At 49.9% G+C, this 71,368-nt stretch overlaps 1 protein-coding gene across 1 annotated transcript; it reads right to left on the reverse strand.

Moving 5' to 3' along the window:
• Positions 1–17,907: 17,907 nt before the first annotated feature.
• LOC134149662 (3-phosphoinositide-dependent protein kinase 1-like) lies at positions 17,908–33,072 on the reverse strand. Its single transcript, XM_062592896.1, has 16 exons — positions 33,021–33,072; positions 31,875–31,927; positions 31,499–31,558; positions 31,071–31,226; positions 29,220–29,262; positions 28,900–29,037; positions 27,694–27,838; positions 24,333–24,430; positions 23,331–23,406; positions 22,665–22,733; positions 22,039–22,135; positions 21,043–21,216; positions 20,430–20,647; positions 19,751–19,808; positions 18,601–18,753; positions 17,908–18,015 (listed from the first exon to the last, which is right to left on the reverse strand). Exons 1-16 carry the CDS (start codon positions 33,070–33,072, stop codon positions 17,908–17,910), a joined length of 1,698 nt encoding a protein of 565 aa, XP_062448880.1.
• Between the last annotated feature and the right edge of the window lie 38,296 nt (positions 33,073–71,368).

Raw genomic sequence — 71,368 nt, forward strand, 5'->3', positions numbered from 1 at the left:
AACCCTAACCCTAACCCTAACCCTAACCCTAACCCTAACCCTAACCCTAACCCTAACCCTAACCCTAACCCTAACCCTAACCCTAACCCTAACCCTAACCCTAACCCTAACCCTAACCCTAACCCTAACCCTAACCCTAACCCTAACCCTAACCCTAACCCTAACCCTAACCCTAACCCTAACCCTAACCCTAACCCTAACCCTAACCCTAACCCTAACCCTAACCCTAACCCTAACCCTAACCCTAACCCTAACCCTAACCCTAACCCTAACCCTAACCCTAACCCTAACCCTAACCCTAACCCTAACCCTAACCCTAACCCTAACCCTAACCCTAACCCTAACCCTAACCCTAACCCTAACCCTAACCCTAACCCTAACCCTAACCCTAACCCTAACCCTAACCCTAACCCTAACCCTAACCCTAACCCTAACCCTAACCCTAACCCTAACCCTAACCCTAACCCTAACCCTAACCCTAACCCTAACCCTAACCCTAACCCTAACCCTAACCCTAACCCTAACCCTAACCCTAACCCTAACCCTAACCCTAACCCTAACCCTAACCCTAACCCTAACCCTAACCCTAACCCTAACCCTAACCCTAACCCTAACCCTAACCCTAACCCTAACCCTAACCCTAACCCTAACCCTAACCCTAACCCTAACCCTAACCCTAACCCTAACCCTAACCCTAACCCTAACCCTAACCCTAACCCTAACCCTAACCCTAACCCTAACCCTAACCCTAACCCTAACCCTAACCCTAACCCTAACCCTAACCCTAACCCTAACCCTAACCCTAACCCTAACCCTAACCCTAACCCTAACCCTAACCCTAACCCTAACCCTAAATGACTCTAACCCTAACCCTAACCCTAACCCCTAGCCCTAACCCTAACCCTAACCCTAACCCTAACCCTAACCTAACCCTAACCCTAACCCTAACCCTAACCCTAACCCTAACCCTTAACCCTAACCCTAACCCTAACCCTAACCCTAACCCTAAATGACTCTAACCCTAACCCTAACCCTAACCCTAACCCTAACCCTAACCCTAACCCTAACCCTAATCCCTAACCCTAACCCTAACCCTAACCCTAACCCTAACCCAGTCCCCACAGCTGCCCCCCGAAACTCCACCCCCGACACATAACTGCCCCCCGGCCCCACAGATGCGTTCCAACTACTAACCCAGACACGTAACTGCCCAACCGGGCCCCACAGATGCCCCCTGACCCCCACCCCGACCCATAACTACCCCACTGGCAACACAGCTACCCCCGACCCCCACCCTGGAACCATAACTGTCCCCCCGGTAACACATCTGCCATTCGATCCCCACCCCCGACCCATAACTGGCCCCCTTGACACACAGATGCCCCCTGACACACACCCCCAACACATAACTGCCCCCTGGGCCCACAGATGCCCCCCGACCACCACCCCTGACCCATAACTGCCTTCCCGGCCCCACATCTACCCCTCAACCCCCACCCCCGACCCATAACTGCCCCCCAGCCCCAAAGCTGCCCCTAGTAACCCCACCCCCGACCCATAACCGCCCCCCCAGCCCCACAGATGCCCCCTGGACCTCCACCCCTGACACATAGCTGTCCCCCGAGCCCCACAGCTGTCCCCCAACCCCCACCCCCGACCCATAACTGCCCCCTCCCCTGGCACAACAGATGCCACCCGACACGCACCCCCAACCCATAACTGCCCCCCCGACCGCACACCTGCTCCTAGACCACCAACCCCTGACACATAACTGACCCCTCAGCAACACAGATTCCCCTGGACCCCACCCCGGAGGCAAAACTGCTCCCCCGGACCCACAGATGCCCCCCGACACCCACCCCCGAACCATAACTGCCCTCCGGCCCCACACCTGACCCCTGACCCCCACCCCCGACCCCTAACTGTCCCCCCGGACCCACACATCCCCCCGACTCCCACCCCCATCCCATAACTGCCCCCCTGGCAACACAGCTGCCCCAAGACCCCACCTCCAACCCATAACTGCTCCCCCGACTCCACAGCGGCCCCCTGACCTCCACCCTTGACCCATATCTGCCCCCAGGCCCACAGCTGCCCCCTGACCCCCAGTCCTGACACATAACTGCCCAATCGGGCTCCAGAGCTGCCCCCGGACCCCCACCCCGACCCATAATTGCCCCCCTCAAGCCCCACACATGCCCTTGTCCCCTACCCATGACCCATAACTGCCCACCCGGCAACACAGCTGCCTCTCGACCCCCACCCCGACCCATAACTGTCCCCCTGGCCCCACAGATGTCCCTTGACCCCCACTCCCAACCTATAACTGCCCCCTGGCCCTACAGATGTCCCATGACCACAACCCCCGACCCTCGCAGGGGTGGCGCTCACTGCAGGGGTCAGGGCCAGGCAGGAGCCTTGTGGGGTTGGGGGCCGTCAGCGCAGGAGTGCTCGGGCTCCTCGGTGACCTCGGGGCTCTTGTTGGGGGCACAGCGGAGCCACAGCTTCCCCTTGAACTTGGCCCATGCCTGCGCATGGCACACACTAAGAACCCACTAAGGACACGCCACAGGGGACACAGACACACCGCGGGGGACACGGGGCTGCATGCGCACCAGGAACGGGGCTCTGGGACGCCCTGGGGTGCAGCTTGGCCTTGAGTTTAGTTCTTCTTTCCACATGTGACACACTAAGGACACGCCAAGGACACAGCTCGGGGGACATGGACATGCCGCGGGGAAATGGGGCCGCGCGGGCACCAGGTACGGGGCTCTGGGCTGTCATTAGCATGTGTTAGCGCATGTTTGTGGACAGCAGCTTGTTGTTAGCGTGTTGCTAGTGTGTTAGTGCAGATTGGAGCACTAGCGTGTGCTAGCGTGTATTACAGCGTGTCAGCACATGCTAGTGTGGTGCTGGCATGTTGTTACTGCATACCAACATGTTGCTGGCATGTTCTTGGCATGTTCTTAGTGTGTGCTACTGTGTTACCGCATGCCACTGTGTTGTCAGTGTATATTAAAATGTGTCAGCATGTGCAAGTACAGTGCTAATGTGCCCCACGCTGCCCCGCAGCGGCTCCCTGGCGGCCCCCAACACCCCATAGCTGCCCCCCGGTGCCCCCCATCACTCCCGCAGTGGCCCCGTGTGCCCCCTAACACCCCATAGCTGCCCCTGGCGCCCCACGCCACAGCTGCCCCACAGTGCCCCCCAACACCCCATAGCTGCCCCCCAACGCCCCCCAACACCCCCCCAGTGGCCCCACGTGCCCCTCAACACCCCATAGCTGCCCCCATGCCCCCCAATGCCCCCAAGTGGCCCCCTGGCACCCCCCAACGCCCCCACAGCAGCCCCCCTGGCGCCCCCCAATGCCCCCGCAGCAGCTCCCCGGCACCCCAATGCCCCATAGCTGCCCCCCGGAGCCCCCCAACACCCCCGCAGCGGCCCCCCACGCTCAACACCCCCGCAGCGGCCCCTTGGCGCCTTCCAACACCCCATAGCTGCCCCCAGCGCTCCCCAACACCCCCGCAGTGGCCCCGCACGCCCAACACCCCATAGCTGCCCCCTGGCACCCCCCAACACCCGCAAGCAGCCCCGTGGCAGCCCCCAACACCCCATATCTGCCCCCCATGCCCCTCAATGCCCCCGCAGTGGCCCCGTGCGCCCCCCAACACCCCACAGCGGCCCCCCGGCGCCCCCCAACGCCCCTGAGCGGCCCCGGTGCCCCCCAACGCCCCCGAGCGGCCCTCTGGCGCCCCCCAACACCCCCGCAGTGGCCCTGCATGCCCAACACCCCATAGCTGCCCCCCATACCCCTCAATGCCCCCACAGTGGCCCTGCGTGCCCAACACCCCATAGATGCCCCCCACGCCCCCCAACACCCCCGCAGCGGCCCCCCGGCCCCCCAACACCCCATAGCTGCCCCCCATGTCCCCCAATGCCCCCGCAGCGGCCCCCCGGCCCCCCCCTGCGCGCCCTCTCATGCCGTGGGGCACCTGGAGCAGGCGCTGCAGCCGGGGCGGCTCCAAGTCGCGCAGGCAGAACAGGCAGTCGGGGGGCTGGTGCCTGTGCGGGCCCCCCGGAACGTGCGGCCTGCCTGCGGGCAGCTCTGCCCCACGGCGCCTCAGCCCCACGGCACCCCACAGCCTGCCCCACGGCCTGCCCCCGCCACGCAGGGATGGGCCCTGCCCCATAGCGAACCTCCCTGCCCTGCAGGGACCGCCTCTGCCCCATAGCGAAGTCCCCCTGCCCCACAGGGACTGCCCCTGCCCCATAGCAAACCTCCCCCGCCCCGCATGGACCGGCCCTGCCCCATAGGGGCCGACCCCCACCCCGCAGGGACCGCCCCCCCACCCCGTAAGGACTTCCCCTGCCCCATAGCGACTCCCTCCCAGCCAACAGGGAACTTCCCTCACCCCATAGCGGCCCCCCCTGAGCCCACAGGGACCTCACCTCACCCCATAGCGGATCCTGCTGCCCCTGCCTCATAGGGACCTCCCGCCACCCCATAGTGAACCACACCACTCCATAGGGGATCCCAACCCCACAGGAACCCCTCCACCCCCCCTGCCAGGGACCTTCCCCCACCCCACAGGGCTCCTGCTGCCCCATAGGGACCCCACACATCCCGCAGGGCCCCCCCGGAGACCTCCCCCCACCCCATAGCCACCCCCTGCCCCATAGCGGCCCCCCCACACAGCCCCCCTCACCCCAAAGAAACCTCCCTGCCGGAGCCCACCCCCCAAACCATCGCCCCCCCCACCCCATAGAGCATCCCCCCACCCCATAGCGCCGCCCCGCCCCTGCCACCCCACAGTCCCCCTGGGGGTCTCCCTACGTTCTTGGCGCAGAAGGGCCGGGAGCAGCCGCTGCAGCAGCGGTGGTGGCACTGGGAGCACTGGAAGGGCCTGGAGCTGCCGCAGGCCAGCGCGGAGCAGAGCCCGCACTGCGGGCATGCTGCGCCGTGGGGCTGGAGCCACGGCCGGACCCACGGTGGGGCCCGCCGCCAACCTCCCAGTGCCCCCGCGCTGCGCCACGGTGCCCCCGCCCCGCGGCTCCCCCCCGCCCCCATGCAGCCGCCGCGGGCCAGCGTGGAGCAGAGCCCGCACTGCGGGCACACTGCGCTGTGGGGCTGGATCCACGGCTGGACCCACAGCATCCCCAACAGACCCCCGGAGTCCCTGCACCACCACCAGAGCCTCTGCCCCACAGCTAGACCCATAGTGGGACCCCTGCTCCACGGCCAGACTCTTTGCATCATCGCCAGACCCACAGCGAGAACCCTGCCCCATAGCTGGACCTTCTGCCCCATAGACAGACCCCCTGCCCCATAGCCAAACCCACAGCAAAGCGGCCTGCCCCATAACCAGATGCACGGCGATGCCCTTGGCCCCACAACCAAGGCCCAACCAGCTGCCATGGGGCAGAACGCCCTCCACCCCCAGCCGCGCTGTGGGGTAGAGCCCCACCCCCGCAGCCCTGCTGTGGGGCTGCCCCACGGTACTCACCGATGCTATGCTCGCGCAGGAAGGGCTGCCCACCCCCACCCCGCCAGCCCCGCTGTGGGGCTGCCCCATGGCGCTCACTGATGCTGTGCTCGCACAGAAAGGGCCGCCCACCCCCCACCCCCACCTCCTGTCCCCGCTATGGGGCTGCCCCACGGCGCTCACTGATGCCGTGCTCGTGCAGGAAGGCCGCCAGCCCCATGGGCTGCGCCTGGGGGTCGTGGTGGGCGGCGAAGTCGGCGCATGAGAGACCGCTGTGCTCTGGCTCCCACTGCCCCACGGCGGCCGTCAGTGCCCCAAGGCGAGTGCCGGGCCCCGCCTCCCGTGGCCCCGTAGCACCTCCCATCACCCCCCCGCCCCATAGCACCCCTCGTCACCGCCCCCCCGCCCCGTGGCGCCCCCCTCGCCCCCCCCCACCCCATAGTGCCCCCCGGCACTCACGGGGTGCTGGCAGTGGGGGCAGCAGCGCTGGGCCGGGCCCTGCCCCCCATCAAAGAGGAACCCGAACGAGCACTGGGGGGGGTGCGAGGAGGTCGGCCCCACGGGGCCACCCCACAAGCAGCCCCCGGCCCAGGGTGACGCCCTGCGGGCAGCCCCCAGCCCCACAGCGCCACCCCACGGGCAGCCCCCGCCCCATGGCGCTGCCCCATGGGCAGCCCCCGGTCTCATAGCATGGCCCTAGGTCCCAGTGATCCCCCCCATGTGGACTCCCTGGCCCCACAGCAACTCCTTCCACCCCACAGAGACCCCCCCCAGACCCATAATGACCCCTCCCAGTCCCATAGGGCTCTCCACAGCAGCCCCCAGCCCCATAGCAACCCTTTTAGCCCCATAGAGACCCCCCGCAAGCACTCTGAGCCCCATAGTAACCCCACAGTGACCCCCCCCAGCCCCATGGTGACCCACCCCCAGCCCCATAGAGACCTGCCCCCCAAGGACCCCGAGCCCCATTGCAACCTTCCCCAGCCATGCAGCGACCCTCCCGAGCCCCATAGCGACCCCCCAGCCCCATAGGGACCTCCCTCAAGTACTCTGAGCCCCATACAACCCCCTCTCAGCCCCACAGAGACCTCCCTCCCAAGGACCGCAAGCCCCATAGCAACCCCCCAACCCCATAAAGACCCCCCCAAGCACTCTGAGACCCATAGCAATCTCCCAGACCATAGCAACCCCCTCTCAGCCCCACAGAGACCCCCACCCAAGGATCCTGAGCCTTACAACGACCCCCCCAGCCCCATAAGAGATCTGCCCAAGGACCGCAAGCCCCATAGCAAGCCCCCAGCCCCATAGTGCCCCGCTCCCGAGGGCCCTGAGCCGCACAGTGAGCCCCCAGCCCACCACCAGCCCCCCCAGCCCCATAGAGACCCCTCCCAAGGGCCCCCAGCCCCATAGCAAGCCCCCTCAGCCATATAGAGCCCCCGTCCCAAGGGCCCTGAGCCCTACAGTGAGCCCCCAGCCCCACAGCGGCCCCCCCAGCGCCCTGGCACTGTGCACTGGCACCGTGCACAGCCGGATGCCCCAGACGAAGTCGGGGTCATGGAGCAGCTTGTGGCAGAGGAGCCCGAAGGTGTCGGGGCAGGCGCGGAGCTGCAGGCGGCACGGGGGGGGCGTGAGGGGGGGGACGCGTGTGGGGGGGGCACAAGCCCTCCCACCCCGCCACACACCCGTCACACGAGGGTTTCACGTCCCCCGTGCGAGGTGCATGCGCGCACACCCACCTGGGCGTCGGCTGAAGCACATGGTGCCCTGGCACGGCAGCACCCACAGCACCTGCGTGAGCACACGTGGGAGGCATAGCTGGGACCCCTGCCCCACAGCGCGCCCCACACATACCCGGGGGCGCAGCAGGGCCCCACTGCACTCCCAGTGCAGCAGGCGCCGCGCGAAGGCCCAGTCCGGCGAGGCGCCCCACACCGCCCCACACTTTGGGGGCAGCAGCTGGGACCCCCACCCCACACCTTGCCCCACACCCCGGCCCACCGCCTCGGCCATGTCGCCCAGCGCCCGCTGCACCACCGCCTGCAGGTGATGGCCAACACCAGTGAGCACCAGTATGCACCGGTACGCACCGGTATGCACCGGTAGGCACCAGTAGGCAGGGGCAATTCCCCCCCAGCCCCCGTGGTGCCTCCGCCCCACTGAGGGCCCCCCAGCACCCCCCAGTCTCCTCACAGTTGCCTCACAGTGCCCCCAACCCCCACCCAGCACCTCCCCAACACCCCCAGCCCCCTCCAAGTGCCCCCCAGCACCCTCCCAGTGCCCTCAGCCACCACCCAGCATCCCCCAGTGACCCCCAGTCCCTTCCCAGTGCCTCCCAGTCCCCTCCCGGTGCCCCCCAGCACCCTCTCAGGACCTCCCAGTTGCCTCCCAGTGCCCCGAACCCCCACCCAGCACCTCCCAGCACCCCCCCCAACACCCCCAGTCCCCTCCCAGTGCTGCCCAGTCCCCCCCAGCGTGCATGCTGACTTGCTGGTCGGGGCCCTCAAGGTCCAGGGTGGGCTCGTGGGTGGCCCAGAGGCGGCTCCGGAAAGGCACCAGGCACTGGCACTGCAGCTGCCCCAGGGTGGCCCAGATGTCACCGGCGCCTGCACCTACACACACCAGTATGTACCAGCATGCACCAGTGTGTACTGGTGCATGCCAGTATGCACCAGCGCACGCTGCTCCCTGCTCCCAATGCATCCCAGTATGGTGAGACCACTACGGGCTAGGGGCCTTCTAGAAACACCTAGACTCCATCCCAATGCCTCCCAGTATGGACCAGTAAGACCACTATCGGCTGGGGGCACTCTAGAAACACCTGGACCCCATCCCAGTTCCTCCCAGTATGGACCAGTAAGACCACTATGGGCTGGGGGTGCTCTAGAAACACCTGAACCCCATCCCAGTGCCTCCCAGTATGGACCAGTAAGATTGTCATAAATTTCACTCAATCAGTGTAGCCAATATAAGAATTTTATTAATTACAGCAAGCAAGATATAGGCAAATATCAGCGCTGGGCGACAGGGGAGTCTTCGCTCCGCCAACTGCCGCACTGGGTGGGTCCCAGTTCCTCTTTTTATATCATTCTGTCTTCCTGTTGTAACAGCATTCTGCGCATGTGAGTCCTGTTGCTAGGATTCTAGTTTCTTCTCATTCGTTGGAGGTCGATCGTTGACCTTTTAGGGTATAGCCAAGTGATTGGCCAAAGTTCCTTTAACTTCTCATCCGTTGGAGGTCGATCGTTGACCTTTTAGGGTATAGCCAAGTGATTGGCCAAAGTTCCTTTAATCTTTTAAACCGGTTAGGCAAAGCATCTTTTTCACAATACGTATTACTAGGTTCTTTGTTGTTTTGCAAAATGAAAACAGGATACCTATCTGGTTCTACTACAGTTCCCCCATTTCTCTTATCCTGATTCATTTTGCTCATTATATTGGCGTAATTCTTCCGCGGCTAGTTCTAATATTTGCAAACTCTCTATTATCAGGCAGGCGGTTATATCTGGTGAGATATGGACCCAACAGCACCCGCTAATTGTACAATCAGCACAAGAATTTGCAGAGTCAAGGGGGAAGTCCTGCGTTGAAGGAAGGAGCGTGCTTCGGTGGATCTACAGGGGGTACCAATTCCAGTCCCTTTCACGGGGCTTTCACGGGGCTGTATCCTGAACGTCCTACGGGTGTCTGAATCTGGAGGTTTCGTTCTCCACTAGCTGTTACCCCTCTGCCTCGCTCGTCGACCCGGTTGCTTCGAGCCACGAGGTGAACCATCTTCTCGGCAGCAAGGATATTCTTCAGGAGCCCTCCTAGACAACACCCGCAGTTCTGTATATAAATTTTAGTTCTGGTGGTCAATCAAGGCAGAACCGCACGGGATACCTCTCAGATAAGTTCCCTAGATGTAAGCGATTCCGCCAGTTTTCTCGCCAGGAATTTTCTAGCCGCAATGGGCTTACCACTTGCCTCTGCAAATTTTACAAAGGAAAAGATTCAACCATGGGTACCTCATACATTCCCTCCTCCCGAGTGGAGATTCAGTTCCTCTGGGCATTTGATGTTTGAGTTCTGCTAGTCCCTTTCCTCTGTATTTTTAACTTCAGTCCTCCGGGACTTCCAATTACTTGCCACTCGGAAGTTGATTCGAGTTTGGGGCCAGGATCTTGGATTTCCACCGGTCCCTTAATTCTACTGGCATGAGTCCATCCTTTTTCCGCCGTCCGAACTGCAGTTTCTGTAGTCAATAGCACAAGGTAAGGCCCCTCCCATTGTGGGGTCAAAGTTGCTTCCTTCCATGTTTTGATCATTACCCAGTCACCCGGCTGTACACGATGCAACTTTAGGTCTAACGGCGGTCTCTGCGCTAAGATTCCTTTTTTCCATAACTCTTCCCTGTATTTCATTAATTGAGTAACATAATTGGCCGTGATCTGATCTCTGACTATTGGGTGATCCTGCGGTTCTCCCATATTGTAAGGCATTCCATACAACATTTTGAATGGGGAGACCCCCATGTCCGTTCTGGGTTGTGTCCTCACATTTAGTAGAGCTAACGGCAAACATTTTATCCATGACAGTTTGGTCTCAATCATGAGCTTTGTTAGCTGTTTTTTTATTTCCCCATTCATTCTTTCTACTCGCCCTGAACTTTGGGGATGCCAGGGGGTATGATGGTCCCATCTAACCCCTAATGCAGTCATAGTGTCGGTCATGATTCTAGACGCGAAATGGGGGCCCCGATCAGAATCAATAGTCTCTGTAATCCCATAGCAGGGGATAAGTTGTTCTAAGAGGATTTTGACTACCACCTGAGCAGTGGCTCTTGCTGTGGGAAAAGCCTCCACATAATGGGTCAAATGGTCCACCATTACTAATAGGTATTTATACCTTCCAATCTTTGGCAGTTCAGTAAAATCTACCTGAATATGTGCAAACGGCCACTGCGCTGCCAGTCGTCCCCCTCGCACGGGGTGCCGTAGATGGGCCTTGTTCACCTTCAAGCAGGTGACACATCCTCGTACCACCTGTTTTGCCAGGTCGTCAGCCCCAAAACACATGTATTGTATAGTAAATTGATCCACTAGCGCCTGCGCCCCCCAATGTGTCCGACCATGTATCCTCCTCATAATTTCCATAGCTACTGATTTTGGTAATACTATTCTGTTTTCCCCCGGAAGTTTCCACCGCCCCTGGGAGTCTCGCCTCAGCCCCATCTTTTCTAGCCTTTCCTGCTCATGCGTGGTAAAACTGTACGCTCTCCAAGGTGGGTCATAGACCGATTCCTCAGGCCTCCGATCCTTACAGATGCAATCCGTCACAAGTAACTTCCCATTTTCTCGATAAACATGGCAAGGAGGTTGCAGATATATTCTCCCACAAATCTGACATTGTGTTCCCTGGGAGATACGCAAAGTTAATAGTGCGGCCCTCTTTGCTTCTTGGTCTGCAGCATTATTCCCTCTACTTCTGAAATCTTTTCCTCTCTGGTGCCCTTTCAAATGTACCACAGCAATTTCCTTAGGCCCCCTCAGAGCTAGCAATACTCTTCTGATCAAATTCTGATGTATCAGGCTCTTGCCCTGGGAGTTCATCAGTCCCCTCTCTTCCCAGATCTTGCCAAAAGTATGCACAACCCCATATGCATATTTCAAATCGGTATATATAGTACCTATTTTACCTTGCAATATCTGCAGGGCTCGTAGTAAAGCATAAAGCTCGCAGGCCTGTGCCGACCAAGATTTGTGCAGTGGCCCCGACTCGAGGACTGTTAACTCCTTTCCTGAAATTATTGCATATCCAGACACCCTTTCAACATTAACAACCCTAGAGGACCCGTCCACAAATAGTCTGTCTCCCACCTCTAATTCTTCTTCTTCCAAATCTGGCCGTATCTTTGTTTGCTCTTCTATGACTGCCAAACAGTCATGCGTCAAATTGTTCTCATTTGGTTCTCCATATAAAAATTGAGCTAGGTTCTGCATGTTAGCTATCTCTAAGGATAATTTTGGGGAGTCTAATAGAATGCCTTCATATCTTAAAAGTCGGGCATCTGTTATCCATTTCTTGGCCTTTTGTTGTAATACTCCCCTGATATTATGAGGGGATAACACGTGCAGCTGCCCGGTAAGGGTGATCTTGTTGGCCTCTTCAACGAGTAATGCACAGGCTACTATAGCCTGCAGACAAGTAGGCCATCCCCGACTTACTGGATCTAGCAATTTGGACAGATATCCTACGGGCCTCTTTTTACCCACCCATTCTTGCATCAATACTCCATAAGCCGTACCGTCATCTGCGTTGATGAACCGATAAAAGGGTCTCTTAACGTCAGGAAGGCTCAGCACCGGAGCATTGACTAAGTCATGTCACAATTCCTTTAAGCGTTCCTCATCTTCATTGCTCCATTTTAATAGTCCCTCCTGGCTCAATTTGTCATACAGGAATTTGACTTTCACGCTATAGTTTTCTATCCATTGTCGGCAATACCCGACAAGTCCTAAAAGTTGGCGTATTTGTTTCTTATTCCTAGGAGGTGTCAGCGATAAGATCCCACTTACCCTTTCGGGGTCTATTCTCTTCTCTCCCTTCCGAAGATAGTGCCCCAGGTATTTTACCTCTTCCTCAACGAATTGTAGCTTAGCTTTTGACACTTTTAGCCCTTTTTCATTGAGGAAGTTCAAGAGCTTAATGCTTTCTTCACAGACTCTATCTTCAGTCTCACCTGCGATTAAGAGGTCATCCACATATTGGATGAGGGTGATTCCTTTCCCCGTCTGATACTCCTGCAAAATTTGTTCTAGAGCTTGTCCAAATAAATTTGGGGATTCTGTAAATCCCTGGGGAAGTACCGTCCACCTCAACTGTTGTCTTCTATGCGTGTCTGGGTCTTCCCACTCAAATGCAGAATAGTCTCTACTCTGTTCGTTCAGAGGACATGTCCAGAATGCATCTTTGAGATCTATCACACTATAGTATTGTTTTTCACACCCCAGTCTACTCAATATAGTATAGGGGTTCGTCACTACCGGAAAGCGGGCCACAGTTCTTTTATTAATTTCCCTTAGATCGTGCACTAGTCGATATGACCCGTCCGCCTTTCTCACGGGCAAAATAGGGGTGTTAAAAGGAGACATACAAGGTTCGAGGAGACCTCTCTCCAGTAACCTCTTTATCTCGGGTTGCAGTCCTTTCCTGCCCTCAGGGGAGATGGGATATTGTTTAATTCTTACAGGTATCTCTGGGTTTCTAATAATAACTGAGAAAGGCGCTATATCAAGTTTCCCAACACTGTTAGGAGCGTACCAAACTTCGGGGTTAATCTGTCCTTCATCTTCCAGCCTTAAAGGGCAGAGTTTAATCCTTATTTCTTTGTCTATTACTTCCATATTAATACCTAATTCCATAATCAGATCCCTCCCTAACAAGTTAAAATCTGCCTCTGGGACTAATAGCAGGTTCCCCAGTCCCATTTTAGATTCTGTTTCAATTAATACATTCTTAATTGTGGGGACCTCAAAGGGTTCCCCTTTGGCTCCCACTACTTGAGCTATTTCTCTGGATATCTTACATCCCTTTGGGATTTTCTGAACAGTCGATCGTTCGGCTCCGGTATCTACCAGAAATTTGACCTCCTGCTGTTGATGATTCCAATTGGGGTTTTGAAGTGACCATTTGGTGTCCGCTAAAGGCCCCTGAGCGTGTTGGTTATCCCAAATCCGCATTCCTGCCCTTCTAATCATATTCCTCTCCTCGGCTGTGAATAGGATATTCATTATAGCCTGCAACTCCTCCCAGGTATGAATGCTGGGTCCCAAAAATTGATCTAATCTTTCCGATACTCCTAGTGGGTCCTCCAGAAGGTTCCCCATTTCTTTAAGTCTCGCACATCTCCGGAACTCAATGGGACGGAAATAAATCCTATAACTGGGTTTGGACCCCGGCCTCCAATGGGCATTTCCCAGAGCGGGTATAGATTCTGCTGCTGCGTCCGCTCTGGAGTTATGAAATCTTGACTTAGTTCATTGACCCTAGAGGGATCTTGCGATGCATTAGGAAGGGGATCATCTTGGGGTGGTACATAAAGGGGGGGACTATTGGTATTTCTTCTTTTCTCCTGTTCTCCTTTTCCCTCAAGGAAAAGAGGGCATCTACGCCTGGTCTAGTCACCCATACGCCAGCATACTCGCTCTCCTCCTTACTGAAGGGGATTTTACTTTTCACAATCATCTTTGCCGTATCTTTATCCTTTTTAGTGAGGTAGTGTTTCCAATTGTCTAACATAAACTCCAGTGGACTATCCCTGGGTATCCGAGGAAATTTTATGGAACTTGGGGGCTTGCTTTTCCCCTGTCCCATCTTCTGGAGCGCCTTCTATCGTGAATGTATCCACTCGCTTCCCCTGGTTCGTGGCTCACGCCCTCGCGGGCAATGAGAACCGCACTACTGAGGGTCCACACTCGCTTGGGGAATCCAGACTACCAGTCCCCCTCTCAGGCATACATTCGCTGCGCCTCCAGGATCCCTGACCCAGACCGAACGGATCTCCTTTTTCACAAAATACTCACGCATCCCGCGTCTTCGTCCGGACCTTTGTGCACAAAGTTTATAGGGTCTGCCGGCCTCCCTTGCCTAGTATCTTGAAATTTGGGTTCGTCGGTGCAACCGGGACGGGAAATTGGACTGCCAAGGCCGCCTATTGATAGGTGAGGCGCCTCCCTGGTAGGCCAAAGAAGATCCCGTCTCACAGGTTACATCCGAGTCACGGCACCAAATTGTCATAAATTTCACTCAATCAGTGTAGCCAATATAAGAATTTTATTAATTACAGCAAGCAAGATATAGGCAAATATCAGCGCTGGGCGACAGGGGAGTCTTCGCTCCGCCAACTGCCGCACTGGGTGGGTCCCAGTTCCTCTTTTTATATCATTCTGTCTTCCTGTTGTAACAGCATTCTGCGCATGTGAGTCCTGTTGCTAGGGTTCTAGTTTCTTCTCATTCGTTGGAGGTCGATCGTTGACCTTTTAGGGTATAGCCAAGTGATTGGCCAAAGTTCCTTTAACTTCTCATCCGTTGGAGGTCGATCGTTGACCTTTTAGGGTATAGCCAAGTGATTGGCCAAAGTTCCTTTAATCTTTTAAACCAGTTAGGCAAAGCATCTTTTTCACAATACGTATTACTAGGTTCTTTGTTGTTTTGCAAAATGAAAACAGGATACCTATCTGGTTCTACTACAAGATTACTACGGGCTGGGGGCCCTCTAGAAACAGCTGGGTCCCATCTCAGTGCTCCCCAGTATGGACCAGTGAGACCGCTGCGGGCTGTCGGCTCTCTAGAAACACCTGGACCCCATCCCAGTGCCTCCCAGTATGGACCAGTAAGACCACTATGGGTTAGGGTCCTCTAGAAACACCTGGACTCCATCCCAGTGCCTCCCAGTATGGACCAGTAAGAACACCATGGGCTGGGGGTGCTCTAGAAACACCTGGACCCCATCCCCGTGCCTCTCAGTATGGACCAGTAAGACCAGTATGGGCTAAAAGTGTTCCCAGAGGTGTCCCAGCTCCACCCCAGTGCCCCCCAGTACAGACCAGTGACACCAGTAGGACCCAGACTTGGTGATGCCCCATGGGGATGGGGGGGCTCCCCACTCCTCACCCCCAGGCCCCGCCTGTGGCTGTAGCCACGCCCCCTCTCGCTAAGCCCCTCCCGGCTGTAGCCCCGCCCCTCACACCTAGCCCCGCCCCCAGCAGCCCCCAGCCGGGCTCAGTGCTACCCTACAGGAACAGGAGGGGGCTCCCCACACCTCACCACACAGGCCCTGCCCCTGGACTTAACCACGCCCCTCCCTCTTAGCCACGCCCCCTAGCGCCTAACCACGCCCACAGCAGCCACCCAGGCAGGCTCAGTGACGCCCAAGGGACCCACAGACACCCACAGACGCCCCACAGACACCCAAAGGACCCACGGACAGCCCCCAGCTGCCCCACAGACACCCAGGGCCGCCCGGAGCTGCCCCACGGCTGCCCGGTGATGCCCCACAGTCACCCAAGGGACCCAGGGACGCCCCACGGACACCCGGGCGACACCCCAGGGACCCACGGACACCCCCTAGCCACCCTTGGGGCCCCCCCACGGCCATGTGGCAGGGCCACCCCATGCCCCCCTCCCCCTGGGCACCCTGGGGCCCCCAAGAGCCCCACCCCACCCCCCGGGGCTGCCGCATGGGGCCTGGGGATCCCCACACACACCCCCCACTGAGGGACTGAGCCAGGGCAGAGCGATGACATCACCGCCCCCCCCAGGCGATGACATCATGGCCCCGGGCGATGACATCACAGCACTCATGCTGCCAGCGCCGCTCGGCCTCCTGGGAAACGGCGGCGGCGGGGGGGGCGCAGGGGGAGGTGGCCAGACGCCTGGGCCCCTGGGCGGCGGTGGGGGAGGGGCCGCTGGGGCGGGCGCACATGTCGCCCAGGGGCCCCGGCCCCTCGTTCCAGTAGGTGCAGTGGGGGCAGGGCCAGCCCTGGGGGGCCGGGGGGGGCTCAGCACCTCGCCCAGATGCCTAGGCCCCTCTCCCGGACACCGGGGCCCTTCTCGAGCCACCTGGGTCCCTCCCCGGATGCCTGGGCCCACCTCCCTCAGCCACACCGTCCCATCACCCCCCAAACCCCAGAGGCCCGGGCCCCATCCCGTCTCTCCCCCCCCCACCACCCTCTGGGAGGCCTGGGCCCCGCCCCACCCCACCCTCCCGGACGCCTGGGCCCCATGCCTGGATGCCTGGGCCCCCCTTCTCAGACTCCTGGGCCCCTTCTCGGACACCTGGGCCCCCTCCTGAGTCAACTGAGCCGCTTCCCTGGACGCCTGGGCCCCTCTCCCGGACGCCTGAGCCCTTCTGGAGCCACCTTCTGGATCACCAGCTCCTACTGACATTAAAGAGTTCACTATGAGCAGCACAACTTTGCCAGAGACACTTGGCAGTAAAGTTTTGGCACAGGAGCAACTGCTGTAGCATCATGAAGCTCCACAAGTGCCGGATTCTCTGGTATGAGATCTGGGATATATCCACATCTCTGCACCAAAGGCTGAATCCAGAGTCTGCAGAATTCCCTCTCGTGGAGTTCAACAGTTGCAGAATGACTGGATACCACCGCAACAAACTCAGCGTGGCACCTTTGAGCTACAGGGTTAATAAAAGCGTACGGCGCTGGTCAGATTTTACTGACCTGGAGTCTGCCTTCGCTGCGGGGAGATTTCTGCTGGGAAGCGGCTGGTCGGCATTTCTCAACCCCCTCACTCCCCAGACACCTCAGCTCCTCTAACACCAGGCACTGTGAGCTGGTGACTGACTCTTCTCGAGTCCATGTGTATGGTGGGATCACGTAAAGGATGACTGCACGAATATAGGTTTCCAAAAGAAAAAGCGATTGCACTCTCCTTCAAAGACTGGGAGAAACTAAGGACTGAATCATCAACAAGTTTAACCACACAATGCTTTTTTTTTGTTTTAAGCCACAATAAACCTCCCTCTCCTAGTGTGAGTAAATCTGATATTCATGTGTTTTCTGAGACTCCCTGATAAGCCACAAAAAAGCAGCCTGTGAGTTTTCTGAAAGTTACAGCAGAACACCTTTTTTCTTTGGTGGAAGGAAAAAGCACTTCGTAACAGGCCTCAAGAGGCAACGAGATGGTGTTTGTAGGAGATGAATAAATAGGTGCGATGTTTATACTGCTTTTAAAGCAAGGAAGGAACGCCATGGTCAACATTCAACATTTCACTCTCTCACAACCTTTATCGTTGGAGTTTGTCTGCCAGACACGTACATCCGATCCATTCACATAGTTATTAAAACACCATGTAAATCCTGCGACCAGAACTGTACCAGGAGTTATGCAAGGGTGCAGCCGAGCTGGCTGCAAACACCACATCCCAACAAGCTGGGGACGGAAGGGGGAGGAATAGAAAGCAGAGGTGGTGCTCAGGAGAGGCAGATAAAAGCTCCCTGATGAAATACAGTGTAACGATCGTCTGAAAGTCACAGAAAACTCCAGCCCCGTAAAATGCAAGGCTGGCACATGATTCGGGGCGTGCGTGCATGGGTCGGCTTTAACCGCTCTGAATGAAGCTGTAACGCAAGGTCTATCTGCCTGTCTGCACGGGAACGGGGCTGACGTGCACGAGGCGATCCTCGCCGCAGCGACCCGCACGCAGAAGCCTCAGCGGAGTGCAGGGAGCGAGCGAAGCGACCCTGAACTCCGTTGGGTTTTCGCTTTTAACAAAACAAAGCAAAACAAAACACAGAACAGAGGATTTCAGCCATACGCTTCCCCTGGAGATGGGTAATAGACGGGTTGGGAAGATCCCTCTGCTCGGCTGCACGTGGAGCTCTAGCAGCAAGCAGGGAGACTGGGAAATTTTGGGTGAGCTTCATCATTTAGCAGCATTCTGCTGGTATCGGTGCCACCAAACTTCGTGTATCTTCTCGCACCATTTATGAGCGTTCTGACTCGGGTCCCTCAGCCAGTACGTCCTGTTTGGCTACAAAGGAACAACATCTCCATGAGTATTCCCAACACGGTTAACCCAAAAAGCAGCAAATATTCTGCACCTACCAATAAAATAAATATTCAGAATCAGTTCATCACCTTTTCAAAAGTTAAATTTAATTACCATTGAATTTATATATATTATATATATATATATAATATACATATATATAATATATATAACAATATATATATTCATGAGATAAGTAGTCAAACAAACTGACAATATATTGTTGGCATACTACTTGTGAGCCACTCTACACAAGAAGTGCTATATCTCAAAAGTCATTTTTAAGTACTTCTTTTCAGACCACAAAATCTATTTGTATCGTATTTATACTTATATAAAACTTAAAACTTATTTCAAGAGAAGACACGTTCTTTTCTTTTGTTAAGCTATCAAGGCTAGTAACCTACAGTCAAAGTAATCTTACACTTATTGCCTATATTTAAGGAATTAAATCTTCTCTGGAAAAAAAATTCTTCATTCTTTCTAACAATTCACAATAGTTTTCCTAGAATCTTAGTGTAGCTTGTAAAAAAAAGGAATGAAAGGAAGAAAGAAAAAGTCATTTACTGTGTGAACAAAAAATGTCTCAAAATTCTTGACTTCTGGGCGCAGCTCGAAAGACCAGGGAATTTCCCCTTTTAGGACTTTCTTGACAGGATCCACGTAATAGAGATGGGGCCCTTCCGTCAGCAGCAGCTGGCGTCGCCGTGCAAACAACCCCTAACGAGAGAAGTAGAAACAGCAATACAAAATGCATAAAGTTAAATGATAAAACTACCTAAAACTCTCAGATCTGTTTCCAGTCTGGGGGGGGGTCTCTGCAACTACACTGAAACAAGGGTTACCATGAGATCCTCGGTTATTTAACGATGAAGATCTCTAGGCTGCAAACCAGCCAAATTAACACGCTCTAGTTGGCAAAACACAGACTTTTGGCTTGGGAGGGAGGGCAGGGAGAGATGGGGATGTGAACTTCCAAATTCGATGGAAGCAGAATTAAAACAGCTCGGTGGGAAGATAATTTGGCTGTGGAATTTCTTTTACTTTACACATATGACCTCGCTCCTCTTTTTCCTCTGTGTCTCGGTGCGTTAATACCATATGGCAAAACACAAGCAGGATTTTAAGGAGTCGTGGTTTTCTGCAGAAAATGAGGAGTAAAGGGCTAATAACTTAGCTGGAAGACAATCTACTTTCCTGTAGAGCTGGCAGAAACTAAGACCATTGCTACTCCTACGTACTACGTCACTGTGAATTTTTAAGGCTCTTCTAATGCCACCTCCTCTCTCTCTGTCAGGATATGGGCACTAATAAGATCCAGGGAAAAAGAATGACAGTTCAGAACAACATGGGCTTGTATTTTAGCTCCAAATATTAGTGTCTCAATCCCCAGGCAGACATGCATCGAGATAAAGTATTTACTGGAGCATCAGATAAACGGGAGGAGAGGGAAAGAAAATTTACTGTGGTTTTGAAATGAAAGCACCAACAGCACATTCACTTTTTGCCTTTCTTAAAAAAAGAGCATACCGCAAAATTAAAGAAAAAACCTTTAAAGGAAAGCACTACGTCTTCTATGAAAATAAATGAGTTTGACACAATTAGATTAAATAAGGAAGTTTTAAAATAGATTCCTCATCCATGCTGCAAATGTGCAAGAAAGTCACAACAAAACTTTTGCTATGTGGGATTAAGAAAAAAAAAGAAAAAACCTTACCTTGCGTTTGTCTACGGGGCCCATTTTTAGGATTAAGTTATTTTCTACAAACTGATGCCTTAAAAGAAAGAAAAATAACTATTATTGCACAAGTAATTCTTCCACAGAACAGTCACCGTTATTTTAACTTAGTAATTCTCCATTTTTCTCTCATGGTCTCCTTTTCTCAGACTCATGAACAACTTTAATAGATGAGTTTTGGCCTCTTCCTTATTCCATCCTGAACAGCTATCTTCTAGAATCTGTCAGGAAAGTCACAACTGAGAAACTCTTCTCAAAAGTGAAGAGAAATGCTGCTGAGCACATCTGGAAAGTATTTGGGTTAAGTATCAACAGAACAGTATAATTCAAAAAACTCATATCAGCTGTGAGAACAAAGGAATCTAGCTTGCTCTAGGACTCTGCAGAGGCGCAGACTTCTCAGCACTGGCACAGTGTCATTTCTGTTCATCCTATAAACATCCTCCATGTCTTTTAGACCTTGCAAAGTTTAGAAATGCAGCATTAGAGATTTTTTTGATGCTACTGCTTTAAAATTAAACAGCAAAAAAAATCTAAGTTTATAATTGTTCACTTGAAGATGTCAAGTTGCACAAAAATTAATTTGAATCAAAATAACTTTCTCCTTGATTCCTTACTTCAATGCAAATAACAAATAACTACACTCAAAAGAGCTTACCAAGGATTTCCACCAGCCTGTTTTGCCAGAAGTAACCATTTTTCATCTTCAGAGAACTGTAGGTCCAGCTCAAGGGAATTGCTGTCAAGCTCATGGATATAGTGTTCGATGTTGCATCCTGATGCCTGTGGGGGACTCGTCTCTGGGGCAGGCAGGGCATGGGAAGAGGCAGAGCCAGAAATTTGCACGTAGCCAAACTGGCTCAGGAGACTGTCATACTAAAGGAGGGAAAAATTGGAAATTAGTGTTGCTTGCTTGCCTGATTAAAAGTTTCCTTTGCTATGAACACTTACAGCTGCTTTTAGTTTAAGACTTTGGTCCAGCACACTTCCGGACACGAAGGCAGCCCACTCCATAGATGACAGGCACTTCTCACAAGAAGCTTGCTTGGCCAAAAGCAAGCAAACCCGAATGTCTTCCAAGCAACAGCTTAATCAGAAAAGTGTTGACTAGTTCAACTTTTGCCCATTAATTGTTTATTAAATTCTGTTAACGAAGTCTGTTCATTAAAATACAACCAGCAGTAGTTTTAACGCAAACGCTTGATAAAGCAGTGATTATGCTTTATAACAATCTCAAGCAGCATCAGAGCTGATTATAGCAAAAGACATACATTTCCGCAACAGTCTTCATCGTCCTCTGACATGGCAGGTAAGTATGCTGCGAGTGTTGGCGGGGTCTGAAGATGTGGGTTCTCCCATACGATGGATTCAAAAAAGGGATGAGCCTTGAGAGGTCCATACCCTCCCATTTCTTCACATCCTAATCTCTTGGTAGTGTCCCGAACCTGAATAAATTAAAATGAAGTTAATTAATGCGTATAAAACGAAAAAAACTTTCAAAAGTCACATTGAACTCTTGAACAAGGGCCGAGGACCATTCACATTTGTGCTGCTACGTGCAGAAACTCTTAAAACCAGTTGGTCTTACTCCCTTAAACATATATGTCTGGAATATGAGGAGACTGATTAAAACACAAGATGCAAGCCACATTTTTTTTCCCATGCTAATACACCACATTATCCAGCTTCAAGAAGCCTAAAACTAATGGAAATGTTTTCTTCACATTCATTTTAGTATCACTGCTATATCTCACTATTAAGACTTTTTTTTTGTCCCCTTTCCTTTTTTCCCCCTTTTCTGACAAACATTCACATAGACAATAAGTATTTGGCTGATACGATAATGAGACGTGAACTAAGTGCTCTAAAATGCAAGGCAAGTTGGTTTAACAAATAACATCTCTCGTGATAAACACGCAATTTTCAAGGAAATAATACGTTATGCAACTTGTGAAGAATTAACCTGAGTACCATGTAAACCTGAATATTTGAATCTCAAATTTTGTATGTACTGAACAGCATTTCAAACCATTTGCTTCCACTTGCCTGAGATATATGTCCTGTCTAAACTTTAGAATTCAGATACAAAAATCTCTAAGTGCTGTTTAATGACAGGTATCAGCTCCTCTACGCAGTCAGTAATAGTCAGAGTTGGTCTTCCTACAAAGTTTGTGATAGAGTCAATAAAACCTTCAGGAAAAAAGAACCACATGATATATTGAATGTTCTCAACGCCATCAAGTCATTTAATGAGAGCAAGTATTTACCAAGAGCTTTTCTACAAGGTCTTTTGCCTTGGGAAAAAATTTTTCTGGAAAGTCATATTCCAACTTTATTATCTTCTGGAATATAAGATATTCATTTCTGCAAAAGAGAAAGAAATAGCTCTAGTTATTAGTTCTCCCTTAGCTCTCTCGTTAGTTCTCTTGAGTCTCCAACATGACTCTTTCATCTCAGCAGTGTGCAAGATGGATAGATATTAAATGGGGGATCTACAAGCTGAAAGTCGAGTTCCCATAAATCCCTCTGGCATACTTAAGGGGAAATAGTCTACTACGTATGATCTGGTAAGCACTGGATGCTTGATTAATAATGGGAAAGGTTCAAATGGCTCAATACAGGGAGCCTCATATTCTCTTCATGAAGACAGATTCCTCAGGGATAGAAACTATGCAGGGAATCCTAGGATAAATTTAGCACTCTCTCCCAGGAACTCCAGCTATACTTGTCTTAGCATCCTCGTGACTTCAGGAAGGAAATCTAAATAAATACACGAGTAAAAGCAGACATGTCAGTAACACTGAAAATACACTACAGTAAGTTATACTTCAGAACTGGGAGTAAGGTAAAAACAAAACCAAGTCAATGTATTCAGGTAACTTAAGTCTCTTACCCAGCTCTAAACGGAGGCAACCCAGCTACGAGTTGATATATTATACATCCCAGAGCCCAGAGGTCAGAGCTTTGAAAGAAAGACAGAAAATATATATACATACATAAACATATATATATATAGCAGCTAATATTTTCCTATAATAAGCCTGTAGACTATGCACAAACAATTTAAGCGTCTGCTAGTTAGAACACAGCATGAACAAAGCAGACAGATCTTCCACTGAGCGTAATTTCTACATAATTTCACTTCATTCCTTGACATTAATGCATTTACATCAGGATTTTCCATATTAACCCAGGTTTATATGAAGTAGAATTAAAAGGATTGTTTTATTTGGGTAGAACAGAGGATTTTTCTGTTGCTGTTGTTAATGGAGGAAGTAGAATTAAACTTTTCAGTGCACACAACATCTTCTCCTGGAAGCACCTAATCCTGTCTGTAGGACCCCAAAAGGGAAGAACCACTGAGAAAACCAGCACTCATATAAGGAGCAATACTCAACTAAGGCAAGGAGTAATATTTGCTACGAAAGAATATTTTAACTATCTTTTAGGAACTCTATAGTAAAGCATCTCGTTTCTTTGGAATACTAAATATTGTTTCCATTTAATAGTGTCCTGATGGAAATCAGTACAATTCTCAGACACAACAGAGAGTTCTCACCTTTTACCGGCAGATTCCTCTGTCAGGATTTCTGGAGAAACATACTGCGCTGTCCCTACCAATGAGTTTGCCCGTGCTGGGAAGAGAAGTGAAAGAGTTAAGCAAATACCTACTTACGGGGAAAGAAAAAAGATTGAAAATTATGTAATCTTATCAAGAACCCACAGAGAACTTTTTTTCCTCTTCCCATTCACAAAAACTACTTGGACAAGACAAATCTATTTATCTCACTGATGTGTATAGTTCAGGAAGTTAGGCTTTTTTTATTAAAAAGAAGCAAAATGAAAATCTACTAATTACATACTGGTTAAAAAAAAATCACGTTTATCATAAAGAATATTATCTTTCAATTATGTCAATATTATCCCATTGCCTAAATTTTCAGGAGCAGGAGTCAATCAGCTGAACAACCTCCTTTAAACTGCGTCAAAGGACAGCAACAGATGCTGCTAGTTCGCGTCCCTTCTAAATCTGCGCTCCGTTTTTACTACGTGTTATTCAGCAGAAGTCAGATTTGGTGAACGAAAAGCAGTTCAGTCTTGTGCTTCTTTCAGACACGATTTGCAGCGTGAATTCGCTGAAGTTAACACTAAGCAACAAACGAAACAACAATTCCTAACCGTTATATTTGAGCTACTTCAGTATTAACTGGGGCTTAAATACAGAAGCACAGAGTAACAGCTTGCTGTTTCGGGTGAGCCGTACTATTTGTTTGCATTCTTGCCTTGCAAAAGAAAGGTCGTTTGGACTAGTTTAGCTCCCAAAGAAAATATCCTTTCTGATAACTGGTAGTTTACTTGGCTATACCACTGAAACAAATATTAATTCTTCTGACATAATTGAAGCAGAAGCAGAGTGAAAATTGTTTTAAGATCCCTAAATAATTTTTTTGGTGGCTATGGGATAATGACTAACTCAAAGGTTATAATTTTATAAGTTCATTTTTACATACATCCTGAGGGACCACCAGCTATGCCGTGTGACAAGTGAATAACTGCACACCTTGTCTGCTGTCTGCAGATAGCACTTTTGCTGTTCCAAAGTCTGCTATTTGAATGTGCATGTCTTCATTTAGCAAAATGTTCTTTGGCTTAAGGTCCCTGAAAAAGGTAGATTTTTATATTAAAAATAGCATATAAACTCATATTTCAGAACAGACTAGGTGGTTTATACAGATAATGCTATCACAAATAACACATCCTGAAAACATCGTTACGCCATCTTTTCCTTGACTTGTACTTATCAAGATGCAGACTGACGCTAACAGATTTTGCAAAGCTCATTCCACTTCCATTTCTTCTAAAAAGACGTGATGTAACGGACAGTTAGTTAATCACAAAATGAATTACTGTGTTTCGTTCAACAGAATCCAAAGATCAGTCACTCCCAAACCTTAATTTAAATCATTTCTGATAGACTGATATGGCAATAAGATATTCCAGACCCACTTGCACACAGTACAGAGCTTCACTCAAGTCAAACGAGCACAAAAGCAGCTAACAAAACTAAATGTCTAGAACGGATGAAAACTGTAACACACTTCCACTCTTAACAGTGGCACATTTACCTTTGCCACTTAAAAATCCATGCGTAAATCCATGCGAAATCTGTATTTCAAATGCACACATACCATTTGTATGATCAATGCCTCTGGCTGCACATAAAACCAAGGCTCAGTTTCACACACCCACATGTAACAATATATAGTTAGATGTCCAGAGATTCACTTTGCAAAAAAAGATAGTAACAGATTAAAAATATATTTAAATATATATTTAAAAAATTGCACTGGGTCACACTGTTACAATGCTAACTACCTCATACCAAGTTTTCTTGACTGACAAGAGCAGCCTACATCCTTCCTTCCTAAGAAGGATACTGGGGTGCTTATAAAGACTTAGAAGCTGGGGCAGGGAGTGGAGCATTACTGTTTTTAGTTCACCATCAAGAAAAAATCACCGTGAGACCGAAGCTGTTTCTATGGAGTGCTGCACAGCATTATTTTCCTCACATTACATCAAATGGTTTCCTGTTATTAAAAAGTATTGGGTTGTGCAGTTGAAATTAGCAGTGGGGTTTAAAGTCTATGGACCAGCACAGACAACTGTTGCAATGAAGTAATTAAGATATCCGAACCAGAAAAATAATCCTGTTCATTCTCCTACACCTATTGTAAGAGGTTGAGACCAGCAGAAAGCATATGAATAGAACATCCTTTTAATGGTTTTGTTCAGTGTATTTTTTATATCTATTTATCATAGAATCACAAAACAGTTGGCACTGGAAAGGACCTCTGGAGATCATCCAGTTCAACCCTCCTGCTCAAGCAGGGGCAGCTACAGCAGGCTGCTCAGGGCTGTGTCCGGTCGGGTTTTGAGTATCTCCAAGGACGACAACTCTGCAACCTCTCTGGGCAATGTGTTCCAGTGTTCAAATACTCTTATAGGGAAGAAATGTTTTCTTGTGTGCAGGTGGAATTTTCTGTTTCAGTTTGTGCCCATTTTGCCTCTTGTTCTGTCACTGGGTACCGCTAAGAGTCTGGCTGCATCTTCTTTACACTCTCCCAAGCAGGGATTTACGCACACTCAGATGATCCTCCCTGAGCCTTCTCTTCTCCAAGCTGAACAGCTTCAGCTCTCTCAGCCTCCCCTCGTATGCTCCTTAACCACGTTACTGCCTTCACCAGACTTACTTCAGCAGGTCCACGTTGTCTCTCTGGGCACTGAGGTGCCCAGAGCTGGACACAGTGCTGTGGATATGGCCTGGAGAGCACTGAGCAGAGGGGAATGATCGCTTCCCCACAGTCTGCTGGCAACACCCTTCCTAACACAGCCCGGGATACCACTGGGTTTCTTTGCTGTAGGCAGCACAGTGCTGGGCCACGTTCAGCTTGTTGATGACCTGGGCAGCCAGAGCCTTCTCTGCAGAACAGCTCTCCAGCTGGTCGGCCCCCAGCTTGCACTGGCACAAGAGGTTATTCCCACCTGAGCGCAGGACTTCACACATCCCTTTACTGAACTCCAAGAACTTCTGTGCCCATAATTTTACATAAACATCTATACACATACAATCTATCTCCACCCTAAGTCTTTGAGAGCAGTCTGTCATCTTAAGGAGGTTCTGCCTGACATCGTATTTCCTTAAGCAGCAGAAAATCCCAAGAGCTTTCGGGCACTGCTAGGGCTTTTGTCTTCTAATTAAATAAACCGTACAACGAGTTCTCTGATCGCATTTCCCTCTCGTTTCGAGCTTCTCATAGTGATCTTCACACAAAGGCAAGTGTAACACACTCCTTGTATCATACAAGATTTCCAATACACGCTCAGTAAGACTGACGATCGTGCAATATTGATTTTAGAAGCATTCTCTCAGTCTAACCCATACATAACACAATAAAAGTGAACCTGGGAATCCACAAACTTTTTTGTAGCGTATGTCCTGTTTCAAATTCCACCAGAAAATTTTACACTTTCAGTGATTTCCATACACAGCCCCTTTAGATCCTATTCTCAGAAAGAAACAGATATCACCGAAAGATAATAGGAAAATATTTTGTCTTTTTAAATATAACTAGAAGTAGTAAAAATGCTATCATCGGATTTATGATTAACCAGCTTTTGACAACCATCAACTGTTCCATGAACAACTGCTTAGAAACCTATAGATGCATCAGATTTCTTCCCAAATGCTCTTTCTGTGGCTCATACTTCTCAAATTTACAAGCTCATTTGACTATTGCAAACAGTTTTAATTTACATTTACTCAATATTGACAAAATGTGCTTATCCAGATAACAGTATCAATATAATTGAACAATTGGAAAAGTCCTATTAAAAACTTTCGGCTAATTTTCACCATTTACCTAGTTCTTGTCCAACTGTTAGACACTCAGTGAAATTGGTTAAAATTGGTCACTTGGTGAAAATTGGCTTACATCAATTTACTTTTTACCAACAAAGTGCTAAACACTAATTCACGCACAAACAGAAATTTAGGTGGTTTTGCTACATAATATCATAGGGAAAAAAAAAGAAAAAAGGTTAACCAAAAAGCCAACCTCATTTTCAGATCACCTAGTTTGAAAAAGACAGAGATGCTTTGGGGAATGCAAGTCCTACGTCAGGAAGTTTTCCTATATTTCCAGCCAGATCAGTTGGTCTAGTAATGGAGATCAGCCCTCCTCCTAAAGTTTGCTTTGTTTAGCTCCCCGTGTTATCTTAACAGTACTACCACTAATGAAACACTATTATGTTCTTATTAGCTTTCACAAAGTCCATGTTTGGTTTAGGTTTCATTAAGAACATCTCTAGAAAAATACCTTGTGCATAATCAAAAGCACGTTGCTCTTAATTTTGTATATTACCTGTGAATAATTCCCTTCCCGTGCAAATACTCCAGGGCTGACACAATTTCAGCAGTATAAAACCTGGTACAGGGCTCATCGAATGAGCCAGTTTTGCGTATATACTTTAGAAGCTCTCCATTTTTGGCATAGCTAAGCCCAAAATCTGAACACAAGAAGTTAAGGTCTATCACTAGGACATTTTACAACAAAAAACCCCACACCTTGTTCTGAAGACAAGAATGCAAATAACGAACAAAAAGAAAGGAGCAATAGGGAAGAAGCTCATTAATTTGAAATGTTACATACTCACAACCCCAAACATGTTCTTATTAAATGCATCCCAAACCCAGGACACAGGTCCTAATTTTGTAAGCATAACAAAGACTAAACAGGAGGTAAAACCATAATTTTCCCTGAGACAGTCATCTCAAGATTTGATTTAAATTGTACAAATAATTGACTACAAAGAAAACCATTTACAGTCATAATGAACATTCAAACTAAGCTTGTTATTGCCATTCATCTGGAAGGTTACAAAAAGTTAGTCTTGTATACGATGAGTTAAAGTCTACATTGCAGAATATTTAGGAGGAAATTCACATTACTGACAATCCCTTCACAGTAAAAAAACAAAATGCTCCAACCAAGCTGGCTGCAAACCAATGAGCTTTCCAGATGAAATTGCACTTCGCAGCTACTGCTGGGGCAAAGACTTGGGAGCAGCTGCTCAAACAGGTTTTCAGTGCTCTGTCACTCAGCCTGGTCTATAAGCACTTATACATGAGAAACCCTATAGCAGACCTAATTGCTTAAACGAAAAATAATAGTAAACACAGCTGGTTACTCTGATCTTAAATATAAGAATTTTGGTATTTTAATTTATATCAAAAGTAAAACATTTCACACACATCCCAGGAAAAACTACTCTTTTTTTTTTAACATGAACTTTTGCAATTTTTCCTTTAGAATTTGTGTGAACACTAATTTCTATTCAGCTTCTCCCACCCCACCATTCCCACTTCTCCTTGAGGGGGCACACTCATTCTAGTCACTCAATTTTTATTATTCAAAGTATGGCTGCAAAAATTGCATCTCAAACATTTCTGTCCAAATATTCTAAATATCTGATTTTCATCATCCGTTAGCTGCCGTTTAAAGGAATCAAAATTGGAGGTTATTATTTTTAAGAAAGCGTAGTAGCAAATACTGAAATTCAAAGGATACAGAGCTTTTCATCATCCTGAAAGGTGAAGTAGAGTTTCACAAAGAAGGGGTGATCCAGACGGGACATTACATTTCTCTCACGCATCACATATAGCACCTTGTTTTCTTTTATGATACGACGTTTTTCCAGAATTTTAACTTAATGCAAAAGACAGAGTGAAAATGCAGAGGAGCAGCAACCAAACGAAGTTCATCCAAGCAAATTTTGTTCGATAAAATTGGCGTAAAGATCCTAAATCTTACTTTTGCACATTTCGTAACATAACTCTATTGATACAGCATCTCAAGAAAATATTTATGCTGAAGGAGTCGATACTTACTGGCGTATTCTCTAGAAGTTGCCAGTTCTCGAGCCAAGACAACCTGTTGTGACAGGAGAGAAAATACACTGTAGCCGTTCATTAAAGACATCTAATAACATCGATTTTGATCTTCCAGTATTTAACATTCTCCTTGCCCAGAATAAACTATCGTGGCTCCAACCAACAAAATATTTGAGCATGTGCTTGTATTATGCTGGTTTCAGTGAGACCTCTGCAGAAATTCTGTCCAGCATAACGCCATTTGTTTTGCTAAAAGACCTATAAACCTGCTTGGGTGATCATTAATTCACATTTTATTTTGTCTTCAGAAGAGTTTGGAAGATTTTAACATAAAACAAAGTAAATTGCTGGAAAAAAAAAAGAGGAAAGGTCTTTTAAGAAGTCAATTGCCACACATTGTACTTTTGGTTCTCTTAGGTTTCCTTCCACTGAACGCATTCGAGTATACCACATGGTCTCAGTTTGTCCTAACCAGTAAGCCACAAAATAAAATAAGATAAAATAGTGGCATTACAAGAAAGAAGAGAGAACAGGGGGGTGCATATTAACACCACACATACTATAAGGGGCTCGAATCTCATCCACTCTGCGGGAGGAAGGGACAGGAATAAGGACTGTGAGTCCTACAGAAAGGGATTAGAAGCATCTAAGGTAAATAAAAACTGGAGAAAGACTCACAGAACGTGTAAGCACCAAATTCGGGTAACAACAAAACAGAAAAAAAATCAGTTAAACTCCTCAAATTGGAGAATCAAGACGAGCAAAGAGCCTTCAAGAGAAGGCTCCAAAGCAGAAATAATTGCCGATATCCTCGGCAGACATCGTGTCCAAGCCTAACTCTGAGCTTGAATAAATACTTCAGCTTGCCAGAGACAAAGCCACTGTTTAGCCAAATACTCATAATTCTCTTATGAAAGTTGTCTATGAATCAAGTGCATTTTCACTGCTTTTCAAGAGCGAAGCAATAACCAGGGGGCCCGAAGGCAGAGTTTGCCCACGTTTGTAAAACCACCTGTCTCAGCCACAGGTTTAAAGGCAGTTGCCACTGCAAAGCTGTGCAGTGCTGAGGGCTGGTCACACACATCTCTGATGAACTCCAAATTTAGTCCTAGAACCAGGCAGAGTCTATAGGAATTTAATAGAAGCCCATGCAAATGGAACAGATTTGTAACAGATTCGTAACAATTCAGAGTAAATTTTTGTTTCTTTTAACGTCTGAGTCACTAAGCGGTCATTGGAGTCGTGTAAATATGAAGGCCCTTGCTTTTGGAGATGAACGCTTGCTCAATCAGAATTCTGGTGAGGATCCTGAGGAGCATCAACAGACCTCTGAATTTGCAACCATCTTTATAAAAAAAACAGAAGCTGTCTGTGAGATGTTATAGTAGCACGAAGATACATGTGCCATAGATACACAAGCACAAGTGTGTTTCCTTCCTGCAGGCCAGAGACCGAAGCTACCTGAGCTTAAAGTTTCTTAATTAAAAAAAATTCAATTGCTGAATTGGCCAGATTGGCCATTGCTTCCCCCTTCCCCCCACTTTGTTTTAATAGTAAAAACACAACTATTCTCAAGTCCTCCTAAAAATCTCCTAAAAATCCAAGCATCAAGTTTTCAGGACGGAATAGAAGTTTGGATGATTTAAAAAGATCCAGGAAACCCAGCACTCTCATTCAGCGCAACGTGTAATTTGAATAGTTGAATTCAAAACCATTTTCTGTCCTGCTCATTGACTCTCCAAGCTGGTTTCCAATGTGGAAATTTTACTGGCACTACTTGCACACCAAATTTGGAACTTTATCTGAGATATTTGGCAGACTAACAAGGAGAATTTATTAGAAAGTTACCGTAGAAAAAGCTCCTTCACCCAGGATTTTCCCAAATTCGAAGTCATCAGGCCGTTTCAGTCTCGGCCGTGGAGGCTGCTGCCCTACGCGTCGCTGCGAGGGGCTAGAACTAGATCCTGCTCCAGCCGTGAGGCCTTCCATGGGAGAGCCGGTCTGCTGCCACGGGGGCCGGCCCGCCTCTGCCCGCCTCTGCCCGCCTGGACCCCGCCCCGCCCCGCCCCCCCAGACACTTGGGCCCCTCTCCAGATACCTGGGCCCCTCTCCTGCACCCCTGGGTCCCCCTCCCCGACACGTGGGCCCCTCTCCAGATACCTGGGCCCTTCACCTGGATGCCTGGGCCCCTTCCCGAATGCCTGGGCCCCTTCCGGACACCTGGGCCCCCTGCCCCAGACACCTGAGCCCCTCCTGGACCCGTGGGCCCCGCTCACCAGGGGGCGGCAGTGGGCCTGGAACTGCTGCACTTGCTCTCGCAGCGCCTCGAGGGGCAGCTGGGGCCAGAAGTCGTGGGGGGGGGCGGTGCCAGCCTGGGGGGTCTGGGGTGGCCCCACACATCCCTCTGTGCCCCACACATCCCTCCACACCCCACACGTCCTCACCCAGCCCATACATCCTCCCAGCCCCACACTACCTCCCCCACCCCACACCTCCCCCCTGCCCCTCCCCAAGCCCACACATCCCCCCAGACCCACATGCCCCACACATTTCCCCCCAGCCCCACACGTCCCCCCCAGCCCCATATGCCCCACAAGTTCCCCCCCAGCCCCACACGGCCACCAAGCCCCACAAGTTCCCCCCCAGCCCCACATGTACGTTGGGGGGTGGCGGGGGCAGGACGAGACCCTCCGGGGTTCTCAGCACTGTGGGGCAGAGACGGGCTCAGCGGCTGCCCCCAAGCGCCCCCCAGCACCCCACGTGCCCCGCTGCCCCCCAGGTCCCTCCCCAGCCCCCCAAGTGCCCCCCAAGTGCTCACTGGGGGGCGGGGGTGATGCCACCTCCTCGGGAATCTCCTCCACCGTGGGGCTGGGTGGCGCTGTGGGGCTGGGCTGCGCTGTGGGGCTGCTGCCCCCCAAGTGCCCCCCCCACACCGCTGCAGTGACACCCCCCCAGTGCCCCCCACCCCACAAGTGCCCCCCAGGCCCTCCCAGTGCCTCATAGTCCTCCCCATCTCCCCATTCTTCCCAGTCCCCCCAGTCCAGTCCCCCCAGTCTCTCCCAGTACCCCTCAGTCACCCCCATTCCCCCCAGTCCAGTCCCCTCAGTCCCCTCAGTCCAGTTCTCCCATTCCCCTTAGTGCCCCCCAGTCCCCCCAGTCTCTCCCAGTCCCCCCATCCCCCCCAGTCCATTCCCCCAGTCCCCCCAGTCCAGTCCCCCCCAGTCCCTGCCAGTCCCCCCAGTCCAGTCCCCCCCAGTCTCTCCCAATCCCCCTAGTCCGGTCCCTCCCAGTCTCTCCCAGGCCCTCCCAGTCTCCCCAGTCCAGTCCCCCCGGTCTTTCCCATTCCCCCCAGTCCAGTCCCCCTAGCCTCTCCCAGTTCCCCCAGTTCAGTCCCATCCAGTCCCCCCAGTCTCTCCCAGTTCCCCTAGTCCCCCCAGTCTGGTCCCCCCTAGTTTCTCCCAGTCCCTCCCAGTCCCCACAGTCCAGTCCCCCCCAGTCTCTCCCAGTTCCCACCAATCTCTCCCAGTCCCCCCAGGTTGTCCCAGTCCCCCTAGTCTCTCCCAGTTCCCTCCAGGCCCCCCCAGTCCCCTCAGTCCCTCCCAGTCCCCCCAGTCCAGTCCCCCCAAGTCTCTCCCAGTCCCCCCTGTTCCCCAGTTCCTCCCAGTCCCCCCAGTCCAGTCCCCCCGGTCTCTCCCAGTCCCCCCAGTCCCCCAAGTCCCTCCCAGTCCTTCCCAGTCCCTCCAGTCTTTCCCAGTCTCTCCCAGTCCCTCCCAGTAACCCCAGTCCCCCTAGTCCCACCCGGCAGCAGCAGGTCACCCCCAGCGTCTGCCAGCAGCTCTAGCTCCTCCATGGTCGCTTCGAGTAGCTCTGACTGCGGGGTCTGGGCCAGGCGAGGGGGCGGGGCCACGAGAGGGGGTGGGGCCATGTACAGGGCTGTGATAGGTGACACATCAGTCAAGCACGCGAACAAATTGTTCGAGAGCGACAGAAATTTGTCGACACGCCGTTTGGACGCAGGAAGAAATCTCTCGCAACATAGGTTGAGCAAATCAAGAAATTTGTCCAGAGTTACAGTAATTTTTTGAGACGTCGGTCGAGCGCGGGAACAAATTTGTCGAGACGGTCAAGTGCGGGAAGAAATTTGTCAAGTGTGATCGAAATTTATCCAGACATCGGTCGAGCGCAGGAACAAATCTCTCGAGACATTGGTCAAGAGCGTAAAGAAATTTGTCGAGAGCGACAGAAATTTGTCGAGACGCCGTTCGGACGTGGGAAGAAATCTCTCGCAACATAGGTCGAGCGAGTCAAGAAATTTATCGAGCGTTACAGTAATTTGTTGAGACGTCTGTCGAGTGCGGGAACAAATTTGTCGAGAAGGTCGCACGCACAAAGAGATTTGTCGAGAGTGACAGAAATTTGTCGAGACGTCGGTCGAGCGTGGAAAGGATTCTGTCGAGACGGTCGAGCACAGGAAGAGATTTTCTGAGCCTTACAGAAATTTGTCTAGATGTCGGTCGAGCGCGGGAAGAAATTTGGCGGGAGTGACAGAAATTTGTTGAGACATCGGTCGTGCGCAGGAAGGAATCTGCTGAGACGGTCGAGCGCAGGAAGAAATTTGTTGAGAGTGACAGAAATTTGTCAAGAAGTCGGTTGACCTGAGGAATAAATTTGTTAAGGCTTTGGTTTACATGGGAACAAATTTATCGAGAGTGACAGAAATTTGTCGAGACGTCGGTCGAGCATGGGAAGAAGTCTGTCAAGACGTCGGTCGAGCCGAGGAATAAATTTGTTAAAGCTTTGGTTGAGATGGGAACAAATTTGTCGATCGTGACACAAATTTGTCGAGACGTTGGTAGAGCACGGGAAGAAATTTGTCGAGACGGGCGAGCACGGAAGAAATTTGTCGAGACGTCGGTCTAGCTCGGGAAGGAATCTGTCGAGAGTCACAGAATTTTTTCGAGACGTGGGTCGAGCGCGGGAAGGAATATGTCAAGAGTGACAGAAATTTGTCGAGTCGTTGATCGAGCGTGGGAACAAATTTTTTGAGAGTGACAGAAATTTGTCGAGATGTCGGTCGAACACGGGAAGAAATTTGTCGAGATGTTCGAGCGGGAACAAATTTGTCAAGAGTGATCGAAATTTGTCAAGACATCGGATGAGCGTGGGAAGAAATCACTCGAGAAGTCAGTCAAGCGCGTGCAGAAATTTGTCGAGAGTGACAGAAATTAGTCAAGACGTCGGTCGAGAGCAGGAAGAAATTTGCCGACATATCAGTCGAGAGCGGGAAAAAATTCTTCGAGCGTGACAGATATTTGTCGAGATGTCAGCTTAAAGCAGGAAGAAAACTGTTCAGACGGCCGAGCGCGGGAGGAGTTTTATCGAGAGTGACGGGAAGAAATTTGTCGAGACGTCGGTCGAGCACGGGAAGGAATCTTTCGAGAAGTCACTGGAGCGCGGGGAGAAATCTGTTGAGCGTTACAGTAATTTTTTGAGACGTCGGTCGAGCGCGGGAACAAATTTATCGAGAAGGTCGCACGCACAAAGAGATTTGTCGAGAGTGACACAAATTTGTCGAGACGTTGGTCGAGCACGGGAATAAATCTGTCGAGGCACTTGAGCTCAGGGAGAGATTTGTCGAGCGAGACAGAAATTTGTTGAGATGTCGGTCGAGCACGGGAATAAATCTGTCGAGAAGTCAGTCAAGAGCGGGGAAAAATTTATCGAGCGTTACAGTAATTTGTTGAGACGTCGGTCGAGCGCGGGAACAAATTTGTCGAGAAGGTCGCACGCACAAAGAGATTTGTCGAGAGTGACACAAATTTGTCGAGACGTTGGTCGAGCACGGGAATAAATCTGTCGAGGCACTTGAGCTCAGGGAGAGATTTGTCGAGCGAGACAGAAATTTGTTGAGATGTCGGTCGAGCACGGGAATAAATCTGTCGAGAAGTCAGTCAAGAGCGGGGAGAAATTTATCGAGCGTTACAGTAATTTGTTGAGACGTCGGTCGAGCGCGGGAACAAATTTGTCGAGAAGGTCGCACGCACAAAGAGATTTGTCGAGAGTGACATAAATTTGTGCAGACGTTGGTAGAGTATGGGAAGAAATTTGTCGAGATGTCGATCGAGCGCGGAACGGATTCTGTCGAGACGGTCGAGCACAGGAAGAGATTTTCTGAGCCTTACAGAAATTTGTCGAGATGTCGGTCGAGCATGGGAATAAATCTGTCGAGGCACTTGAGCTCAGGGAGAGATTTGTCGAGCGAGACAGAAATTTGTCGAGATGTCGGTCGAGCACGGGAATAAATCTGTCGAGAAGTCAGTCAAGAGCGGGGAGAAATTTATCGAGCGTTACAGTAATTTGTTGAGACGTCGGTCGAGCGCGGGAACAAATTTGTCGAGAAGGTCGCACGCACAAAGAGATTTGTCGAGAGTGACACAAATTTGTCGAGACGTTGGTCGAGCGCGGAAAGGATTCTGTCGATACGGTCGAGCACAGGAAGAGATTTTCTGAGCCTTACAGAAATTACTCGAGACGTCGGTCGAGCACGGGAACAAATCTCCCGAGACGGTCAAGCGCGGGAAGAAATTTGCCGAGAGTGATCGAAATTTGTCCAGACATCGGTTGAGCGCGGGAACAAATCTCTCGAGATGTCGGTCAAGAGCGTGAAGAAATTTGTCGAGAGTGACAGAAATTTGTCGAGATGTCAGTCAAGCGCGGGAAGGAATCTGTCGAGACGGTCGAGCGCGGGAAGGAATTTATCGACAGTGACAGAAATTTGTCGAGACGTCGATCGAGCAGGGGAATAAATCTGTCGAGGCACTTGAGCTCGGGAAGAGATTTGTCGAGCGAGACAGAAATTTGTCGAGACGTCGGTCGAGCATGGGAAGAAATCTGTCAAGACGTCGGTCGAGCCGAGGAATAAATTTGTTAAAGCTTTGGTTGAGATGGCAACAAATTTGTCGATCGTGACACAAATTTGTCGAGACGTTGTTAGAGCACGGGAAGAAATCTGTCGAGACGTCGATCGAGCGCGGAACGGATTCTGTCGAGACGGTCGAGCACAGGAAGAGATTTTCTGAGCCTTACAGAAATTTCTCGAGACGTCGGTCTAGCTTGGGAAGGAATCTGTCGAGAGTCACAGAATTTTTTCGAGACGTGGGTCGAGCGCGAGAAAGAATCTGTCAAGAGTGACAGAAATTTGTCGAGACGTTGGTCGAGCGCAGGAAGAAATTTGCCGACATATCGGTCGAGAGCAGGAAAAAATTCTTCGAGCGTGACAGATATTTGTCGAGATGTCAGCTTAAAGCAGGAAGAAAACTGTTCAGACGGCCGAGCGCGGGAGGAGTTTTATCGAGAGTGACGGGAAGAAATTTGTCGAGACGTCGGTCGAGCACGGGAAGGAATCTGTCGAGAAGTCACTGGAGCGCGGGGAGAAATCTGTTGAGCGTTACAGTAATTTTTTGAGACGTCGGTCGAGCGCGGGAACAAATTTATCGAGAAGGTCGCACGCACAAAGAGATTTGTCGAGAGTGACAGAAATTTGTCGAGACGTTGGTCGAGCACGGGAATAAATCTGTCGAGGCACTTGAGCTCAGGGAGAGATTTGTCGAGCGAGACAGAAATTTGTCGAGACGTCGATCGAGCGCGGTACGGATTCGGTCGAGACGGTCGAGTAAGAGCGGGGAGAAATTTATCGAGCGTTACAGTAATTTGTTGAGACGTCGGTCGAGCGCGGGAACAAATTTCTCGAAAAGGTCGCACGCACAAAGAGATTGGCGAGAGTGACACAAATTTGTTGAGACGTCGGTCGAGCGCGGAAAGGATTCTGTCGAGACGGTCGAGCACAGGAAGAGATTTTCTGAGCCTTACAGAAATTTGTCGAGACGTCGGTCGAGAACGGGAAGAAATCTGTCAAGACGTCGGTCGAGCCGAGGAATAAATTTATTAAAGCTTTGGTTGAGATGGGAACAAATTTGTCGATCGTGACACCAATTTGTCGAGACGTTGGTAGAGCACGGGAAGAAATTTGTCGAGACGTCGATCGAGCGCGGAAAGGATTCTGTCGAGACGGTCGAGCACAGGAAGAGATTTTCTGAGCCTTACAGAAATTTGTCGAGACGTCGGTCGAGAACGGGAAGAAATCTGTCAAGACGTCGGTCGAGCCGAGGAATAAATTTGTTAAAGCTTTGGTTGAGATGGGAACAAATTTGTCGATCGTGACACAAATTTGTCGAGACGTTGGTCGAGCGCAGGAAGAAATTTGCCGACATATCAGTCGAGAGCAGGAAAAAATTCTTCGAGCGTGACAGATATTTGTCGAGATGTCAGCTTAAAGCAGGAAGAAAACTGTTCAGACGGCCGAGCGCGGGAGGAGTTTTATCGAGAGTGACGGGAAGAAATTTGTCAAGACGTCGGTCGAGCACGGGAAGGAATCTGTCGAGAAGTCACTCGAGCGCGGGGAGAAATCTGTTGAGCGTTACAGTAATTTTTTGAGACGTCGGTCGAGCGCGGGAACAAATTTATCGAGAAGGTCGCACGCACAAAGAGATTGGCGAGAGTGACAGAAATTTGTCGAGACGTTGGTCGAGCAGGGGAATAAATCTGTCGAGGCACTTGAGCTCAGGGAGAGATTTGTCGAGCGAGACAGAAATTTGTCGAGATGTCGGTCGAGCACAGGAATAAATCTGCCGAGAAGTCACTCAAGAGCGGGGAGAAATTTATCGAGCGTTACAGTAATTTGTTGAGACGTCGGTCGAGCGCGGGAACAAATTTGTCGAGAAGGTCGCACGCACAAAGAGATTTGTCGAGAGTGACACAAATTTGTCGAGACGTCGGTCGAGCGCGGAAAGGATTCTGTCGAGACGGTCGAGCACAGGAAGAGATTTTCTGAGCCTTACAGAAATTTGTCGAGACGTCGGTCGAGAACGGGAAGAAATCTGTCAAGACGTCGGTCGAGCCGAGGAATAAATTTGTTAAAGCTTTGGTTGAGATGGGAACAAATTTGTCGATCGTGACACAAATTTGTCGAGACGTTGGTAGAGCACGGGAAGAAATTTGTCGAGACGTCGATCGAGCGCGGAACGGATTCTGTCGAGACGGTCGAGCACAGGAAGAGATTTTCTGAGCCTTACAGAAATTACTCGAGACGTCGGTCGAGCACGGGAACAAATCTCCCGAGACGGTCAAGCGCGGGAAGAAATTTGCCGAGAGTGATCGAAATTTGTCCAGACATCGGTTGAGCGCGGGAACAAATCTCTCGAGATGTCGGTCAAGAGCGTGAAGAAATTTGTCGAGAGTGACAGAAATTTGTCGAGATGTCAGTCAAGCGCGGGAAGGAATCTGTCGAGACGGTCGAGCGCGGGAAGGAATTTATCGACAGTGACAGAAATTTGTCGAGACGTCGGTCGAGCAGGGGAATAAATCTGTCGAGGCACTTGAGCTCGGGAAGAGATTTGTCGAGCGAGACAGAAATTTGTCGAGACGTCGGTCGAGCATGGGAAGAAATCTGTCAAGACGTCGGTCGAGCCGAGGAATAAATTTGTTAAAGCTTTGGTTGAGATGGCAACAAATTTGTCGATCGTGACACAAATTTGTCGAGACGTTGTTAGAGCACGGGAAGAAATCTGTCGAGACGTCGATCGAGCGCGGAAAGGATTCTGTCAAGACGGTCGAGCACAGGAAGAGATTTTCTGAGCCTTACAGAAATTTCTCGAGACGTCGGTCTAGCTTGGGAAGGAATCTGTCGAGAGTCACAGAATTTTTTCGAGACGTGGGTCGAGCGCGAGAAAGAATCTGTCAAGAGTGACAGAAATTTGTCGAGACGTTGGTCGAGCGCAGGAAGAAATTTGCCGACATATCAGTCGAGAGCAGGAAAAAATTCTTCGAGCGTGACAGATATTTGTCGAGATGTCAGCTTAAAGCAGGAAGAAAACTGTTCAGACGGCCGAGCGTGGGAGGAGTTTTATCGAGAGTGACGGGAAGAAATTTGTCGAGACGTCGGTCGAGCACGGGAAGGAATCTGTCGAGAAGTCACTGGAGCGCGGGGAGAAATCTGTTGAGCGTTACAGTAATTTTTTGAGACGTCGGTCGAGCGCGGGAACAAATTTATCGAGAAGGTCGCACGCACAAAGAGATTTGTCGAGAGTGACACAAATTTGTCGAGACGTTGGTCGAGCACGGGAATAAATCTGTCGAGGCACTTGAGCTCAGGGAGAGATTTGTCGAGCGAGACAGAAATTTGTCGAGACGTCGATCGAGCGCGGTACGGATTCTGTCGAGACGGTCGAGTAAGAGCGGGGAGAAATTTATCGAGCGTTACAGTAATTTGTTGAGACGTCGGTCGAGCGCGGGAACAAATTTATCGAGAAGGTCGCACGCACAAAGAGATTGGCGAGAGTGACACAAATTTGTCGAGACGTTGGTCGAGCACGGGAATAAATCTGTCGAGGCACTTGAGCTCAGGGAGAGATTTGTCGAGCGAGACAGAAATTTGTCGAGACGTCGGTCGAGCACGGGAAGAAATCTGTCGAGAAGTCAGTCAAGAGCGGGGAGAAATTTATCGAGCGTTACAGTAATTTGTTGAGACGTCTGTCGAGCGTGGGAACAAATTTGTCGAGAAGGTCGCACGCACAAAGAGATTTGTCGAGAGTGACAGAAATTTGTCGAGACGTCGGTCGAGCACGGGAATAAATCTGTCGAGGCACTTGAGCTCAGGGAGAGATTTGTCGAGCGAGACAGAAATTTGTCGAGATGTCGGTCGAGCACGGGAATAAATCTGTCGAGAAGTCAGTCAAGAGCGGGGAGAAATTTATCGAGCGTTACAGGAATTTTTTGAGACGTCGGTCGAGCGCGGGAACAAATTTGTCGAGAAGGTCGCACGCACAAAGAGATTTGTCGAGAGTGACACAAATTTGTCGAGACGTCGGTCGAGCGCGGAAAGGATTCTGTCGAGACGGTCGAGCACAGGAAGAGATTTTCTGAGCCTTACAGAAATTTGTCGAGACGTCGGTCGAGAACGGGAAGAAATCTGTCAAGACGTCGGTCGAGCCGAGGAATAAATTTGTTAAAGCTTTAGTTGAGATGGGAACAAAATTGTCGATCGTGACACAAATTTGTCGAGACGTTGGTCGAGCGCAGGAAGAAATTTGCCGACATATCAGTCGAGAGCAGGAAAAAATTCTTCGAGCGTGACAGATATTTGTCGAGATGTCAGCTTAAAGCAGGAAGAAAACTGTTCAGACGGCCGAGCGCGGGAGGAGTTTTATCGAGAGTGACGGGAAGAAATTTGTCAAGACGTCGGTGGAGCACGGGAAGGAATCTGTCGAGAAGTCACTGGAGCGCGGGGAGAAATCTGTTGAGCGTTACAGTAATTTTTTGAGACGTCGGTCGAGCGCGGGAACAAATTTATCGAGAAGGTCGCACGCACAAAGAGATTTGTCGAGAGTGACACAAATTTGTCGAGACGTTGGTCAAGCACGGGAATAAATCTGTCGAGGCACTTGAGCTCAGGGAGAGATTTGTCGAGCGAGACAGAAATTTGTCGAGACGTCGATTGAGCGCGGAACGGATTCTGTCGAGACGGTCGAGTAAGAGCGGGGAGAAATTTATCGAGCGTTACAGTAATTTGTTGAGACGTCGGTCGAGCGCGGGAACAAATTTGTCGAGAAGGTCGCACGCACAAAGAGATTTGTCGAGAGTGACAGAAATTTGTCGAGACGTTGGTCGAGCACGGGAAGAAATCTGTCGAGAAGTCAGTCAAGAGCGGGGAGAAATTTATCGAGCGTTACAGTAATTTGTTGAGACGTCGGTCGAGCGCGGGAACAAATTTGTCGAGAAGGTCGCACGCACAAAGAGATTTGTCGAGAGTGACAGAAATTTGTCGAGATGTCAGTCAAGCGCGGGAAGGAATCTGTCGAGACGGTCGAGCGCGGGAAGGAATTTATCGACAGTGACAGAAATTTGTCGAGACGTCGGTCGAGCAGGGGAATAAATCTGTCGAGGCACTTGAGCTCGGGAAGAGATTTGTCGAGCGAGACAGAAATTTGTCGAGACGTCGGTCGAGCATGGGAAGAAATCTGTCAAGACGTCGGTCGAGCCGAGGAATAAATTTGTTAAAGCTTTGGTTGAGATGGCAACAAATTTGTCGATCGTGACACAAATTTGTCGAGACGTTGTTAGAGCACGGGAAGAAATCTGTCGAGACGTCGATCGAGCGCGGAACGGATTCTGTCGAGACGGTCGAGCACAGGAAGAGATTTTCTGAGCCTTACAGAAATTTCTCGAGACGTCGGTCTAGCTTGGGAAGGAATCTGTCGAGAGTCACAGAATTTTTTCGAGACGTGGGTCGAGCGCGAGAAAGAATCTGTCAAGAGTGACAGAAATTTGTCGAGACGTTGGTCGTGCGCAGGAAGAAATTTGCCGACATATCAGTCGAGAGCAGGAAAAAATTCTTCGAGCGTGACAGATATTTGTCAAGATGTCAGCTTAAAGCAGGAAGAAAACTGTTCAGACGGCCGAGCGCGGGAGGAGTTTTATCGAGAGTGACGGGAAGAAATTTGTCGAGACGTCGGTCGAGCACGGGAAGGAATCTGTCGAGAAGTCACTGGAGCGCGGGGAGAAATCTGTTGAGCGTTACAGTAATTTTTTGAGACGTCGGTCGAGCGCGGGAACAAATTTATCGAGAAGGTCGCACGCACAAAGAGATTTGTCGAGAGTGACACAAATTTGTCGAGACGTTGGTCGAGCACGGGAATAAATCTGTCGAGGCACTTGAGCTCAGGGAGAGATTTGTCGAGCGAGACAGAAATTTGTCGAGACGTCGATCGAGTGCGGAACGGATTCTGTCGAGACGGTCGAGTAAGAGCGGGGAGAAATTTATCGAGCGTTACAGTAATTTTTTGAGACGTCGGTCGAGCGCGGGAACAAATTTATCGAGAAGGTCGCACGCACAAAGAGATTGGCGAGAGTGACACAAATTTGTCGAGACGTTGGTCGAGCACGGGAATAAATCTGTCGAGGCACTTGAGCTCAGGGAGAGATTTGTCGAGCGAGACAGAAATTTGTCGAGACGTCGGTCGAGCACGGGAAGAAATCTGTCGAGAAGTCAGTCAAGAGCGGGGAGAAATTTATCGAGCGTTACAGTAATTTGTTGAGACGTCTGTCGAGCGTGGGAACAAATTTGTCGAGAAGGTCGCACGCACAAAGAGATTTGTCGAGAGTGACAGAAATTTGTCGAGACGTCGGTCGAGCACGGGAATAAATCTGTCGAGGCACTTGAGCTCAGGGAGAGATTTGTCGAGCGAGACAGAAATTTGTCGAGATGTCGGTCGAGCACGGGAATAAATCTGTCGAGAAGTCAGTCAAGAGCGGGGAGAAATTTATCGAGCGTTACAGTAATTTGTTGAGACGTCGGTCGAGCGCGGGAACAAATTTGTCGAGAAGGTCGCACGCACAAAGAGATTTGTCGAGAGTGACAGAAATTTGTCGAGATGTCAGTCAAGCGCGGGAAGGAATCTGTCGAGACGGTCGAGCGCGGGAAGGAATTTATCGACAGTGACAGAAATTTGTCGAGACGTCGGTCGAGCAGGGGAATAAATCTGTCGAGGCACTTGAGCTCGGGAAGAGATTTGTCGAGCGATACAGAAATTTGTCGAGACGTCGGTCGAGCATGGGAAGAAATCTGTCAAGACGTCGGTCGAGCCGAGGAATAAATTTGTTAAAGCTTTGGTTGAGATGGGAACAAATTTGTCGATCGTGACACAAATTTGTCGAGACGTTGTTAGAGCACGGGAAGAAATCTGTCGAGACGTCGATCGAGCGCGGAACGGATTCTGTCGAGACGGTCGAGCACAGGAAGAGATTTTCTGAGCCTTACAGAAATTTCTCGAGACGTCGGTCTAGCTTGGGAAGGAATCTGTCGAGAGTCACAGAATTTTTTCGAGACGTGGGTCGAGCGCGAGAAAGAATCTGTCAAGAGTGACAGAAATTTGTCGAGACGTTGGTCGAGCGCTGGAAGAAATTTGCCGACATATCAGTCGAGAGCAGGAAAAAATTCTTCGAGCGTGACAGATATTTGTCAAGATGTCAGCTTAAAGCAGGAAGAAAACTGTTCAGACGGCCGAGCGCGGGAGGAGTTTTATCGAGAGTGACGGGAAGAAATTTGTCGAGACGTCGGTCGAGCACGGGAAGGAATCTGTCGAGAAGTCACTGGAGCGCGGGGAGAAATCTGTTGAGCGTTACAGTAATTTTTTGAGACGTCGGTCGAGCGCGGGAACAAATTTATCGAGAAGGTCGCACGCACAAAGAGATTTGTCGAGAGTGACAGAAATTTGTCGAGACGTTGGTCGAGCACGGGAATAAATCTGTCGAGGCACTTGAGCTCAGGGAGAGATTTGTCGAGCGAGACAGAAATTTGTGGAGACGTCGATCGAGCGCGGAACGGATTCTGTCGAGACGGTCGAGTAAGAGCGGGGAGAAATTTATCGAGCGTTACAGTAATTTGTTGAGACGTCGGTCGAGCGCGGGAACAAATTTATCGAGAAGGTCGCACGCACAAAGAGATTGGCGAGAGTGACACAAATTTGTCGAGATGTCGGTCGAGCGCGGAAAGGATTCTGTCGAGACGGTCGAGCACAGGAAGAGATTTTCTGAGCCTTACAGAAATTTGTCGAGACGTCGGTCGAGAACGGGAAGAAATCTGTCAAGACGTCGGTCGAGCCGAGGAATAAATTTGTTAAAGCTTTGGTTGAGATGGGAACAAATTTGTCGATCGTGACACAAATTTGTCGAGACGTTGGTAGAGCACGGGAAGAAATTTGTCGAGACGTCGATCGAGCGCGGAAAGGATTCTGTCGAGACGGTCGAGCACAGGAAGAGATTTTCTGAGCCTTACAGAAATTTGTCGAGACGTCGGTCGAGAACGGGAAGAAATCTGTCAAGACGTCGGTCTGGCCGAGGAATAAATTTGTTAAAGCTTTGGTTGAGATGGGAACAAATTTGTCGATCGTGACACAAATTTGTCGAGACGTTGGTCGAGCGCAGGAAGAAATTTGCCGACATATCAGTCGAGAGCAGGAAAAAATTCTTCGAGCGTGACAGATATTTGTCGAGATGTCAGCTTAAAGCAGGAAGAAAACTGTTCAGACGGCCGAGCGCGGGAGGAGTTTTATCGAGAGTGACGGGAAGAAATTTGTCGAGACGTCGGTCGAGCACGGGAAGGAATCTGTCGAGAAGTCACTGGAGCGCGGGGAGAAATCTGTTGAGCGTTACAGTAATTTTTTGAGACGTCGGTCGAGCGCGGGAACAAATTTATCGAGAAGGTCGCACGCACAAAGAGATTTGTCGAGAGTGACACAAATTTGTCGAGACGTTGGTCGAGCACGGGAATAAATCTGTCGAGGCACTTCAGCTCAGGGAGAGATTTGTCGAGCGAGACAGAAATTTGTCGAGACGTCGATCGAGCGCGGAACGGATTCTGTCGAGACGGACGAGTAAGAGCGGGGAGAAATTTATCGAGCGTTACAGTAATTTGTTGAGACGTCGGTCGAGCGTGGGAACAAATTTGTCGAGAAGGTCGCACGCACAAAGAGATTTGTCGAGAGTGACAGAAATTTGTCGAGACGTCGGTCGAGCGCGGAAAGGATTCTGTCGAGACGGTCGAGCACAGGAAGAGATTTTCTGAGCCTTACAGAAATTTCTCGAGACGTCGGTCGAGCACGGGAACAAATCTCCCGAGACGGTCAAGCGCGGGAAGAAATTTGCCGAGAGTGATCGAAATTTGTCCAGACATCGGTTGAGCGCGGGAACAAATCTCTCGAGATGTCGGTCAAGAGCGTGAAGAAATTTGTCGAGAGTGACAGAAATTTGTCGAGATGTCAGTCAAGCGCGGGAAGGAATCTGTCGAGACGGTCGAGCGCGGGAAGGAATTTATCGACAGTGACAGAAATTTGTCGAGACGTCGGTCGAGCAGGGGAATAAATCTGTCGAGGCACTTGAGCTCGGGAAGAGATTTGTCGAGCGAGACAGAAATTTGTCGAGACGTCGGTCGAGCATGGGAAGAAATCTGTCAAGACGTCGGTCGAGCCGAGGAATAAATTTGTTAAAGCTTTGGTTGAGATGGCAACAAATTTGTCGATCGTGACACAAATTTGTCGAGACGTTGTTAGAGCACGGGAAGAAATCTGTCGAGACGTCGATCGAGCGCGGAACGGATTCTGTCGAGACGGTCGAGCACAGGAAGAGATTTTCTGAGCCTTACAGAAATTTCTCGAGACGTCGGTCTAGCTTGGGAAGGAATCTGTCGAGAGTCACAGAATTTTTTCGAGACGTGGGTCGAGCGCGAGAAAGAATCTGTCAAGAGTGACAGAAATTTGTCGAGACGTTGGTCGTGCGCAGGAAGAAATTTGCCGACATATCAGTCGAGAGCAGGAAAAAATTCTTCGAGCGTGACAGATATTTGTCAAGATGTCAGCTTAAAGCAGGAAGAAAACTGTTCAGACGGCCGAGCGCGGGAGGAGTTTTATCGAGAGTGACGGGAAGAAATTTGTCGAGACGTCGGTCGAGCACGGGAAGGAATCTGTCGAGAAGTCACTGGAGCGCGGGGAGAAATCTGTTGAGCGTTACAGTAATTTTTTGAGACGTCGGTCGAGCGCGGGAACAAATTTATCGAGAAGGTCGCACGCACAAAGAGATTTGTCGAGAGTGACACAAATTTGTCGAGACGTTGGTCGAGCACGGGAATAAATCTGTCGAGGCACTTGAGCTCAGGGAGAGATTTGTCGAGCGAGACAGAAATTTGTCGAGACGTCGATCGAGTGCGGAACGGATTCTGTCGAGACGGTCGAGTAAGAGCGGGGAGAAATTTATCGAGCGTTACAGTAATTTTTTGAGACGTCGGTCGAGCGCGGGAACAAATTTATCGAGAAGGTCGCACGCACAAAGAGATTGGCGAGAGTGACACAAATTTGTCGAGACGTTGGTCGAGCACGGGAATAAATCTGTCGAGGCACTTGAGCTCAGGGAGAGATTTGTCGAGCGAGACAGAAATTTGTCGAGACGTCGGTCGAGCACGGGAAGAAATCTGTCGAGAAGTCAGTCAAGAGCGGGGAGAAATTTATCGAGCGTTACAGTAATTTGTTGAGACGTCTGTCGAGCGTGGGAACAAATTTGTCGAGAAGGTCGCACGCACAAAGAGATTTGTCGAGAGTGACAGAAATTTGTCGAGACGTCGGTCGAGCACGGGAATAAATCTGTCGAGGCACTTGAGCTCAGGGAGAGATTTGTCGAGCGAGACAGAAATTTGTCGAGATGTCGGTCGAGCACGGGAATAAATCTGTCGAGAAGTCAGTCAAGAGCGGGGAGAAATTTATCGAGCGTTACAGTAATTTGTTGAGACGTCGGTCGAGCGCGGGAACAAATTTGTCGAGAAGGTCGCACGCACAAAGAGATTTGTCGAGAGTGACAGAAATTTGTCGAGATGTCAGTCAAGCGCGGGAAGGAATCTGTCGAGACGGTCGAGCGCGGGAAGGAATTTATCGACAGTGACAGAAATTTGTCGAGACGTCGGTCGAGCAGGGGAATAAATCTGTCGAGGCACTTGAGCTCGGGAAGAGATTTGTCGAGCGATACAGAAATTTGTCGAGACGTCGGTCGAGCATGGGAAGAAATCTGTCAAGACGTCGGTCGAGCCGAGGAATAAATTTGTTAAAGCTTTGGTTGAGATGGGAACAAATTTGTCGATCGTGACACAAATTTGTCGAGACGTTGTTAGAGCACGGGAAGAAATCTGTCGAGACGTCGATCGAGCGCGGAACGGATTCTGTCGAGACGGTCGAGCACAGGAAGAGATTTTCTGAGCCTTACAGAAATTTCTCGAGACGTCGGTCTAGCTTGGGAAGGAATCTGTCGAGAGTCACAGAATTTTTTCGAGACGTGGGTCGAGCGCGAGAAAGAATCTGTCAAGAGTGACAGAAATTTGTCGAGACGTTGGTCGAGCGCTGGAAGAAATTTGCCGACATATCAGTCGAGAGCAGGAAAAAATTCTTCGAGCGTGACAGATATTTGTCAAGATGTCAGCTTAAAGCAGGAAGAAAACTGTTCAGACGGCCGAGCGCGGGAGGAGTTTTATCGAGAGTGACGGGAAGAAATTTGTCGAGACGTCGGTCGAGCACGGGAAGGAATCTGTCGAGAAGTCACTGGAGCGCGGGGAGAAATCTGTTGAGCGTTACAGTAATTTTTTGAGACGTCGGTCGAGCGCGGGAACAAATTTATCGAGAAGGTCGCACGCACAAAGAGATTTGTCGAGAGTGACAGAAATTTGTCGAGACGTTGGTCGAGCACGGGAATAAATCTGTCGAGGCACTTGAGCTCAGGGAGAGATTTGTCGAGCGAGACAGAAATTTGTGGAGACGTCGATCGAGCGCGGAACGGATTCTGTCGAGACGGTCGAGTAAGAGCGGGGAGAAATTTATCGAGCGTTACAGTAATTTGTTGAGACGTCGGTCGAGCGCGGGAACAAATTTATCGAGAAGGTCGCACGCACAAAGAGATTGGCGAGAGTGACACAAATTTGTCGAGATGTCGGTCGAGCGCGGAAAGGATTCTGTCGAGACGGTCGAGCACAGGAAGAGATTTTCTGAGCCTTACAGAAATTTGTCGAGACGTCGGTCGAGAACGGGAAGAAATCTGTCAAGACGTCGGTCGAGCCGAGGAATAAATTTGTTAAAGCTTTGGTTGAGATGGGAACAAATTTGTCGATCGTGACACAAATTTGTCGAGACGTTGGTAGAGCACGGGAAGAAATTTGTCGAGACGTCGATCGAGCGCGGAAAGGATTCTGTCGAGACGGTCGAGCACAGGAAGAGATTTTCTGAGCCTTACAGAAATTTGTCGAGACGTCGGTCGAGAACGGGAAGAAATCTGTCAAGACGTCGGTCTGGCCGAGGAATAAATTTGTTAAAGCTTTGGTTGAGATGGGAACAAATTTGTCGATCGTGACACAAATTTGTCGAGACGTTGGTCGAGCGCAGGAAGAAATTTGCCGACATATCAGTCGAGAGCAGGAAAAAATTCTTCGAGCGTGACAGATATTTGTCGAGATGTCAGCTTAAAGCAGGAAGAAAACTGTTCAGACGGCCGAGCGCGGGAGGAGTTTTATCGAGAGTGACGGGAAGAAATTTGTCGAGACGTCGGTCGAGCACGGGAAGGAATCTGTCGAGAAGTCACTGGAGCGCGGGGAGAAATCTGTTGAGCGTTACAGTAATTTTTTGAGACGTCGGTCGAGCGCGGGAACAAATTTATCGAGAAGGTCGCACGCACAAAGAGATTTGTCGAGAGTGACACAAATTTGTCGAGACGTTGGTCGAGCACGGGAATAAATCTGTCGAGGCACTTCAGCTCAGGGAGAGATTTGTCGAGCGAGACAGAAATTTGTCGAGACGTCGATCGAGCGCGGAACGGATTCTGTCGAGACGGACGAGTAAGAGCGGGGAGAAATTTATCGAGCGTTACAGTAATTTGTTGAGACGTCGGTCGAGCGTGGGAACAAATTTGTCGAGAAGGTCGCACGCACAAAGAGATTTGTCGAGAGTGACAGAAATTTGTCGAGACGTCGGTCGAGCGCGGAAAGGATTCTGTCGAGACGGTCGAGCACAGGAAGAGATTTTCTGAGCCTTACAGAAATTTCTCGAGACGTCGGTCGAGCACGGGAACAAATCTCCCGAGACGGTCAAGCGCGGGAAGAAATTTGCCGAGAGTGATCGAAATTTGTCCAGACATCGGTTGAGCGCGGGAACAAATCTCTCGAGATGTCGGTCAAGAGCGTGAAGAAATTTGTCGAGAGTGACAGAAATTTGTCGAGATGTCAGTCAAGCGCGGGAAGGAATCTGTCGAGACGGTCGAGCGCGGGAAGGAATTTATCGACAGTGACAGAAATTTGTCGAGACGTCGGTCGAGCAGGGGAATAAATCTGTCGAGGCACTTGAGCTCGGGAAGAGATTTGTCGAGCGAGACAGAAATTTGTCGAGACGTCGGTCGAGCATGGGAAGAAATCTGTCAAGATGTCGGTCGAGCCGAGGAATAAATTTGTTAAAGCTTTGGTTGAGATGGCAACAAATTTGTCGATAGTGACACAAATTTGTCGAGACGTTGTTAGAGCACGGGAAGAAATCTGTCGAGACGTCGATCGAGCGCGGAACGGATTCTGTCAAGACGGTCGAGCACAGGAAGAGATTTTCTGAGCCTTACAGAAATTTCTCGAGACGTCGGTCTAGCTTGGGAAGGAATCTGTCGAGAGTCACAGAATTTTTTCGAGACGTGGGTCGAGCGCGAGAAAGAATCTGTCAAGAGTGACAGAAATTTGTCGAGACGTTGGTCGTGCGCAGGAAGAAATTTGCCGACATATCAGTCGAGAGCAGGAAAAAATTCTTCGAGCGTGACAGATATTTGTCGAGATGTCAGCTTAAAGCAGGAAGAAAACTGTTCAGACGGCCGAGCGCGGGAGGAGTTTTATCGAGAGTGACGGGAAGAAATTTGTCAAGACGTCGGTCGAGCACGGGAAGGAATCTGTCGAGAAGTCACTCGAGCGCGGGGAGAAATCTGTTGAGCGTTACAGTAATTTTTTGAGACGTCGGTCGAGCGCGGGAACAAATTTATCGAGAAGGTCGCACGCACAAAGAGATTGGCGAGAGTGACAGAAATTTGTCGAGACGTTGGTCGAGCAGGGGAATAAATCTGTCGAGGCACTTGAGCTCAGGGAGAGATTTGTCGAGCGAGACAGAAATTTGTCGAGATGTCGGTCGAGCACAGGAATAAATCTGCCGAGAAGTCACTCAAGAGCGGGGAGAAATTTATCGAGCGTTACAGTAATTTGTTGAGACGTCGGTCGAGCGCGGGAACAAATTTGTCGAGAAGGTCGCACGCACAAAGAGATTTGTCGAGAGTGACACAAATTTGTCGAGACGTCGGTCGAGCGCGGAAAGGATTCTGTCGAGACGGTCGAGCACAGGAAGAGATTTTCTGAGCCTTACAGAAATTTGTCGAGACGTCGGTCGAGAACGGGAAGAAATCTGTCAAGACGTCGGTCGAGCCGAGGAATAAATTTGTTAAAGCTTTGGTTGAGATGGGAACAAATTTGTCGATCGTGACACAAATTTGTCGAGACGTTGGTAGAGCACGGGAAGAAATTTGTCGAGACGTCGATCGAGCGCGGAACGGATTCTGTCGAGACGGTCGAGCACAGGAAGAGATTTTCTGAGCCTTACAGAAATTACTCGAGACGTCGGTCGAGCACGGGAACAAATCTCCCGAGACGGTCAAGCGCGGGAAGAAATTTGCCGAGAGTGATCGAAATTTGTCCAGACATCGGTTGAGCGCGGGAACAAATCTCTCGAGATGTCGGTCAAGAGCGTGAAGAAATTTGTCGAGAGTGACAGAAATTTGTCGAGATGTCAGTCAAGCGCGGGAAGGAATCTGTCGAGACGGTCGAGCGCGGGAAGGAATTTATCGACAGTGACAGAAATTTGTCGAGACGTCGGTCGAGCAGGGGAATAAATCTGTCGAGGCACTTGAGCTCGGGAAGAGATTTGTCGAGCGAGACAGAAATTTGTCGAGACGTCGGTCGAGCATGGGAAGAAATCTGTCAAGACGTCGGTCGAGCCGAGGAATAAATTTGTTAAAGCTTTGGTTGAGATGGCAACAAATTTGTCGATCGTGACACAAATTTGTCGAGACGTTGTTAGAGCACGGGAAGAAATCTGTCGAGACGTCGATCGAGCGCGGAAAGGATTCTGTCAAGACGGTCGAGCACAGGAAGAGATTTTCTGAGCCTTACAGAAATTTCTCGAGACGTCGGTCTAGCTTGGGAAGGAATCTGTCGAGAGTCACAGAATTTTTTCGAGACGTGGGTCGAGCGCGAGAAAGAATCTGTCAAGAGTGACAGAAATTTGTCGAGACGTTGGTCGAGCGCAGGAAGAAATTTGCCGACATATCAGTCGAGAGCAGGAAAAAATTCTTCGAGCGTGACAGATATTTGTCGAGATGTCAGCTTAAAGCAGGAAGAAAACTGTTCAGACGGCCGAGCGTGGGAGGAGTTTTATCGAGAGTGACGGGAAGAAATTTGTCGAGACGTCGGTCGAGCACGGGAAGGAATCTGTCGAGAAGTCACTGGAGCGCGGGGAGAAATCTGTTGAGCGTTACAGTAATTTTTTGAGACGTCGGTCGAGCGCGGGAACAAATTTATCGAGAAGGTCGCACGCACAAAGAGATTTGTCGAGAGTGACACAAATTTGTCGAGACGTTGGTCGAGCACGGGAATAAATCTGTCGAGGCACTTGAGCTCAGGGAGAGATTTGTCGAGCGAGACAGAAATTTGTCGAGACGTCGATCGAGCGCGGTACGGATTCTGTCGAGACGGTCGAGTAAGAGCGGGGAGAAATTTATCGAGCGTTACAGTAATTTGTTGAGACGTCGGTCGAGCGCGGGAACAAATTTATCGAGAAGGTCGCACGCACAAAGAGATTGGCGAGAGTGACACAAATTTGTCGAGACGTTGGTCGAGCACGGGAATAAATCTGTCGAGGCACTTGAGCTCAGGGAGAGATTTGTCGAGCGAGACAGAAATTTGTCGAGACGTCGGTCGAGCACGGGAAGAAATCTGTCGAGAAGTCAGTCAAGAGCGGGGAGAAATTTATCGAGCGTTACAGTAATTTGTTGAGACGTCTGTCGAGCGTGGGAACAAATTTGTCGAGAAGGTCGCACGCACAAAGAGATTTGTCGAGAGTGACAGAAATTTGTCGAGACGTCGGTCGAGCACGGGAATAAATCTGTCGAGGCACTTGAGCTCAGGGAGAGATTTGTCGAGCGAGACAGAAATTTGTCGAGATGTCGGTCGAGCACGGGAATAAATCTGTCGAGAAGTCAGTCAAGAGCGGGGAGAAATTTATCGAGCGTTACAGGAATTTTTTGAGACGTCGGTCGAGCGCGGGAACAAATTTGTCGAGAAGGTCGCACGCACAAAGAGATTTGTCGAGAGTGACACAAATTTGTCGAGACGTCGGTCGAGCGCGGAAAGGATTCTGTCGAGACGGTCGAGCACAGGAAGAGATTTTCTGAGCCTTACAGAAATTTGTCGAGACGTCGGTCGAGAACGGGAAGAAATCTGTCAAGACGTCGGTCGAGCCGAGGAATAAATTTGTTAAAGCTTTAGTTGAGATGGGAACAAAATTGTCGATCGTGACACAAATTTGTCGAGACGTTGGTCGAGCGCAGGAAGAAATTTGCCGACATATCAGTCGAGAGCAGGAAAAAATTCTTCGAGCGTGACAGATATTTGTCGAGATGTCAGCTTAAAGCAGGAAGAAAACTGTTCAGACGGCCGAGCGCGGGAGGAGTTTTATCGAGAGTGACGGGAAGAAATTTGTCAAGACGTCGGTGGAGCACGGGAAGGAATCTGTCGAGAAGTCACTGGAGCGCGGGGAGAAATCTGTTGAGCGTTACAGTAATTTTTTGAGACGTCGGTCGAGCGCGGGAACAAATTTATCGAGAAGGTCGCACGCACAAAGAGATTTGTCGAGAGTGACACAAATTTGTCGAGACGTTGGTCAAGCACGGGAATAAATCTGTCGAGGCACTTGAGCTCAGGGAGAGATTTGTCGAGCGAGACAGAAATTTGTCGAGACGTCGATTGAGCGCGGAACGGATTCTGTCGAGACGGTCGAGTAAGAGCGGGGAGAAATTTATCGAGCGTTACAGTAATTTGTTGAGACGTCGGTCGAGCGCGGGAACAAATTTGTCGAGAAGGTCGCACGCACAAAGAGATTTGTCGAGAGTGACAGAAATTTGTCGAGACGTTGGTCGAGCACGGGAAGAAATCTGTCGAGAAGTCAGTCAAGAGCGGGGAGAAATTTATCGAGCGTTACAGTAATTTGTTGAGACGTCGGTCGAGCGCGGGAACAAATTTGTCGAGAAGGTCGCACGCACAAAGAGATTTGTCGAGAGTGACAGAAATTTGTCGAGATGTCAGTCAAGCGCGGGAAGGAATCTGTCGAGACGGTCGAGCGCGGGAAGGAATTTATCGACAGTGACAGAAATTTGTCGAGACGTCGGTCGAGCAGGGGAATAAATCTGTCGAGGCACTTGAGCTCGGGAAGAGATTTGTCGAGCGAGACAGAAATTTGTCGAGACGTCGGTCGAGCATGGGAAGAAATCTGTCAAGACGTCGGTCGAGCCGAGGAATAAATTTGTTAAAGCTTTGGTTGAGATGGCAACAAATTTGTCGATCGTGACACAAATTTGTCGAGACGTTGTTAGAGCACGGGAAGAAATCTGTCGAGACGTCGATCGAGCGCGGAACGGATTCTGTCGAGACGGTCGAGCACAGGAAGAGATTTTCTGAGCCTTACAGAAATTTCTCGAGACGTCGGTCTAGCTTGGGAAGGAATCTGTCGAGAGTCACAGAATTTTTTCGAGACGTGGGTCGAGCGCGAGAAAGAATCTGTCAAGAGTGACAGAAATTTGTCGAGACGTTGGTCGTGCGCAGGAAGAAATTTGCCGACATATCAGTCGAGAGCAGGAAAAAATTCTTCGAGCGTGACAGATATTTGTCAAGATGTCAGCTTAAAGCAGGAAGAAAACTGTTCAGACGGCCGAGCGCGGGAGGAGTTTTATCGAGAGTGACGGGAAGAAATTTGTCGAGACGTCGGTCGAGCACGGGAAGGAATCTGTCGAGAAGTCACTGGAGCGCGGGGAGAAATCTGTTGAGCGTTACAGTAATTTTTTGAGACGTCGGTCGAGCGCGGGAACAAATTTATCGAGAAGGTCGCACGCACAAAGAGATTTGTCGAGAGTGACACAAATTTGTCGAGACGTTGGTCGAGCACGGGAATAAATCTGTCGAGGCACTTCAGCTCAGGGAGAGATTTGTCGAGCGAGACAGAAATTTGTCGAGACGTCGATCGAGTGCGGAACGGATTCTGTCGAGACGGTCGAGTAAGAGCGGGGAGAAATTTATCGAGCGTTACAGTAATTTTTTGAGACGTCGGTCGAGCGCGGGAACAAATTTATCGAGAAGGTCGCACGCACAAAGAGATTGGCGAGAGTGACACAAATTTGTCGAGACGTTGGTCGAGCACGGGAATAAATCTGTCGAGGCACTTGAGCTCAGGGAGAGATTTGTCGAGCGAGACAGAAATTTGTCGAGACGTCGGTCGAGCACGGGAAGAAATCTGTCGAGAAGTCAGTCAAGAGCGGGGAGAAATTTATCGAGCGTTACAGTAATTTGTTGAGACGTCTGTCGAGCGTGGGAACAAATTTGTCGAGAAGGTCGCACGCACAAAGAGATTTGTCGAGAGTGACAGAAATTTGTCGAGACGTCGGTCGAGCACGGGAATAAATCTGTCGAGGCACTTGAGCTCAGGGAGAGATTTGTCGAGCGAGACAGAAATTTGTCGAGATGTCGGTCGAGCACGGGAATAAATCTGTCGAGAAGTCAGTCAAGAGCGGGGAGAAATTTATCGAGCGTTACAGTAATTTGTTGAGACGTCGGTCGAGCGCGGGAACAAATTTGTCGAGAAGGTCGCACGCACAAAGAGATTTGTCGAGAGTGACAGAAATTTGTCGAGATGTCAGTCAAGCGCGGGAAGGAATCTGTCGAGACGGTCGAGCGCGGGAAGGAATTTATCGACAGTGACAGAAATTTGTCGAGACGTCGGTCGAGCAGGGGAATAAATCTGTCGAGGCACTTGAGCTCGGGAAGAGATTTGTCGAGCGATACAGAAATTTGTCGAGACGTCGGTCGAGCATGGGAAGAAATCTGTCAAGACGTCGGTCGAGCCGAGGAATAAATTTGTTAAAGCTTTGGTTGAGATGGGAACAAATTTGTCGATCGTGACACAAATTTGTCGAGACGTTGTTAGAGCACGGGAAGAAATCTGTCGAGACGTCGATCGAGCGCGGAACGGATTCTGTCGAGACGGTCGAGCACAGGAAGAGATTTTCTGAGCCTTACAGAAATTTCTCGAGACGTCGGTCTAGCTTGGGAAGGAATCTGTCGAGAGTCACAGAATTTTTTCGAGACGTGGGTCGAGCGCGAGAAAGAATCTGTCAAGAGTGACAGAAATTTGTCGAGACGTTGGTCGAGCGCTGGAAGAAATTTGCCGACATATCAGTCGAGAGCAGGAAAAAATTCTTCGAGCGTGACAGATATTTGTCAAGATGTCAGCTTAAAGCAGGAAGAAAACTGTTCAGACGGCCGAGCGCGGGAGGAGTTTTATCGAGAGTGACGGGAAGAAATTTGTCGAGACGTCGGTCGAGCACGGGAAGGAATCTGTCGAGAAGTCACTGGAGCGCGGGGAGAAATCTGTTGAGCGTTACAGTAATTTTTTGAGACGTCGGTCGAGCGCGGGAACAAATTTATCGAGAAGGTCGCACGCACAAAGAGATTTGTCGAGAGTGACAGAAATTTGTCGAGACGTTGGTCGAGCACGGGAATAAATCTGTCGAGGCACTTGAGCTCAGGGAGAGATTTGTCGAGCGAGACAGAAATTTGTGGAGACGTCGATCGAGCGCGGAACGGATTCTGTCGAGACGGTCGAGTAAGAGCGGGGAGAAATTTATCGAGCGTTACAGTAATTTGTTGAGACGTCGGTCGAGCGCGGGAACAAATTTATCGAGAAGGTCGCACGCACAAAGAGATTGGCGAGAGTGACACAAATTTGTCGAGATGTCGGTCGAGCGCGGAAAGGATTCTGTCGAGACGGTCGAGCACAGGAAGAGATTTTCTGAGCCTTACAGAAATTTGTCGAGACGTCGGTCGAGAACGGGAAGAAATCTGTCAAGACGTCGGTCGAGCCGAGGAATAAATTTGTTAAAGCTTTGGTTGAGATGGGAACAAATTTGTCGATCGTGACACAAATTTGTCGAGACGTTGGTAGAGCACGGGAAGAAATTTGTCGAGACGTCGATCGAGCGCGGAAAGGATTCTGTCGAGACGGTCGAGCACAGGAAGAGATTTTCTGAGCCTTACAGAAATTTGTCGAGACGTCGGTCGAGAACGGGAAGAAATCTGTCAAGACGTCGGTCTGGCCGAGGAATAAATTTGTTAAAGCTTTGGTTGAGATGGGAACAAATTTGTCGATCGTGACACAAATTTGTCGAGACGTTGGTCGAGCGCAGGAAGAAATTTGCCGACATATCAGTCGAGAGCAGGAAAAAATTCTTCGAGCGTGACAGATATTTGTCGAGATGTCAGCTTAAAGCAGGAAGAAAACTGTTCAGACGGCCGAGCGCGGGAGGAGTTTTATCGAGAGTGACGGGAAGAAATTTGTCGAGACGTCGGTCGAGCACGGGAAGGAATCTGTCGAGAAGTCACTGGAGCGCGGGGAGAAATCTGTTGAGCGTTACAGTAATTTTTTGAGACGTCGGTCGAGCGCGGGAACAAATTTATCGAGAAGGTCGCACGCACAAAGAGATTTGTCGAGAGTGACACAAATTTGTCGAGACGTTGGTCGAGCACGGGAATAAATCTGTCGAGGCACTTCAGCTCAGGGAGAGATTTGTCGAGCGAGACAGAAATTTGTCGAGACGTCGATCGAGCGCGGAACGGATTCTGTCGAGACGGACGAGTAAGAGCGGGGAGAAATTTATCGAGCGTTACAGTAATTTGTTGAGACGTCGGTCGAGCGTGGGAACAAATTTGTCGAGAAGGTCGCACGCACAAAGAGATTTGTCGAGAGTGACAGAAATTTGTCGAGACGTCGGTCGAGCGCGGAAAGGATTCTGTCGAGACGGTCGAGCACAGGAAGAGATTTTCTGAGCCTTACAGAAATTTCTCGAGACGTCGGTCGAGCACGGGAACAAATCTCCCGAGACGGTCAAGCGCGGGAAGAAATTTGCCGAGAGTGATCGAAATTTGTCCAGACATCGGTTGAGCGCGGGAACAAATCTCTCGAGATGTCGGTCAAGAGCGTGAAGAAATTTGTCGAGAGTGACAGAAATTTGTCGAGATGTCAGTCAAGCGCGGGAAGGAATCTGTCGAGACGGTCGAGCGCGGGAAGGAATTTATCGACAGTGACAGAAATTTGTCGAGACGTCGGTCGAGCAGGGGAATAAATCTGTCGAGGCACTTGAGCTCGGGAAGAGATTTGTCGAGCGAGACAGAAATTTGTCGAGACGTCGGTCGAGCATGGGAAGAAATCTGTCAAGATGTCGGTCGAGCCGAGGAATAAATTTGTTAAAGCTTTGGTTGAGATGGCAACAAATTTGTCGATAGTGACACAAATTTGTCGAGACGTTGTTAGAGCACGGGAAGAAATCTGTCGAGACGTCGATCGAGCGCGGAACGGATTCTGTCAAGACGGTCGAGCACAGGAAGAGATTTTCTGAGCCTTACAGAAATTTCTCGAGACGTCGGTCTAGCTTGGGAAGGAATCTGTCGAGAGTCACAGAATTTTTTCGAGACGTGGGTCGAGCGCGAGAAAGAATCTGTCAAGAGTGACAGAAATTTGTCGAGACGTTGGTCGTGCGCAGGAAGAAATTTGCCGACATATCGGTCGAGAGCAGGAAAAAATTCTTCGAGCGTGACAGATATTTGTCGAGATGTCAGCTTAAAGCAGGAAGAAAACTGTTCAGACGGCCGAGCGTGGGAGGAGTTTTATCGAGAGTGACGGGAAGAAATTTGTCGAGACGTCGGTCGAGCACGGGAAGGAATCTGTCAAGAAGTCACTCGAGCGCGGGGAGAAATCTGTTGAGCGTTACAGTAATTTTTTGAGACGTCGGTCGAGCGCGGGAACAAATTTATCGAGAAGGTCGCACGCACAAAGAGATTGGCGAGAGTGACACAAATTTGTCGAGACGTTGGTCGAGCACGGGAATAAATCTGTCGAGGCACTTGAGCTCAGGGAGAGATTTGTCGAGCGAGACAGAAATTTGTCGAGACGTCGGTCGAGCACGGGAAGAAATCTGTCGAGAAGTCAGTCAAGAGCGGGGAGAAATTTATCGAGCGTTACAGTAATTTGTTGAGACGTCTGTCGAGCGTGGGAACAAATTTGTCGAGAAGGTCGCACGCACAAAGAGATTTGTCGAGAGTGACAGAAATTTGTCGAGACGTCGGTCGAGCACGGGAATAAATCTGTCGAGGCACTTGAGCTCAGGGAGAGATTTGTCGAGCGAGACAGAAATTTGTCGAGATGTCGGTCGAGCACGGGAATAAATCTGTCGAGAAGTCAGTCAAGAGCGGGGAGAAATTTATCGAGCGTTACAGTAATTTGTTGAGACGTCGGTCGAGCGCGGGAACAAATTTGTCGAGAAGGTCGCACGCACAAAGAGATTTGTCGAGAGTGACAGAAATTTGTCGAGATGTCAGTCAAGCGCGGGAAGGAATCTGTCGAGACGGTCGAGCGCGGGAAGGAATTTATCGACAGTGACAGAAATTTGTCGAGACGTCGGTCGAGCAGGGGAATAAATCTGTCGAGGCACTTGAGCTCGGGAAGAGATTTGTCGAGCGATACAGAAATTTGTCGAGACGTCGGTCGAGCATGGGAAGAAATCTGTCAAGACGTCGGTCGAGCCGAGGAATAAATTTGTTAAAGCTTTGGTTGAGATGGGAACAAATTTGTCGATCGTGACACAAATTTGTCGAGACGTTGTTAGAGCACGGGAAGAAATCTGTCGAGACGTCGATCGAGCGCGGAACGGATTCTGTCGAGACGGTCGAGCACAGGAAGAGATTTTCTGAGCCTTACAGAAATTTCTCGAGACGTCGGTCTAGCTTGGGAAGGAATCTGTCGAGAGTCACAGAATTTTTTCGAGACGTGGGTCGAGCGCGAGAAAGAATCTGTCAAGAGTGACAGAAATTTGTCGAGACGTTGGTCGAGCGCTGGAAGAAATTTGCCGACATATCAGTCGAGAGCAGGAAAAAATTCTTCGAGCGTGACAGATATTTGTCAAGATGTCAGCTTAAAGCAGGAAGAAAACTGTTCAGACGGCCGAGCGCGGGAGGAGTTTTATCGAGAGTGACGGGAAGAAATTTGTCGAGACGTCGGTCGAGCACGGGAAGGAATCTGTCGAGAAGTCACTGGAGCGCGGGGAGAAATCTGTTGAGCGTTACAGTAATTTTTTGAGACGTCGGTCGAGCGCGGGAACAAATTTATCGAGAAGGTCGCACGCACAAAGAGATTTGTCGAGAGTGACAGAAATTTGTCGAGACGTTGGTCGAGCACGGGAATAAATCTGTCGAGGCACTTGAGCTCAGGGAGAGATTTGTCGAGCGAGACAGAAATTTGTCGAGACGTCGATCGAGCGCGGAACGGATTCTGTCGAGACGGTCGAGTAAGAGCGGGGAGAAATTTATCGAGCGTTACAGTAATTTGTTGAGACGTCGGTCGAGCGCGGGAACAAATTTATCGAGAAGGTCGCACGCACAAAGAGATTGGCGAGAGTGACACAAATTTGTCGAGATGTCGGTCGAGCGCGGAAGGGATTCTGTCGAGACGGTCGAGCACAGGAAGAGATTTTCTGAGCCTTACAGAAATTTGTCGAGACGTCGGTCGAGAACGGGAAGAAATCTGTCAAGACGTCGGTCTGGCCGAGGAATAAATTTGTTAAAGCTTTGGTTGAGATGGGAACAAATTTGTCGATCGTGACACAAATTTGTCGAGACGTTGGTCGAGCGCAGGAAGAAATTTGCCGACATATCAGTCGAGAGCAGGAAAAAATTCTTCGAGCGTGACAGATATTTGTCGAGATGTCAGCTTAAAGCAGGAAGAAAACTGTTCAGACGGCCGAGCGCGGGAGGAGTTTTATCGAGAGTGACGGGAAGAAATTTGTCGAGACGTCGGTCGAGCACGGGAAGGAATCTGTCGAGAAGTCACTGGAGCGCGGGGAGAAATCTGTTGAGCGTTACAGTAATTTTTTGAGACGTCGGTCGAGCGCGGGAACAAATTTATCGAGAAGGTCGCACGCACAAAGAGATTTGTCGAGAGTGACACAAATTTGTCGAGACGTTGGTCGAGCACGGGAATAAATCTGTCGAGGCACTTCAGCTCAGGGAGAGATTTGTCGAGCGAGACAGAAATTTGTCGAGACGTCGATCGAGCGCGGAACGGATTCTGTCGAGACGGACGAGTAAGAGCGGGGAGAAATTTATCGAGCGTTACAGTAATTTGTTGAGACGTCGGTCGAGCGTGGGAACAAATTTGTCGAGAAGGTCGCACGCACAAAGAGATTTGTCGAGAGTGACAGAAATTTGTCGAGACGTCGGTCGAGCGCGGAAAGGATTCTGTCGAGACGGTCGAGCACAGGAAGAGATTTTCTGAGCCTTACAGAAATTTGTCGAGACGTCGGTCGAGCACGGGAACAAATCTCCCGAGACGGTCAAGCGCGGGAAGAAATTTGTCGAGAGTGATCGAAATTTGTCCAGACATCGGTTGAGCGCGGGAACAAATCTCTCGAGATGTCGGTCAAGAGCGTGAAGAAATTTGTCGAGAGTGACAGAAATTTGTCGAGATGTCAGTCAAGCGCGGGAAGGAATCTGTCGAGACGGTCGAGCGCGGGAAGGAATTTATCGACAGTGACAGAAATTTGTCGAGACGTCGGTCGAGCAGGGGAATAAATCTGTCGAGGCACTTGAGCTCGGGAAGAGATTTGTCGAGCGAGACAGAAATTTGTCGAGACGTCGGTCGAGCATGGGAAGAAATCTGTCAAGATGTCGGTCGAGCCGAGGAATAAATTTGTTAAAGCTTTGGTTGAGATGGCAACAAATTTGTCGATCGTGACACAAATTTGTCGAGACGTTGTTAGAGCACGGGAAGAAATCTGTCGAGACGTCGATCGAGCGCGGAACGGATTCTGTCAAGACGGTCGAGCACAGGAAGAGATTTTCTGAGCCTTACAGAAATTTCTCGAGACGTCGGTCTAGCTTGGGAAGGAATCTGTCGAGAGTCACAGAATTTTTTCGAGACGTGGGTCGAGCGCGAGAAAGAATCTGTCAAGAGTGACAGAAATTTGTCGAGACGTTGGTCGTGCGCAGGAAGAAATTTGCCGACATATCGGTCGAGAGCAGGAAAAAATTCTTCGAGCGTGACAGATATTTGTCGAGATGTCAGCTTAAAGCAGGAAGAAAACTGTTCAGACGGCCGAGCGTGGGAGGAGTTTTATCGAGAGTGACGGGAAGAAATTTGTCGAGACGTCGGTCGAGCACGGGAAGGAATCTGTCAAGAAGTCACTCGAGCGCGGGGAGAAATCTGTTGAGCGTTACAGTAATTTTTTGAGACGTCGGTCGAGCGCGGGAACAAATTTATCGAGAAGGTCGCACGCACAAAGAGATTTGTCGAGAGTGACACAAATTTGTCGAGACGTTGGTCGAGCACGGGAATAAATCTGTCGAGGCACTTGAGCTCAGGGAGAGATTTGTCGAGCGAGACAGAAATTTGTCGAGACGTCGATCGAGCGCGGAACGGATTCTGTCGAGACGGTCGAGTAAGAGCGGGGAGAAATTTATCGAGCGTTACAGTAATTTGTTGAGACGTCGGTCGAGCGCGGGAACAAATTTATCGAGAAGGTCGCACGCACAAAGAGATTGGCGAGAGTGACACAAATTTGTCGAGACGTTGGTCGAGCACGGGAATAAATCTGTCGAGGCACTTGAGCTCAGGGAGAGATTTGTCGAGCGAGACAGAAATTTGTCGAGACGTCGGTCGAGCACGGGAAGAAATCTGTCGAGAAGTCAGTCAAGAGCGGGGAGAAATTTATCGAGCGTTACAGTAATTTGTTGAGACGTCTGTCGAGCGTGGGAACAAATTTGTCGAGAAGGTCGCACGCACAAAGAGATTTGTCGAGAGTGACAGAAATTTGTCGAGACGTCGGTCGAGCACGGGAATAAATCTGTCGAGGCACTTGAGCTCAGGGAGAGATTTGTCGAGCGAGACAGAAATTTGTCGAGATGTCGGTCGAGCACGGGAATAAATCTGTCGAGAAGTCAGTCAAGAGCGGGGAGAAATTTATCGAGCGTTACAGTAATTTGTTGAGACGTTGGTCAAGCGCGGGAACAAATTTGTCGAGAAGGTCGCATGCACAAAGAGATTTGTCGAGAGTGACACAAATTTGTCGAGACGTCGGTCGAGCGCGGAACGGATTCTGTCGAGACGGTCGAGCACAGGAAGAGATTTTCTGAGCCTTACAGAAATTTGTCGAGACGTCGGTCGAGAACGGGAAGAAATCTGTCAAGACGTCGGTCGAGCCGAGGAATAAATTTGTTAAAGCTTTGGTTGAGATGGGAACAAATTTGTCGATCGTGACACAAATTTGTCGAGACGTTGGTCGAGCGCAGGAAGAAATTTGCCGACATATCAGTCGAGAGCAGGAAAAAATTCTTCGAGCGTGACAGATATTTGTCGAGATGTCAGCTTAAAGCAGGAAGAAAACTGTTCAGACGGCCGAGCGCGGGAGGAGTTTTATCGAGAGTGACGGGAAGAAATTTGTCAAGACGTCGGTCGAGCACGGGAAGGAATCTGTCGAGAAGTCACTGGAGCGCGGGGAGAAATCTGTTGAGCGTTACAGTAATTTTTTGAGACGTCGGTCGAGCGCGGGAACAAATTTATCGAGAAGGTCGCACGCACAAAGAGATTTGTCGAGAGTGACACAAATTTGTCGAGACGTTGGTCGAGCACGGGAATAAATCTGTCGAGGCACTTGAGCTCAGGGAGAGATTTATCGAGCGAGACAGAAATTTGTCGAGACGTCGATCGAGCGCGGAACGGATTCTGTCGAGACGGTCGAGTAAGAGCAGGGAGAAATTTATCGAGCGTTACAGTAATTTGTTGAGATGTCGGTCGAGCGCGGGAACAAATTTGTCGAGAAGGTCGCACGCACAAAGAGATTTGTTGAGAATGACATAAATTTGTTGAGACGTTGGTAGAGTACGGGAAGATATTTGTCGAGACGTCGATCGAGCGCGGAACGGATTCTGTCGAGACGGTCGAGCACAGGAAGAGATTTTCTGAGCCTTACAGAAATTTCTCGAGACGTCGGTCGAGCACGGGAACAAATCTCTCGAGACGGTCAAGCGCGGGAAGAAATTTGTCGAGAGTGATCGAAATTTGTCCAGACATCGGTCGAGCGCGGGAACAAATCTCTCGAGATGTCGGTCAAGAGCGTGAAGAAATTTGTCGAGAGTGACAGAAATTTGTCGAGATGTCAGTCAAGCGCGGGAAGGAATCTGTCGAGACGGTCGAGCGCGGGAAGGAATTTATCGACAGTGACAGAAATTTGTCGAGACATCGGTCGAGCAGGGGAATAAATCTGTCGAGGCACTTGAGCTCGGGAAGAGATTTGTCGAGCGAGACAGAAATTTGTCGAGACGTCGGTCGAGCATGGGAAGAAATCTGTCAAGACGTCGGTCGAGCTGAGGAATAAATTTGTTAAAGCTTTGGTTGAGATGGGAACAAATTTGTCGATCGTGACACAAATTTGTCGAGATGTTGGTAGAGCACGGGAAGAAATCTGTCGAGACGTCGATCGAGCGCGGAACGGATTCTGTCGAGACGGTCGAGCACAGGAAGAGATTTTCTGAGCCTTACAGAAATTTCTCGAGACGTCGGTCTAGCTTGGGAAGGAATCTGTCGAGAGTCACAGAATTTTTTCGAGACGTGGGTCGAGCGCGAGAAAGAATCTGTCAAGAGTGACAGAAATTTGTCGAGACGTTGGTCGAGCGCAGGAAGAAATTTGCCGACATATCAGTCGAGAGCAGGAAAAAATTCTTCGAGCGTGACAGATATTTGTCGAGATGTCAGCTTAAAGCAGGAAGAAAACTGTTCAGACGGCCGAGCGCGGGAGGAGTTTTATCGAGAGTGACGGGAAGAAATTTGTCGAGACGTCGGTCGAGCACGGGAAGGAATCTGTCGAGAAGTCACTCGAGCGCGGGGAGAAATCTGTTGAGCGTTACAGTAATTTTTTGAGACGTCGGTCGAGCGCGGGAACAAATTTATCGAGAAGGTCGCACGCACAAAGAGATTTGTCGAGAGTGACACAAATTTGTCGAGACGTTGGTCGAGCACGGGAATAAATCTGTCGAGGCACTTGAGCTCAGGGAGAGATTTGTCGAGCGAGACAGAAATTTGTCGAGACGTCGATCGAGCGCGGAACGGATTCTGTCGAGACGGTCGAGTAAGAGCGGGGAGAAATTTATCGAGCGTTACAGTAATTTGTTGAGACGTCGGTCGAGCGCGGGAACAAATTTGTCGAGAAGGTCGCACGCACAAAGAGATTTGTCGAGAGTGACAGAAATTTGTCGAGACGTCGGTCGAGCAGGGGATTAAATCTGTCGAGGCACTTGAGCTCAGGGAGAGATTTGTCGAGCGAGACAGAAATTTGTCGAGATGTCGGTCGAGCACGGGAATAAATCTGTCGAGAAGTCAGTCAAGAGCGGGGAGAAATTTATCGAGCGTTACAGTAATTTGTTGAGACGTCGGTCGAGCGCGGGAACAAATTTGTCGAGAAGGTCGCACGCACAAAGAGATTTGTCGAGAGTGACATAAATTTGTCGAGACGTTGGTAGAGTACGGGAAGAAATTTGTCGAGACGTCGATTGAGCGCGGAACGGATTCTGTCGAGACGGTCGAGCACAGGAAGAGATTTTCTGAGCCTTACAGAAATTTGTCGAGACGTCGGTCGAGCATGGGAAGAAATTTGTCGAGCGTTACAGAAATTTCTCGAGACGTCTGTCGAGCGCAGGGAGCAATCTGCTGAGACGGTCGAGAGCGGGAACAAATTTGTCGAGAGTGACAGAAGTTTGTCGAGACGTCGGTCGTGCGCAGTTCGAAATTAATCGACAGTGACAGAAATTTGTTGAGACGCCGGTCAAGCACGGGAAGAAATTTGCTGAGAGTCACAGAAATTTGTCGAGATGTCGGTCGAGCTGAGGAATAAATTTGTTAAGGCTTTGGTTTACATGGGAACAAATTTATCGACAGTGACAGAAATTTGTCGAGACGTCGGTCGAGCAGGGGAATAAATCTGTCGAGGCACTTGAGCTCAGGGAGAGATTTGTCGAGCGAGACAGAAATTTGTCGAGATGTCGGTCGAGCACGGGAATAAATCTGTCGAGAAGTCAGTCAAGAGCGGGGAGAAATTTATCGAGCGTTACAGTAATTTGTTGAGACGTCGGTCGAGCGCGGGAACAAATTTGTCCAGAAGGTCGCACGCACAAAGAGATTTGTCGAGAGTGACACAAATTTGTCGAGACGTCGGTCAAGCGCGGAAAGGATTCTGTCGAGACGGTCGAGCACAGGAAGAGATTTTCTGAGCCTTACAGAAATTTGTCGAGACGTCGGTCGAGAACGGGAAGAAATCTGTCAAGACGTCGGTCGAGCTGAGGAATAAATTTGTTAAAGCTTTGGTTGAGATGGGAACAAATTTGTCGATCGTGACACAAATTTGTCGAGACGTTGGTAGAGCACGGGAAGAAATTTGTCGAGATGTCAGTCAAGCGCGGGAAGGAATCTGTCGAGACGGTCGAGCGCGGGAAGGAATTTATCGACAGTGACAGAAATTTGTTGAGACGTCGGTCGAGCAGGGGAATAAATCTGTCGAGGCACTTGAGCTCGGGAAGAGATTTGTCGAGCGAGACAGAAATTTGTCGAGACGTCGGTCGAGCATGGGAAGAAATCTGTCAAGACGTCGGTCGAGCCGAGGAATAAATTTGTTAAAGCTTTGGTTGAGATGGCAACAAATTTGTCGATCGTGACACAAATTTGTCGAGACGTTGGTCGAGCGCAGGAAGAAATTTGCCAACATATCAGTCGAGAGCAGGAAAAAATTCTTCGAGCGTGACAGATATTTGTCGAGATGTCAGCTTAAAGCAGGAAGAAAACTGTTCAGACGGCCGAGCGCGGGAGGAGTTTTATCGAGAGTGACGGGAAGAAATTTGTCGAGACGTCGGTCGAGCACGGGAAGGAATCTGTCGAGAAGTCACTCGAGCGCGGGGAGAAATCTGTTGAGCGTTACAGTAATTTTTTGAGACGTCGGTCGAGCGCGGGAACAAATTTATCGAGAAGGTCGCACGCACAAAGAGATTTGTCGAGAGTGACACAAATTTGTCGAGACGTTGGTCGAGCACGGGAATAAATCTGTCGAGGCACTTGAGCTCAGGGAGAGATTTATCGAGCGAGACAGAAATTTGTCGAGACGTCGATCGAGCGCGGAACGGATTCTGTCGAGACGGTCGAGTAAGAGCAGGGAGAAATTTATCGAGCGTTACAGTAATTTGTTGAGATGTCGGTCGAGCGCGGGAACAAATTTGTCGAGAAGGTCGCACGCACAAAGAGATTTGTTGAGAATGACATAAATTTGTTGAGACGTTGGTAGAGTACGGGAAGATATTTGTCGAGATGTCAGTCAAGTGCGGGAAGGAATCTGTCGAGACGGTCGAGCGCGGGAAGGAATTTATCGACAGTGACAGAAATTTGTCGAGACGTCGGTCGAGCAGGGGAATAAATCTGTCGAGGCACTTGAGCTCGGGAAGAGATTTGTCGAGCGAGACAGAAATTTGTCGAGACGTCGGTCGAGCATGGGAAGAAATCTGTCAAGACGTCGGTCGAGCCGAGGAATAAATTTGTTAAAGCTTTGGTTGAGATGGCAACAAATTTGTCGATCGTGACACAAATTTGTCGAGACGTTGTTAGAGCACGGGAAGAAATCTGTCGAGACGTCGATCGAGCGCGGAACGGATTCTGTCGAGACGGTCGAGCACAGGAAGAGATTTTCTGAGCCTTACAGAAATTTCTCGAGACGTCGGTCTAGCTTGGGAAGGAATCTGTCGAGAGTCACAGAATTTTTTCGAGACGTGGGTCGAGCGCGAGAAAGAATCTGTCAAGAGTGACAGAAATTTGTCGAGACGTTGGTCGAGCGCAGGAAGAAATTTGCCGACATATCAGTCGAGAGCAGGAAAAAATTCTTCGAGCGTGACAGATATTTGTCGAGATGTCAGCTTAAAGCAGGAAGAAAACTGTTCAGACGGCCGAGCGCGGGAGGAGTTTTATCGAGAGTGACGGGAAGAAATTTGTCGAGACGTCGGTCGAGCACGGGAAGGAATCTGTCGAGAAGTCACTCGAGCGCGGGGAGAAATCTGTTGAGCGTTACAGTAATTTTTTGAGACGTCGGTCGAGCGCGGGAACAAATTTATCGAGAAGGTCGCACGCACAAAGAGATTTGTCGAGAGTGACACAAATTTGTCGAGACGTTGGTCGAGCACGGGAATAAATCTGTCGAGGCACTTGAGCTCAGGGAGAGATTTATCGAGCGAGACAGAAATTTGTCGAGACGTCGATCGAGCGCGGAACGGATTCTGTCGAGACGGTCGAGTAAGAGCAGGGAGAAATTTATCGAGCGTTACAGTAATTTGTTGAGATGTCGGTCGAGCGCGGGAACAAATTTGTCGAGAAGGTCGCACGCACAAAGAGATTTGTTGAGAATGACATAAATTTGTTGAGACGTTGGTAGAGTACGGGAAGATATTTGTCGAGATGTCAGTCAAGTGCGGGAAGGAATCTGTCGAGACGGTCGAGCGCGGGAAGGAATTTATCGACAGTGACAGAAATTTGTCGAGACGTCGGTCGAGCAGGGGAATAAATCTGTCGAGGCACTTGAGCTCGGGAAGAGATTTGTCGAGCGAGACAGAAATTTGTCGAGACGTCGGTCGAGCATGGGAAGAAATCTGTCAAGACGTCGGTCGAGCCGAGGAATAAATTTGTTAAAGCTTTGGTTGAGATGGCAACAAATTTGTCGATCGTGACACAAATTTGTCGAGACGTTGTTGGAGCACGGGAAGAAATCTGTCGAGACGTCGATCGAGCGCGGAACGGATTCTGTCGAGACGGTCGAGCACAGGAAGAGATTTTCTGAGCCTTACAGAAATTTCTCGAGACGTCGGTCTAGCTTGGGAAGGAATCTGTCGAGAGTCACAGAATTTTTTCGAGACGTGGGTCGAGCGCGAGAAAGAATCTGTCAAGAGTGACAGAAATTTGTCGAGACGTTGGTCGAGCGCAGGAAGAAATTTGCCGACATATCAGTCGAGAGCAGGAAAAAATTCTTCGAGCGTGACAGATATTTGTCGAGATGTCAGCTTAAAGCAGGAAGAAAACTGTTCAGACGGCCGAGCGCGGGAGGAGTTTTATCGAGAGTGACGGGAAGAAATTTGTCGAGACGTCGGTCGAGCACGGGAAGGAATCTGTCGAGAAGTCACTCGAGCGCGGGGAGAAATCTGTTGAGCGTTACAGTAATTTTTTGAGACGTCGGTCGAGCGCGGGAACAAATTTATCGAGAAGGTCGCACGCACAAAGAGATTTGTCGAGAGTGACAGAAATTTGTCGAGACGTTGGTCGAGCACGGGAATAAATCTGTCGAGGCACTTGAGCTCAGGGAGAGATTTATCGAGCGAGACAGAAATTTGTCGAGACGTCGATCGAGCGCGGAACGGATTCTGTCGAGACGGTCGAGTAAGAGCAGGGAGAAATTTATCGAGCGTTACAGTAATTTGTTGAGATGTCGGTCGAGCGCGGGAACAAATTTGTCGAGAAGGTCGCACGCACAAAGAGATTTGTTGAGAATGACATAAATTTGTTGAGACGTTGGTAGAGTACGGGAAGATATTTGTCGAGATGTCAGTCAAGTGCGGGAAGGAATCTGTCGAGACGGTCGAGCGCGGGAAGGAATTTATCGACAGTGACAGAAATTTGTCGAGACGTCGGTCGAGCAGGGGAATAAATCTGTCGAGGCACTTGAGCTCGGGAAGAGATTTGTCGAGCGAGACAGAAATTTGTCGAGACGTCGGTCGAGCATGGGAAGAAATCTGTCAAGACGTCAGTCGAGCCGAGGAATAAATTTGTTAAAGCTTTGGTTGAGATGGCAACAAATTTGTCGATCGTGACACAAATTTGTCGAGACGTTGTTAGAGCACGGGAAGAAATCTGTCGAGACGTCGATCGAGCGCGGAACGGATTCTGTCGAGACGGTCGAGCACAGGAAGAGATTTTCTGAGCCTTACAGAAATTTCTCGAGACGTCGGTCTAGCTTGGGAAGGAATCTGTCGAGAGTCACAGAATTTTTTCGAGACGTGGGTCGAGCGCGAGAAAGAATCTGTCAAGAGTGACAGAAATTTGTCGAGACGTTGGTCGAGCGCAGGAAGAAATTTGCCGACATATCAGTCGAGAGCAGGAAAAAATTCTTCGAGCGTGACAGATATTTGTCGAGATGTCAGCTTAAAGCAGGAAGAAAACTGTTCAGACGGCCGAGCGCGGGAGGAGTTTTATCGGGAGTGACGGGAAGAAATTTGTCGAGACGTCGGTCGAGCACGGGAAGGAATCTGTCGAGAAGTCACTCGAGCGCGGGGAGAAATCTGTTGAGCGTTACAGTAATTTTTTGAGACGTCGGTCGAGCGCGGGAACAAATTTATCGAGAAGGTCGCACGCACAAAGAGATTTGTCGAGAGTGACACAAATTTGTCGAGACGTTGGTCGAGCACGGGAATAAATCTGTCGAGGCACTTGAGCTCAGGGAGAGATTTATCGAGCGAGACAGAAATTTGTCGAGACGTCGATCGAGCGCGGAACGGATTCTGTCGAGACGGTCGAGTAAGAGCGGGGAGAAATTTATCGAGCGTTACAGTAATTTGTTGATATGTCGGTAGAGCGCGGGAACAAATTTGTCGAGAAGGTCGCACGCACAAAGAGATTTGTCGAGAATGACATAAATTTGTTGAGACGTTGGTAGAGTACGGGAAGATATTTGTCGAGACGTCGATCGAGCGCGGAACGGATTCTGTCGAGACGGTCGAGCACAGGAAGAGATTTTCTGAGCCTTACAGAAATTTGTCGAGACGTCGGTCGAGCGCGGGAACAAATTTGTCGAGAAGGTCGCACGCACAAAGAGATTTGTCGAGAGTGACACAAATTTGTCGAGACGTCGGTCAAGCGAGGAAAGGATTCTGTCGAGACGGTCGAGCACAGGAAGAGATTTTCTGAGCCTTACAGAAATTTGTCGAGACGTCGGTCGAGAACGGGAAGAAATCTGTCAAGACGTCGGTCGAGCTGAGGAATAAATTTGTTAAAGCTTTGGTTGAGATGGGAACAAATTTGTCGATCGTGACACAAATTTGTCGAGACGTTGGTAGAGCACGGGAAGAAATTTGTCGAGATGTCAGTCAAGCGCGGGAAGGAATCTGTCGAGACGGTCGAGCGCGGGAAGGAATTTATCGACAGTGACAGAAATTTGTCGAGACGTCGGTCGAGCAGGGGAATAAATCTGTCGAGGCACTTGAGCTCGGGAAGAGATTTGTCGAGCGAGACAGAAATTTGTCGAGACGTCGGTCGAGCATGGGAAGAAATCTGTCAAGACGTCGGTCGAGCCGAGGAATAAATTTGTTAAAGCTTTGGTTGAGATGGGAACAAATTTGTCGATCGTGACACAAATTTGTCGAGATGTTGGTAGAGCACGGGAAGAAATCTATCGAGACGTCGATCGAGCGCGGAAAGGATTCTGTCGAGACGGTCGAGCACAGGAAGAGATTTTCTGAGCCTTACAGAAATTTCTCGAGACGTCGGTCTAGCTTGGGAAGGAATCTGTCGAGAGTCACAGAATTTTTTCGAGACGTGGGTCGAGCGCGAGAAAGAATCTGTCAAGAGTGACAGAAATTTGTCGAGACGTTGGTCGTGCGCAGGAAGAAATTTGCCGACATATCAGTCGAGAGCAGGAAAAAATTCTTCGAGCGTGACAGATATTTGTCAAGATGTCAGCTTAAAGCAGGAAGAAAACTGTTCAGACGGCCGAGCGCGGGAGGAGTTTTATCGAGAGTGACGGGAAGAAATTTGTCGAGACGTCGGTCGAGCACGGGAAGGAATCTGTCGAGAAGTCACTTGAGCGCGGGGAGAAATCTGTTGAGCGTTACAGTAATTTTTTGAGACGTCGGTCGAGCGCGGGAACAAATTTGTCGAGAAGGTCGCACGCACAAAGAGATTTGTCGAGAGTGACACAAATTTGTCGAGACGTCGGTCGAGCACGGGAATAAATCTGTCGAGGCACTTGAGCTCAGGGAGAGATTTGTCGAGCGAGACAGAAATTTGTCGAGATGTCGGTCGAGCACGGGAATAAATCTGTCGAGAAGTCAG

The sequence above is a fragment of the Rhea pennata genome, chromosome 21 (assembly GCF_028389875.1).
Source record: "Rhea pennata isolate bPtePen1 chromosome 21, bPtePen1.pri, whole genome shotgun sequence".
NCBI lineage: Eukaryota > Metazoa > Chordata > Aves > Rheiformes > Rheidae > Rhea > Rhea pennata.

Coding starts and splice junctions, on each gene's coding strand:
- LOC134149662 (XM_062592896.1), bottom strand. CDS start 33,072: ATGGAGGAGCTAGAGCTGCTGGCAGACGCTGGGGGTGACCTGCTGCTG. Junction 27,839..28,899: donor TCAGGATGATGAAAAGCTCT/GTATCCTTTGAA, acceptor TCTTGTGTTCAG/ATTTTGGGCTTAGCTATGCC. Junction 22,734..23,330: donor GAGGAATCTGCCGGTAAAAG/GTGAGAACTCTC, acceptor TTTCTTTCAAAG/CTCTGACCTCTGGGCTCTGG.